This window comes from Thermobia domestica, chromosome 17 (assembly GCF_964235325.1).
Source record: "Thermobia domestica chromosome 17, izTheDome1.hap1.1, whole genome shotgun sequence".
Lineage (NCBI taxonomy): Eukaryota > Metazoa > Arthropoda > Insecta > Zygentoma > Lepismatidae > Thermobia > Thermobia domestica.
The window spans coordinates 173,644,309-173,716,397 of record NC_137470.1 but is presented as its reverse complement, the minus strand read 5'-3'; the positions used below and the strand labels follow the sequence as shown (position 1 = coordinate 173,716,397).

The window sequence follows — 72,089 nt, the reverse complement described above, 5'->3', positions numbered from 1 at the left end:
TTTCTTATTCGCTTCTTTCGTTTTAATTTCTAAAAACTCTTAAAAATTTGAATTTGAATTTAAAAAGTGGAAAAGCTCCCATTTTTTAGTTTAAAACTTTATTTCTTTTAGAAAAGACTTTTAGGAGGAGGACATTTTTTGTCTTTATCTACTTTTTTTTTCCCAGGGTGTGTATTTATTTTATTTTATTTTATTCAATTTATGTAATACTCACCAGATACAGCTAAGAGGGTATTTTATACTGGATACCTAACGACAATAATAGCAATGGAAAGGATTTGGGGAAGTATCGGCCATGACTTGTTTAGTAGGCACTATCTCGGGATTTGCCTGGTAGGGCTGGTAGGAAAATCCCAATCAGGATGGTCGTCTGTGGGAATCGAACCCACCCGAATGCAAGGCAAACGGCTCTAGCAATTGAGCTACTTCGCTCGGTAAGATTGTCGTTTGTGATTTTTTCTTTTTGAATTGCTCCTGAGAGAAACTTGAGCCTCGAATTGAGCCCCGAAAGAAATTATTGGACTAAAGTTTTAAGTGGGTATATTGATACTACCCGACTCTAACTTCGGAGCTGGCATCAGAGCTTAATTCAACCATAAATTGGCGTCGAATTGGAAGTACAACCATTTCTACAAGCTGACCTACTTAACGCAGATAGTTAAATAATGTCCTAAATTAATTTATTATAATGTAAGTACTCTTTTTCTTAATCTCTGGTTGACAAGTGAAATGGTTCGATAACTATTCTCCAAAATGTAGCTCTCCATTCAGATTTTTAATTTTAATACTCCATATACATATCCTGCTTGTTCGAACTTTAATAGCGGAAAGACTAATAAGTGTTAAATCAAACATTGTGGTGAATTTCAGAGGAAACCACCACACCTGTGTTGTTAGGAAATACCAAGTTCAAGTGTATGGAGAAAGTAGATACAGAATTTCACAAATTAAGTCAAAGCCTAATAGATAATTGTGAATTAAATGAAGCAGTAAGTACGCCAGAAATTTTTACTTGGGGGGTGTTCAAAATAAAAGGGGGTGTGCTCTCAGAATAGTGTTATACAATTTTAAACAAACTCAAAGAAAACAGTATATTTTGTTACGCAACTATTGCAATACTACTACTACTACTACTACTACTACTACTACTACTACTACTACTACTACTACTACTACTACTACTACTACTACTACTACTACTACTACTACTACTACTAATAATAATAATAATAATAATAATAATAAATATAAGCTCTTCGCAGTGGTAAGGAGTAGTTGGAGACGAACTTCTACACCCGAAAAGCAAAAATGTTAGCGGTACTTTACGTAATAATGATGTTCTAACATGTTTCCTTAATGGATGTTGTCAAACGGATTGGTAGGTCATTAGGGGTTGATGACATGTATTTGGAAAGTTGTTATATTTCTGTTTTTAGTTGTGCTGACATGTAAAAGGTCGTGTCCTCTTTTTAGAGACTTTATACTGGGTATTTTTAAAAATAATGGAAATTTGAATTAAATCTGTTGATACGTCATTCTGTATTACGTCATTTTGAGAGAATATTTTATTCGTTCACATGTATAACATGTTGAACAATATGTGATAGAATAAAAAAGAAAATGAAATATTTGAGTCCCACCTGTTAGGCTAAAGGAGATGATGATTGTTAAAAATAAGAAGGTGAGAACACTTATAATGTGTGATACGCACTGGAATCGAACCCGGGACCCTTATCATTGGAGTTGAATACTGTATGATGGGAGGGAAATATTTATTCATGCGTGACTTTTCAATTTGTTGGATCGTATTTTTTATTTTTTCGTAATTATTTTAATGGTTCGTATGCCAGAGCATACTCCTAAAAGCAACTATGTTGTGAACGTGGCAAAACTTTGTGTACGGTATGATACACTATGATGGTGCATATACAAAGCGTGGTTTCCGTACGTCTGTTGCTGATGAACTTAAGACATGAACTGAACTTTTCCCGCGCTTTTTGAAACCCGGTTGGGTAGGAGTGATGATGTGTGCTTGCAGAGCTTTGCTAAAACTTGAATTCAAATACAAAGGAAGACCGTTGACACGTTTGGTAAACATTACAGAATACCGCCAGACTGATAGAAATAACTTTGGCGCCGCGGTAGGTGAACAAAAGGAAGATTGCGGACGTGGGAAATATACATCACAAATTGGGGACAGACAGACCAATAGAAATAACTTTGGTATCGTGGTAGATGAACAAAAGACATTGTCGGTGAAAACATAAAAGAAAGATTGCACATGTAAAACATCAGAAATTGTGGACAAACTAATAGAAATAACTTTGGCGATGTCGGTGAAAACATAAAAGAAAGTTTGGGCACGCGGAAGATAAACATCACAGGTTGGAAACAGACTAATAAAAAACAAGTTTTATGATAGTTTGTTAATAATGAATACAAAGAAAGTTTTACATTACGAATGGTAAAACATATGAGGTTATTGAACGCGAATGCAAAAGAACATTCACCTATTGAATGATGATCATGTTGAAACATGAAGGGGTGTTAAATACGATTGCAATAGAAGATTGTTATATTATTGTAATAATAATGAATGAATGAATGCAAATACAAAGATAGTTTGTGGCATCCGTTATTTTACGTGGACAACATGCTGGTGTATGTAGGGACATGAATAATAATAGAAGTTGTAAATAACAGATTTTATTTTAAAAGCATGTAAACTATTTATTTATTTACACGTGATGTATCTAAATCTGCACATAGATGACAGATGATTAAATAGTACGCCTTATGAATACCGTTGTAAAATGTGTGGAATGATTTTACCAAAGTGAAAATACCAAATGTTGATATTTTAAAAGATTATATGAGAACATGTTTGCTATTTCTATATTTATAAAAATTCCATAGAGAATTGGAAAAGTATATGTGAAAATATTTTAATTGGCGTGGTAGGACTGTTTGAAAAATGTTTAAAGTACCACGTGATATGATGTTATCGATAAAGTTTTCCTTATATACTGGGTATGATGAGAAGACTAGCATAGTATCATCATGGATTCGTCTGGCAGTATAGTACAGCGAGAAATTCAACTTTGCAACGAAGTAGATTGGGATTCTACATTTGACTTTGTAGAATCTCCAAGGAAAAAGTTTAAAACTGCGAGAGATTTACCAGATATATTTATTGACGAGGAAACTCAGTATTTTTCTCCAGCTTCACCAGTATCCTCAGAAATTATTATAGAGGAAGAAATTATTGACTTAAGAGAAGACCCAGTATTAATCCCATCATCTCCTGTTGGAGTGAGGACATCTTTACCAACACTTCCAGCATCCTCGTCATTATTAGGAGTAAAAAACATTCAACCAACATCTTTAAAATGGATACTAGATAGTAAAGAAGAAGAAGAAGAAGAAAGAACACCATCACCTGATTTATTTACCGCAGAAGAAGAGGAGGTGGATGGAGAAGAAGAAAGAACACCATCACCTGATTTATTTATTGAAGAAGAGGAAGTGGATGGAGAAGAAGAAGAAAGACTACCTTCACATGACTTATTTAGTGAAGGGGAGGAAGAAGAAATTTTGCGATTATTTGACGAACTGGACGAGTGTAAACCCGACACACCACATGCAAGTGTTACACCTTCACCTTCACCTTCACCAGCACCACCACCACCACCAACACCACAAACGGAGCCCTTAGACTTATCAATGAAGAAGAAGAACGAAGAAGAAGAAGAAGAAAAGTGTAAGTGTACACAAGTGTTTGTGGATGAAAAGTGCATCAAAAACACTATTTTAAATTGGAACCCTAATTGTGTATTATTATGTGAGGGTTGTTTTTTTGACTGTCCGCAACAAATGTCTCACCGCTGCCTTTTTATGGACATTGAAGCTTTAGAAACAGAGACATGGTTAATTTTTATTAAAGAAAATGTGAGAAAAGAACTTTATAACATATTTCGAAACTCACATAGAATGTGTGTAAATACAATCATATTTGAAGAAGAATATTTCAAATTAATAAGAAACCCAAGATATTTGAATGAATTAGTAGATATTCTACTGTCAAAGAATAAGAAATATTAATTTTCGGTGATTCTGTATATATTATCTAACTTTTATGTAATATTATTATTATTTTGCTTGTATATTATTTTGATTGTATATATTATTATTTTCCTTGTATATTATTTTGATTGTATATATTATTATTTTCCTTGTATATTATTTGCTTGTATATTATTATGTTGATTGTATATATTATTATTATTATTATTATTATTATTTTGCTTGTATATATATAATATTACCGAAATAAATATATACGAATTTCATTTCTTGATTCTTATTTAATATTAAAACTTTCCTAAATAAAAGGTATTATTGACATTTTACAAGGTGAAACTCCTTTATGCTTTCTATCGTTTACTTTTTTTTTTTGGAAAAGCGTTTAAAATTGGTATTTGATGAGTGTTTTATATATATATTTTTTTTTTTTACTAATACTTTGAAGTATTTAAAAGTTTGATGAGTATTTTACATTGACAAGTTTGCGATTTTTGAAAACATAGTTTCTTGTAGCTGCTCTAGCGAGTATGCTTTGGCATACGAACCAATAAAACATTTTAAAAACGAGTTTGTGTAACAAACGAGAGAATAAATAATCGCAGCGTAGCTGCTATTAGCTTCTTATTTTAAAAACGAGTGTTATTTTAAATAACACGATCCAATAAATAAAAAAAGAAGCGAAATAATAAAAAAGATACGAACCAATAAAAATAAGAAGCGAAATAATGAAAAAAATAAGATTTTTTTTCTAAGTTCACATGAAGTGTTCGAGTAATTTATTACGAGCTTTTTAATATTTCGCAGCGTAGCTGCTCTTAGGAGTTTCCATAGGAATTTAAATGTTCGCAGCGTAGCTGCTCTGAGCTTGTGTACCAAGCAATCGGTAAAAGATACGAACCAATAAAAAAAAATAAGAAGTGATTGAACAAAATTAAAAGTGAAAATGTAATTTTCAAAAAATTTTTAGAAATGCAAGTTACGAAAATGAAAATGCAAGTTGTCAAAATGAAAATGCAAGTTGTCAAAATGAAAATGCAAGTTGTGAAAATTCAAAACCGTAAACTAAAAAATGTGAAAAGTTTTTTTTTTTTTTTTCACATGCATGCAATATAAAATGCACAAACAAATTTTATGTAGGCGAATCATAACATACGGATTTTTGTTAAAGTTCTAATTTCATGAAAAAATTTTTTAAAGAATTTTTCCCTACGTATAAATTGTAAGTCATATTTGAAACATAGTTTACTTTTACACTGTAAGTGTATTGAAAAAATTTTCGCGTTGAAGTAAAATATATAAGATGTGTAAGGAAATAAATAAAACATGTAATATAAAATGAGAAAAAAATTTTATTTACAAATTTCAATAATATATATATATAGTTTACATACAGATACATTCCTTGATATATTGTTTAATACAATCTATATTTATATTAGTATATGCACAATTACATACTGGCCAATTTATTGCTGAAAGTCTTTTATCATGTGCCTTTGTTAATTTATACACATTGTTTTTATTATTATTATTTTGTAATTGATTAACAGAAGAGTTTTTGTTTTCCATTATTACTATTTCTTATGCATATTATAATGTAAATCTTTTACTAAGAATAACTCTGTAATTAACTGAATGTTATCTTTGTTTAATAAAATGTTATATAATGTCCATGTAAATTCCCAATCATCAATTTCAGTATCACAATGCACTCTTGCAAATTCTTCATATAAATCATCAAAAGTTTGTCCGTTTACCATTGTACGCCATGCATTATAACATAACATATTATAGTCCGAAGTAATACAATCGTGTTCTTCTATTTTGCTCCTGTTTTGAAAACACCCATAACACAAAAGTTCTCGTGGTGGTTTCCAACGGTCAATACACATTAATACACATTGTTCTTTTATAGAAAAAGAAGAACATTGATATTCGCAATTGTCGTATGTCTTTAGGAAACGACATTGGTACTCACAGTCTGGATTGTTGATACACATCTTTATCGTGCTCAAGATATGCTTCTCTTAAGTCAGAAATATGATAATCATTAAACGTGATTTCTTGATATGAATAATTAAATTTGTTTATAAGATGGGGAATAATGTTTACATCTATATATTTCACATGAATCTTTAGATAATGTTTTAATATTTGATCACGTGTTGATTTTTTGATTAGGAAATTCCACACAATAGTATTTAATTCTTCATCACTTTCACTCACACATTTATGATCAGTTTCTTTCTCACTACGATTTGCACAGCCTTCACAAAGTAATGGTTCAGAAAGTTTATATTTTTCTAGTAACTGTTTTACACAAACTTCATTTACTTCATTAGGAGTACAACCACACTTCACACCATTGAATATCAGAATATCATTAGAAATTGTATTTTGATTTACTACAACTTCCTCTTCAAAGGGTATTTCATTTGGATATCTGAAATTTCGTCTATACACAGCATCGTCTATGGTAATTTCCTGTGTTGGATAAATAATCCTATATCTTTCAGCGTCTTCTTCAGGAATGTCAGGATCATTTGGATGTACAAGAATAATTTTCTTTTGTTTTTCAAGTTGAAAACGTTTTTCACGTGGTGAAATGTATTTAGATTTTACACATTCACTTTGCAATAAAGAAAGATTGGTTTCAATTTCACCTTTTCGTTTCTTATTATTATGAGATGAAGAACTAGAATTTGTTTTTTGCTTTTTAACTGCGGAAACAGAATGCTTTTGACTGTACATTGTAACAACGTATTACTTCCTTTATATGATTTACTACAGCTATACGCATGCGCGCTTTTATATTATATTGTGACATGCGCGAAGACCAAGTACAAGTATACATACACATTTGACATGCGCGAAGACCAAGTACAAGTATACACACGCATTTGACATGCGCGAAAATCTAGTACGAGTATGCGCACGCATAGAATTTATATTGTTATGTCTAAATACATCGTGAAAAGAAATAGGTGTGATTATATAAAGTTTTTTTTTTCATGCCATTATTATTATTATTATATCATTAGAACATTTATATGTAATAATAGACATGTACATGATTTGTTAGGGATGAAATTAATAATGATATTAACAATTTCATACTTTGTAACTCATTTACTAACACTTAGTGTTTGCTAAAGCAATCTTGACACAAACGATATATATATTGAAAATAAATAAATAAATAAATAAATAAATAAATTATGATATCGGAGAAAACAAGATTGGATTGTAATTCATGTGCTTACAAACTTAGTAATTCAGATAGTTTGCTTAAAGACTATGTGAATTCTTTCCTTTAAATGAAGCAGGAATCTTCAGGATTTCCTGTTTGGTGCAAAACCAAAGGAGACAAACAAAAATACATTAAAGAGTATCATGCCCATGAGGGCATTCAATTAAATCATAGCAATATCAGGAAGAACCCAAGATTGAGGTATATCTCCAAGATATTCCTCAACTCGCTTTATGGGAAATGTGGACAAAGAACGGACTTGTTGCAATTCATGATTGTTGACACATTGGAAAATTTTTGTATTATCTATGGGCACAACAATACGAAGTACAAAGCGTATTACCCATTGGAGATAAACATCTTATTCTTACGTATCACAATACAGAGAATAAGAATAAGCCCTGGAAATTTTCAAACGTTGTGCTTGCTTCGTTCATCACATCGTGGGCAAGACTTCGTCTTCATGACCTATTGACTGCTGTAGGTCCTGAAGCCATATTATATTGTGACACAGACAGCATTATGTTTATACAACAACGAAATAGAGAATCCAATCTTACAATCGGATCCTACTTGGGTGAACTAACCAACGAAGTAAAAGATGGGTGGGAAATAGACAAATTTATAGGTTTTTTTTTTTATTATTATTATTTCAATAGAAGAATACATTATTTCGATTACAGATGACTTCTACAAGTGAAAACGAACTAACTCAAGTGGTAATCATGGCAAAACGTTTCGGATATGAAGCATCCGAAGTTGTTTACTACAGATGGAAAATGATAGTAGATAAATTTTATAGCAATGGGTGCATGTACGTAGTTTTGAGTAGAAACGATTTTTTGGAAGCGTTTGGTAGATACTTATCATTCTAAGGGTATGCGTGTACCCAATGAAAAATATTATCAAATGTTAACAGAGTTATTAAAACAATTTAAAGGAAGACAGGATGTTATTTTGACAAGCTGTGAAACCGCTGCTGATATTTCTGATTTATATCGAACAGGGTTCTTTCGAGAGGATAATATAAAAAATCAGGCTTGTGAAAAAGTTCAAGCAGCTGACTTATTTGTTAAGGACAATGCTAAACTACTATTAGGCAAGCTTACCACAACCAAGTTTTCCTAGTTCTGGGGAACCTAAGAACTAAATTGTGTTTTTCAAGAAGTACCTAAGATAATGGATGCATCAGAATTTGAAATAGTAAAGAGTATATCAGAAACATATGTTTACTTTGGGTTAAAAGGGACAGAAATAACCATTAAGTGTATGGATCCGGAAAAATATATACGAAATCTGTTTGATTTCGGAATGACTCATGCATTAAAGGATGTTGACAAGAACACCTATATAGGAATAACTATCGAGAGCACTACCTTAAACTTAAAACAATGTACACAACATGACGTCCTAAAAAGAAATTGAACCCTGATGTATTATTCCATACAGTTGAAAATGTTTTAAATAGTAACGAACATTTTCTTTTGGGAAAAAAGGTGGATTTTAAGATCCACATTGTTAATCCATGCAAGGGAAGATGTCGAACCCGTGGATCGACCAAATATGAGGAATATACAACTCTTTTGGAAAAGTGTACTATCCCATTAAACAAGGACATATAATGTCTTTCTAAGGCTATTATCCTCGAAAAAGGTTAAGGCCAATCAAAATTGCTTTCAAGTATACAAGTTAAAAACAATCCTGAGCGATTGTTGAAGCAGGCCAAGGATTTGTGTGATGATGCTAATGTTACTATTGGACATCAAAATGGGTGTACTATTAATGATGTGAAAAATTTCAACAATACCTGACACCCAAATACCAAATCATTGTCTTTGAAAAGAAACTTAATAGTCGTGAATTTTATGGAATGTATCCTGGAATAAAGGGTAGTAAGCAAATATATTTACTGTACAAAGATAATTACTACCAATTAATAACTAGTGTACGTAAACTTTTGCTAGCCGAAGGCTTTTGCGATTATTATTGTTGCAAAAAGTACAATAAAAAAATCTCCGATTTTATTATTATTATTAGTATAAAGTCTTCATTTATTCAGAAATATGAAGCTTGTATAAAGTCTTCATTTATTCAGCAATATGAAACATCTTTCATTAGTTTATATTGGTTTTTTTTTTTACACAAGTTTTTTTTTTTTTTTTAAATTTGTATTGTGTTAATTAGTTTTCAACTCATACACATAAATATTTGAAGAAATGTTTAGTATGATAGCACTGCACTGCACTACACAGTAAGTATTTTTCTTAGATATTTACTTGAGTAAGATTTACTTGTAACGTTCACAGAAAAAAAAAAAGCATGGCAAATTGTGCCTTTTTTTTACAGTTTGTACATGTAATATACCTACAGAAGAGTAACATTTTCATCCATACGTCTTCATATTTTTTCAATCACAAACACTATCACTATCACTATCACGTTGGTTTTTATTCCAAATTAAGAATTTCTTAAAATCTTTCTGCAAAAATATTTCTATCAGTTGATTAACAAATGTATCATTATGAATGGCATCATCATATATATGAAAAAACTGTTCTAATTTATTAAAAGTATTGTCGTGCATTTTTTGAAACGTATACCAAATTTCATTTTGTGTGTTCATATCCATAATAACACTTAGTACTTTTGTTTTCAATATATTTTTATGTAACAGAATGCAGTCATGGTTTATTGCGTCTTTCAATCCACGTGCACACCCACTGCAAAGAAGCATACTTCTTCTTTTAGATTCCCACATTTGAAAAGCATTTATTAAGCACTGAATGGTGATGTGAATATTATCGCAGAAACAAACCAATACGTTTTCAGCATTAGACATTTTTCAGTTCGACAGAGTAAACGAATTATATAATAGTTCTCAGCTTTCTTAGCAAACGAACGAACGAATAAAATAATCACAACGTTGTTGCTTTTACGACTTTTTAATTTTAAATAACACTGTAAGTGTTCGAGTAATTTATTACGAGCTTTTTAATATTTCGCAGCGTAGCTGCTCTGGCATACGAACCAATAAAAAAAATAAGAAGTGATCAAATTAAAATAAAAACACCAGGCACAAATATCTTCATTGACCACCATACGAAGAAGAAAAAATCTTTTCATCGACTACAAACAGTACAAGAATATTCTTATGTCACTTTCTTAACCGCGGTATTTATACTTTTCACCGTGGGATGTAATGACATGTTTGAATTAACCAATGAAAACAGGTTTAAACAAGTTTAAGGTAGACCTGAAACTCATAGTTCCCACCCCCTATTAGTTTTTAGATACTATTCTTTTATTATCCAAATTAGCTTGAATATTTCATCTTTGCATCAGTTTTACAAGCGACAAAGTCACCCAAACCGTTTACTGCGCGTGCTTGAATTTTTATATACTAACATTGAAAACAATAATTAGAAATTACTATACCCGAACCCCAATAGCTCCTTTTGTATTTACTTGTTTTTTTTTTTTTTTTTTTTTTAAATTAGCCTGTTGGATTCCAATGTATTGATAAATAATGCTTTTAAATCCTTTTAAAATATGCTTTTGGTTATTTTACATTTAAGACATGGTGGATTACTTCATTTTGTGACAACTTTTAGCAACGAGTGGTGCTATCTTATCTACAAAATACTCCGCACTTGAAAAATTTATTACTGTTGTTATCATAAGACAATAATTATTGAACTTTCGCTAAATATGTTTACAAATAAAGTATCGCCTACAATAAGGAGAAACAAATGCTATCGAAAATTCGGCAAATGTTAAGGAATCTTGTAGACAATCCATATAGTAAGTTGTGAATATATGTTAAAACTGAAGCCTACATTATGTATTTGATCAGTGCTAGAAATTCCTGTGAATTTTCATTAAGTATGCTATATGTTAAAAAGCATAGGAAAGAAAAAAAAACTAACACCAACTTTGCAATGGCAAAGGAGAATAAACTGTTTCACAAACTTCTTCTTCTTATGTCTGAAGTTTCATGAAAGTAAAATTTATTTATTTGTACAAGTAATCACCGATTTATTCCCTATTTATCGGTATTCTTTTTTCATGTCTATATGACATATATTCAAAGATCATTTACTTATTTAAACGGGTGTTTATATCAATGCGTTAGGTTATATATATCTATTGTATTGAATTAGATTCAATCACCCAACATGACCCTCCTCCTCTTTGCTAAGCGGATAGCGTCCATGTTAGCGGCGGTGACAAACCATAGTCCTGTGGGAAATCATCATTTTATTTACACTTTTCTTCACGAACAATAACTTTGTGAGATTATATATATAAAATACCCCATTACTGTTCAAAGGGGAGGTCAACTAAACTACCACCTTTTCCTATCATTTCATTTAACCACTTGTTTTTTAAAAAGAAGGCAAGTAGAATCAATTTTCAGTTCAAGTTCTTGAAAACAACCATCTTTTAGTATGTATTAATCTTACTTATTTGACACACATTTGTTCATTAATTTTACTTATGTACTGTTCAAAACAGAAAAGATTTGTTCAAAGATTTGATGATAAGTACGTTAGCAATAGTTCACTATTGTTTTCTTATCGAGACCAAACTTTTATTCTTTCATAACAGCTCCGTCTCAATGATTCACATTCAATTTTAACACTTTTGAAAATACAATTTCCTTGAGCATCCAATAAAATTATATGGATTACTATGCTGACAAAGTTTCAATGTTTAGTTTTTTCAGTGCTAGTTGGTTTCTACAGTTAGACTTTTTTTCATTAGGTATTCATTTATCAATATAGGATTATAATGGCTTAATGATAAAGCAGTCATTTTCACTGCTTAGGATTTTTGGTTCGATTACCGTTTGCATTAATTATTTCATTTGTCATAGCAAAGCTATAAGGGCTCAGTGGTAAAGCATCCATTTCCACTGTTTAGGGTCCCTGGTTCAATTACCGATTGCATTAATTATTTCATTTATCATAGCGGAGCCATAAGGGCTCAGTGGTAAAGCGTCCATTTTCACTGTTTAGGGTTTTTGGTTCGATTACCGCGTGCATTAATTATTTCATTTATCATAGCGGAGCCATAAGGGCTCAGTGGTAAAGCGTCCATTTTCACTGTTTAGGGTTTTTGGTTCGATTACCGCATGCATTAATTATTTTATTTCTCATAGCGAAGCCATAAGGGCTCAGTGGTAGACCGTTCATTTCCACTGTTTATGGTTTTTGGTTCGATTACCGCATGCATCAATTATTTTATTTCTTATAGCGGAGCCATAAGGGTTCAGTGGTAAGGCGTTCATTTCCACTGTTTAGGGTTTTTGGTTCGATTACCGCATGCATCAATTGTTTCAACATTTTTATCACAACATTAAGTTTGGATTTATTTCTTATAAATTGTGGTGGACAAACACAGTGTGCGTGGGTTTCCTCCCACTTCCTATATACTTTTAAGAGCTTTCTTTGTAAAGCGAAGCAATATAAAAACCGACATAATCGTGGGACTCACAAATTTCATTTATTATTCAAAATAATTTCATAATTAACCGTACACAGACACAATAGTAAGTAAGTAAGTAATTTTTATTTCTAAGAAACAATTTGCTATTTAATCTTTACATTTATTCAGAGTTCGATTCCGTGCTGCACAAAGAAAATATTCTGATGGCAGCATTAACTATCTAAACTGAACTGAACTGAACTGAACTAAAGTTCTTCTTCTTTGGCAATTGCAATGGCTTAGTGGTCACCTTTAGTGCTTGGGGTTTGATCCTAGGATGTTCCAATTATTTGAACATTTTATAACAAGTATTTGTGTTTCTCATGGCCGCTTTTTTATAAAGTGTCTAAGAGACAACAAATCTTCATGACCTAAGTGTACGGGACTCCATTTCATCCAAATAGATAATGGTATGCCAATTAACATATATGTCATTCTACACTGAAACCCTTTATCTATATTTACCTTAAATAGTTGGACATTATCGTGTTTTTGCACCTGCCGTGGCTCGCAAACCCAAAAGAAATACCTAGTTAATTATTCAAGGAATAAAAAACTGTTCTCAATGTATGTTCCCTGACACCAACTACATTTTAGTGTTCACAGAAAGAAAATGTATTCAAATTCTCTATCTTGTCTGCATAAAATAAGTTGCTCCGACTAATTTATTAGGAGAGTATCTTTTATTCTCTTACATATTCTTCGAACATCTTATACATGTGAGTGAATAAAATAAATTCATTCACTCATCTTAAACGGATTTAATCAAAAAGTAAAAAATTCAGACTTTTCTTTCAGTATACTATCATTTAATAACAACAACTAATTAGTAAACGAGAATGTTGTTAATTTAATTCTTATTTATGGACACCAGCAAATATCTCATTAATCTTGTTTCACCCTACAATTATGTATATTAATTTAAAAAATAAAAAATAAAAAATAAAAGGAAAACTCAAGTACAATTTGATATTGGAGGGAAATCAAAGTAGTTATGACAGCAAAAATTGAAATCTTTTCAATTAAAACTGATAACTGAATAGTGACGCATACTGAAAAGCATAAAGATTTTTTTTCCTGCTTTTAAAAACTCTTCAATGGTAACTGTTAACTGAATAGTGCAGCGTACTGAAAAGCATAAAGATTTTTTTTCCTGCTTTTAAAAACTCTTCAATGGTAACTGTTAACTGAATAGTGCAGCGTACTGAAAAGCATAAAGATTTTTTCCTGCTTTTAAAAATTCTAACAACAATTCTTATTCTGAAAATATCTTTTTCTATGCTTCGAAACGTTACTCTTAATAAAAGGTATCTATAAGTTCAATATGATACGGAAAAAAAAAAGTTAGACATTTTTATGACCTTTCTTAGGTAGGTTTTAAAAATTCAAAGGAAAGGAAACTCAAAATTTTCCCATTCACCCAAAACATGATTTATTTACAGTTTTTTTTTCTTTTACAAGTATTTTTGTTTCAGTTTTTTTATTTTTTCCATTCTTTCATATTTCTCCCATGCTTTTATAAACACGTCATCTTCCCCATCATTTAATAAATCCCAATCATTGTCATTTACCCCCTCCACCACTGGTGGTGATATTGGTACCACTGACATCACTTCTTCCACCAATACCACTTCGTCTTCCTCCACTGACATCATTTCTTTCACCAATGATGATGTTATTGGCTCCACTTTTTCCTCCACCACTATTACTTTTTGGGGTACTTGTTCTTCCGCCACCACCACCGGGTTGTATCTTTTTCTCCTCTGTTCATCTCTTCTTCTTCTTTTTTTCCCCCCTTCGGCCACATCCAATAATTCTTCCATCTTATTAAACCACTGGATGTGGCGGTACGAAGAGGAGGAGGACTCACCGGCGGAAGTGGTTGGCTGCGGTTCCATCTTTCTAAAATAAAATAAAAAAAAAAAGTATTATTAGTACAACTTATTTTCAGCAGAATGAAGTCAATTATAATCAACACTAATAAAATTATATTATTCTAATCACAAACTCAATTACATTGTTTAAGTTGAACAACAACTTATATATAATTTTAAAGGAGTTAACTTCACAAAGATTTGACCTCTATGTAAAAAGTTATATCTGATTTCCGGTGTGGATTTTATGCTTCCAATTAGTGCTAAAAATTTTTTTCCAGGAGCAAAGTTTAAAGTTGTGTTTGTGTTTAATTTTCAGTTTTTTTTGTTCTGAAAAACCTATAAGAAAAATATCACTCTTAAATCAAGTCTAGTGTTCCTGTGTAGCCTAACATAGTGATTAATGCTAATAATCACGCTATTGGTACAAACTGTTCCGGCTTCAATTTCCAGTTGTAATAAAATACTAGTTTCATATAGCCATGCTACTAAACAAAACAATAAACTTAAAATCAATTCATTTTATGTATGTACACGTCTCATATAGTCATGCTACTGAACGGGATAGCAACTTAAAATCAATTCACTTTATGTAGGTATACGTCTCATAAAACCCTGTTACTGAACGAAACAACAACAAACTCAAAATCAATTTACTTTATGTAGGTACACGTCTCGAAGTTTTCAAGTTTATTTTCCAATAATTATTAGTTATTTAATAGGTTCATGTCTCATATGTCAATGCTGCTGAACGCCTTGGTTAACTGAAATTAAGCTACTATTATTAAAATCTTACAGTATGTTCTTATATTTTAATAAACGCTGCTAACAAACACGAATTCAATTTCCGGTTGTATCCTAAAAGTTTCACGTTAAGGCTGACGCATTTTGTTAAAATGAATCACAATTTAATTTGTAATGGTTCGACATGTTCTAACCCCTTAATGCTTTTGCCTTTTGGTGCAAACAAAACCATAGTACCGTATTCACTAAGGCTACCATCTTTACTGCAAACATATTTCCGTTCTCAAGTACAAATTTCGCATGTCATAATTTTTAATGTTATTGCCTTTCGTGCTAAGGCGTACAATTTTAATTTTCGGGCAAGCCTATTCGCATAAACAAAGTCACCTTAACAACGGCGTGCGGATTTAATTTCCGCATAAATTTAACACTGGTACGTGGGTTCAAATTCCGAGCGGACATACGCGTATAAGCAAAGTCACCTTAACAGCGGCATACGGGTTCAAATCCCAGGTGCGCTTACTCGTATAAGCAATTAGCCTTAAATGCCCTACAACAACAACGCTGCAAAGGGTCGGAAATTAATTTTAATAATAAGTATTATATTTAATCTCGGGTTTTATTCAATGTTACTCCAATCCAATTAGCTATAAAATATTCTCCCACATTCAAATGTATTCTGCGATATTTAAATATATATCTTTCACGCCATTTCCCTCAAAATATGACGGACTAAACAAATTAAGTTATTTTTTCACTGTATATAAATCATATTTCCACCCGGACAAACTCAAACAAAGTGATTATTAAAAATAAAATACGTTCGCTTCATATAAGCATTGTCTCTAGTTCAAACCTTGAATCGGTCATAAATGAACAAACGAAATGTATATCAGTTTTCTTATGCATCTCTATATCAATTTTTAAACTTATAAATATTCTTTCAACAAGAAACAAAAAATAAGATTGTGTATGTGTTTTCAATAACCATATTAAAACAGTAAAATTACATTTCTTCTTCTTCTATACTTATTTTTTTTCTTTCTTTCATCGAATAACCCCGTACTAATCATTATATATAATTCTCTTCAATCATTTGTTTTCATTACTTTAATACAAAATTACCTATAATAGAAAATTGTAGTTCTATGCCATCTGTCGGAAAAATTTTAAATTAACTTTAGTTTAGTTTAAGCCGTGTGCCGTGTTGACGTATTTGTTATTAGTCCTGAATATATATATTTATATTTTAAAGGTAAAGTATGATATATATATTTCTTTTTTAGCCATTAAATACTACTAATAGCATTAAATAAGTACCCTTCTCGCAGTTGTGTTCTGTTAATAAAACATAATTTGTGAGGGCATAGTTAATTCTTCTTTTATCAGTAAACCACCAAACGTTCATTATATTACAAATCCCTAAGGGGGACCCTTCAGTTGAACATAATTATCATCATTATGTTATTACCGATTCAAAAAACCCGCAATTGTAGGAATTAACTAATGGGGAACTTTAACACATGTCAATGTATATGGTAAAAACACATAATTCTCTTTTTGCTATAATACTGTTAAAATCTAGGATCGCCTATAACTAATGGGCCCCCGCCCAGTTATAGCTACGTGATTTTCCTTTTGCTATAATATAATACTGTTAAAAAATCTAAGTAAGCCTGGGGGCCGCGGTGGCTCGGTGGTAAAGCGTTCACCTCTGGTTGGTCAAGTGAGTTTGTGGTGGACAAACACAGTGTGCGTGGGTTTCCTCCCACTTCCTATATACTTTTAAGAGCTTATTTTAGCTCCCATATTTAGTTCAAACACCTTATTTTTAACAACGAGTTTGCACAGCAAACGATTTATTTTGCAAGTTCGCAATTTTTAAAATATTTTCGAAACAAGTTTCTCTTTATGAGATTTCATAGAAATCGATCCGTAAAATAAGTTGCTCCGACTAATTTAATAGGAGAATATAAAAATAAGAAACGAGAGAATAAATAATCACACTGTAAGTGTTCTGAGCTTCTTATTTTAAAAACGAGCTTAGTATTTTCGAAACAAATAATTAACACGGAACTTCTAATGAAGTGATTGAACAAAAAAAAAAAAAAAAAAAAAAAAGCAAATGATCCAATAAAATATTTAAAAAACGAGCTTGTGTAACAAACGAGAGAATAAATTAAAAAAAAAAACCGGCATAACCGTGGGGGACTCAAAAAAATTTCTAAGTAACCCTGTGACTGGGACCCTCCAGTTATACTACAAATAGGACTACATCATTTCCTTGTAATACAATACTGTTTAAATCTATGGGGGGACCTATAACTAATGGGGGGAATGTCTCCCGCCAATTATACGGTTATACTACAATAGGCATACATAATTTCCTTGTAATACAATACTGTTTAAATCTATGGGGCACCTATAACTAATGGGGGGAATGTCGCCCGCCAATTATACGGTTATACTACAATAGGCATACATAATTTCCTTGTAATACAATACTGTTTAAATCTAGAAGAACCCCTAACTAAGGGGTAGGGCCTCCAACAGTTATAGCTATGTGTTACAATACTCGTACGTAATTCTCTTTTGCTATAAGATAATACTGGTAAATCTAGGCAATCTATCTTGCAGGCAAAAAGCCCCTCGTTGAGGGACATGGTAGAAATAGGAATACCCATACATAATTTCAATTCGCTTCCTTGTAATACAATACTCCTAAAATCTAGAGGAACCCATAACTAATGGGGGAAGGGCCCCCGTTACTTGTAAAATATACTACAAATAGTCATACATAATTCTCTTTTTGCTATAAGATAATACTGTTAAAATTTAGGCAATCTATTTGGCAGGCAAAGCCCCCTTCATTGAGGATCATGGTACAAATAGGAGTACATCATTTCATTTTGCTTCGCGGATACACAACAGGTTTTCAAGTCAAAAGACAGTGTTCAATAACCAATGTATTTAGGGGTTTCTTGACATTAAAGCTATTCTATGCGTTATGTAACTACCATCCACGCAAATAACTAACATTCAGTAATATTTACTATTAAAACACAATAATGTTATGGGGAAAAGCGCTCCCCCCCAAAACTAAAACATTTCTTTCTTTCTGCAAATACTAGTCTTAGTTCAAACATTTGCGTTCCTAAAAAGATTATCAGCTATATTACCAAAGCGTAATAGTATGCCATCTATTGGTAAATGAGCTTACTTAAACAGTTCAAGTCTCATCTGTACAACGTACATATATATATATATATATATATATATATATATATATATATATATATATTAGGTATAACTGATTTAAAGTGATCGGTATAACAGTTAAAAAATCGTAACAAATGAATCAAACATATTATAATTAAGCATCCTATAATTAAGCAAATAAAACTCTACAAGTGTTCTGAGTTTGCTTCGCAAACGACCCAATAAATAACACCAATTTTAAAACGTTCACAATCTATTTTAACAATTAGTTTGCACCGCAAACGATCCAATACATAAGCAGAGTATGTATAACATACGATCCGTAAAAATATGAAGTGATTGAACAAAAAGCAAATGATCCAATAAAATAAAATAACACGAACGAATAAAAAGAAGCAATCGGTAAAAAATAAGAAAGGAGATTAAAAAAAATAAGATACGATCCGTGAATAATAATAATAATAATAATAATAATAATAATAATAATAACTTTAGTAATCGAAAATCGCAATTACATTTCAAGCGTTTTCAGTATATCGCAAAGCTTATCCTCTTGTCATGATTACAAAAATGGTCGTAGGTTTATTTCCCGGATAATGTTTCTCAGAAGCAAATCGTGTATTATTTACTTAATTATAATGAAGTGAATAATACATGACATTTAAAAAGTTCTCACCTTAAAAAATCAGACTTCGCTCTGTTAAAATCACTGACGAAAAGTTCAACACACACACACTATGGAACTGTGTAAAAACAATAATAACAAACTTTATTTCAATACTATATATATATAAGGATTTCATTATGTCCCTCCCCCAAGCATCATGTTTTTCAGCGGGTTTTCAACCCGATTTCATTAATTATAAATAAATAAATAAGGTCCGCTAACATTGTTTATTCATTGCCACAACGAGAAATCTAAAAATTTCTTATTTTCAAGTTCGTCAACCGCTGGAGAAATCTCATTCAGACAGGGTATCGATCGATCAACATTCAGGACAGTCTATGTACGGTTTTCATCTAATTAAGGAAAAAATGCTTACATGTTCATCAGATATTCTGCCAAAATCAGATATTGCCACAAAAATACATTTACGTGTTTGTCCCAAAACATCTTTTAAAGGGGGAAGAAACATAAAATTTCTATCTGTCTTCTTCATCACTGCCGATAACTATCGCTGTAACAACCATCGTTAATGGAAAAATATTTCAGTATGTTGCCAGACAGTTTTCTCATGGTCAAGGGAGAAAGTGTCTAAGGTTATTCCAGTACAAGCGGAAATAAAAATTAGAAAGTGCATTGACACTCTATACATGCGTGTCACAAGTCATAGTTCTATCGGGAGCAAGGTGAAAGCGTGTGAGGCAACGACCCGGAAGTAATGGCATTCTAAGCTAGTCTTCTGTAAGAGACGGAACAACAATCATTCGCTCCGTATTTCAAACTTGGCTGTAAACATGGAGTTAACTATAAGGAATAAAAACGATAAATAAATCATACATACATACACACTTCGTATTTCCCATTTTTTTTTTTTTTCTCGCCAATTTACATGTGAGAATTGCAATAATTCTCAGTACAATACAATATACATCGTCGGTGCTTGGGGGTCCCGGGTTCAGTCTCCCGTACAATACAGCATTCATCTCTGGTGCTAAGGGTCCCATATTCAATTCCCGTACAATACAGCGTTCACCAATGGTGCTAAAAGTCCCATATTCAATTCCCGTACAATACAGCGTTCACCAATGGTGCTAAAAGTCACATATTCAGTCCCCGTACAATACAGCGTTCACCTCTGGTGCTAAAAGTCCCATATTCAGTCCCCGTACAATACAGCGTTCACCTCTTGTGCTAAGGGGCCCATATTCATTCCCCGTACAATGCAACGTTCATCTCTGTTGCTAAAAGTCCCATATTCATTCCCCGTACAATACAGCGTTCACCTCTGGTGCTAAAAGTCCCATATTCAATCCCCGTACAATACAGCGTTCACCTCTTGTGCTAATGGTCTCATATTCATTCCCCGTACAATACAGCGTTCACCTCTTGTGCTAATGGTCTCATATTCATTCCCCGTACAATGCAGCGTTCATCTCTTGTACTAATGGTCCCATATTCATTCCCCGTACAATGCAACGTTCATCTCTTGTGCTAAGGGTACCAGGTTTATTCACAGTACAATACAGTGTTCACCACTGTTGCTAAGGGTCCCATATTCAATTCCCGTACAATACAGTATTCAACTCCAATGATAAGGGTCCCGGGTTCGATTCCAGTGCGTATCACACATTATAAGTGTTCTCACCTTCTTATTTTTAACAATCATCATCTCCTTTAGCCTAACAGGTGGGACTCAAATATTTCATTTTCTTTTTTATTCTATCACATATTGTTCAACATGTTATACATGTGAACGAATAAAATATTCTCTCAAAATGACGTAATACAGAATGACGTATCAACAGATTTAATTCAAATTTCCATTATTTTTAAAAATACCCAGTATAAAGTCTCTAAAAAGAGGACACGACCTTTTACATGTCAGCACAACTAAAAACAGAAATATAACAACTTTCCAAATCCATGTCATCAACCCCTAATGACCTACCAATCCGTTTGACAACATCCATTAAGGAAACATGTTAGAACATCATTATTACGTAAAGTACCGCTAACATTTTTGCTTTTCGGGTGTAGAAGTTCGTCTCCAACTACTGTAAGGAAGTTCACACATTTGAGCATTTATTATTATTATTAAACTAAGTAATACAGTGAAACCTCTCAAAACGGACATCGGTGGAACACGATTATTTGTTCGTAAATGAGAGGCGTCCCTAAAAGGAATTGTTCTCTCTCGTAACACCACACCACACATATTTGTGGCATAGAAGAATAAGAAAGTTTGTCCTCTTATGAAGGTGCCTACTATTGAGAGCTGCCCGTAAAGAAAGGTTTCAATGTATTAGGAATTAACCACAACTATTTTACCCAGTAATTACATATGAATTGATTACATACGAATTATTTTAATCATTTTCCAAAATTCTGCCATTATTTCAATTTATTCACCAAGTTTTAGTGGGTGATTTTTTTCCAAAATATTAATTGGGAAAAAATTCCCTCGTTCCATGCTGAAATCACGGAACCACGTTCCATGCTGGAATCACGTTGGTTTAGTAATTAATACTGTACATAGTTGCAATTTCATCATTTTAATATTCTAACCCTGTTGTTAACGCTAATTGTTGTAATATTATTTGATCTCTTAATCTCTGCTCCTGCCCCTTCCTGGTCACATCATTGGCTCTGAATATCTTTCATAAGAAAATTATTTATTGATTTAATTGTTTTCCAGAAATCCAGTTTTTCAATTTACAAATATTTTGTATCTTCCTGTTTTGTCTTTTTTTTTAATATAGCCTAATTTTAATAATCCGCTCAATGAATTTACGTGAATAAAAATATATTACAAAATATTAAGCTAACGTCAAACGCGTTCCTTCATAACACTAGATTTAGTCTAAAATATATATAATTCTTACTTCGATCGATCTCTTCATTTCTAAAAATGTTTTGAGTGCATCCTTCTAACTTCCGTCCGGTGATACACCACTTGCAGAGTAGTACTTACCAACTGAATCTGGTATAGGCTTATTACTATATTGTCACCTTTTTCCTTATTGACCGCTCAAGGCGTTGCCGATTTCAGTCATCTGCATCTGTCCATCAATCTCTTTTCTCGGAAACGACCGGGGAGCCCAGGAGGGTAGGTATGAGCGGGTCTGTTTTGTCAATTGTTTTGATCGAAACAACGCCCGAAACAATGAGGTCATGTGGTTCTCGAAGCCGTACATGAGAACGGGGTCGCTTCGTATTTTGAAGTGAAATAAATAAATAAGAATATTGCCTTCTTTCCTAAACGCTAAACCTTTTTTTAACTTGGTGTAAATAAATAACCTATATGATACTGATCAATACAATTGGATTTGGGAAAGTATTCCTTTTCCATCCAGGGATGTGTGTAATGAAATTTGGGGGAGTGTTGGCGGGGCGTTGGGGGGTGTAGATTACTCTCTGAATTGGAGCAAGGTTTAGTGGCATTTTTCGAAAATACAAGCATTGTTTTCCCTGAAATTCACCAGACTACAGTTCCTTCTAACACTATTAGTCTGAGCAATTAATGCTCAAAGTTCAATTTTCTGAGCTTTCCCGCTCTCGTAAGTCGAAAAGGGCGCCGCTTTCGACTTCGGTGTAATAAACTTTTCTTTGCTTGTTTTCGTGTCTAGTTTTAATCCCCAAGCGCTGTATTAGAAATTATGAAAACATGCACATTATCTATCTATCTATCTATCTATCTATCTATCTATCTATCTATCTATATATATATATATATATATATATATATATATATATATATATATATATATATATATATATATATATAGATATAGATATAGATAGATAGATAGATATGTGTGTGTGTGTGTAACAAAGGATGAAGCGTATACCCACCTAAAATATTAGCATTACATCACTGGATACTGGTAAATATAATAAAATGACCAATACCGATGCAAATTTTGTGTTCTGGAGTCATCTATCTTCCGCAAGTTTTTTCACTGTCTCATCACCAAAAAGGGGTAAATGAACATTTTGCTTTGCGTTACGGCCCGCAAATTTTTCGAATACTGATTCAGAATGAAGACATACATTCCTCATTCCGTATTGTTAATTCAGCTTCGCAGCCAGCTATAGAAGTTTGGGAGGTCGTAACGTATTGGGAGGGTCACAATTTAAAACTATAAATTTCACTACACAAATAATTACTCAGCCATTCTATGTGTGATAACTAATTATGTTATAATATAGAGGATGTGCTCATACTGTAAGATCATGATGTTATACGTCACAGCTTTGCGACACTCACTCCACCATATCTGTTGGATTAACTTATAATGAATATCCCAAAAGATAATAAATCCAATATCTTACATGTTATTTCTTGAAGATTAAGTAAACAATTTGAAGTGAGCCCGAACGAGAAATTAATTGAGGCTAGTGAGCCAGAGCCCGAGAAAGCATGAGCTTCTGTGAAAGTAATGTGTCAGAGCTCAGTGGACATTTCCATTGATTTTTTATTGCTTAATAAAATACTTATGCTATGTCCTACGCTTATGTTGGCTAGGTTAAAGGTGACGGTGACGAGAAATGAATTAAATGGTGGAATGAAGAAAGTGGGAAGTTGGAAGATCCCCAGAAAACCCACGCACATTGTGTTTGTCTACAACAAAGCTCACTTGGCGCGAGCTGGGATCGAACCAAGGACTCCATGTACCATGTACCATGTGCCAGTGTTATTCAGTAAGATGCCGCAATTGAATGGAAACTGCAATGATTACATATTTAAATAGGGTGGCTATTCTGTGTGATGGCTATTTAAAGTTGTGTTAGGATATGGTAATCAAATTTTTCCGTGAAAGTGAACAGAATGCACTAAAAAGATGGCACATTATTGCACTGAACATTTAGTTCTATGAACTTCTCTTGTAGTGTTTATCAAAAGTATTTTTATGTGCCTACAACCACTGCTAATCTTCAGGATCTTTCCAACTGCATCTCCATTGCTCTATCGTGGTTGACCATGATTATCTAACATGCATGAGAAAGGAGTTGGATTATTGCACAAAAGCTAGACACATTTAACATGGCAAAATCTGTAACAGAAACTTGATCAGTGTTACAGTGTAATAGAATTTGGAACCCATTGTGTTGTTCTATTTTTAAAAGTGTTCCACAGATTTATGAATAACCTGGCATAATAGATTTGACATAAATTTGCTGATGAACGACAGGAGATGCCTTCAGTCTGATTTGATCCTAAAAAGAGCCTCACTTACTAGTGACGAAGAAAACCGAGTTATATCAGATGGAGAAATCATCATAACTCACCCAACAAATGGCTGTGCTTCAAGGAAATTTAAGAAACCATGCACGATCCACATCTAGTGTACAGGAAATCGAGATGATAGAAAACGAATATTATGTCTTAAGCAGCTCTTGAAGATGAATGTATAGTCGTCTTCCGGAAACAAATTTTCCGGACAATATTTGTAAAGCAATGATAGGCAAATTTACAGCGCGTGGCAATGAAGCTCCTGAATTGCATATTCTTTTGCAACCAGAAGAAGCATTCAATCACAGGAATGACAACATCACCATGGCCGCACATGTCTGGCGAGTAACTGCAGCAAGTTTCAACCCACCTTGATCACCAGTTAAGCAATGGTTCAATAACACTACTTGCTGCGCCGTAACTTGGTGATGTATTCGGCATGGAGCAGACAACTGGAATTAAGTTTTGTGCAAACTTAGTGCAATTGACCAGGAAAATCCATGGCTTGATACAAGAAGCTTGGAGTATGAGCGTCTTGCATAACAAGTACATTTAAGTGGCACAAACTCTTTAGTGAGAATAGGGAGTCTTTTAAGGACGATGAGAGAACAGGACGTGCAAGCACATGAAGATATGACAATACTATGGACTTGAAACTGGCGATAATAATTTGAGCCTCCACTAAATCAGCAGTAAGGAGAGCCGACACCAATAAGGAGAGCGTGAGAAACATTATCTACATTTGAAGAAAATGATGCCGCCCACTCAATTTTGTACCATGCACTCTGAATAATCAACAGATAAGGCAGCGGGGAGCAAGTTGAAAGAACCTTCTCATGACAGAGGATTCCTCTCCACGTTTCCTAAAAATTTATTGTCATCGGGAGTGAAACATGGTGTTTTAAGTACGATCTTCTTATCACACAAGACTCAGTCCAGGCGTGGGTCAGTCCAGGGAAGATAAGACCAAGCAAGGATCACATGCAGAAGTCACGAGACAACTCTTTGTTTATTCTCTTTTTCGATACCAAATTCCTGTACGCCAGACTATCAATGGCAGCAGCTTGCCTTCAGAGATTATGAGTGATTCGTGCCAGACTATAATTTTAAACAGCTCGTATAACTGCAGTCTTATCACGACAATACCCCTCACCCAACTGTAATATTGACAAGCAGTTTCTGATTAAAGAAACAGGACACTCACATATAAGCCACATTACTGGTCAGGTTTGGCTCCTGCTGACTCCTTTCTTCTCCCAAAATTGAAATTCAATTTCAAGGGACACATGTTTGAAGATCTGGGGACCAAGACAGATTGTGACCAGGATACTGAAGAACATCCAGGAAGATGACTTCTAGAACAGCTGTCGGTGTTCTATCAACAAACGAAGGAGGTGACTATGTACTAGCAACCTGGAGGGACATTACATTCCTGCAGATAATTATATAAAGGTAACCAAGAAAGTTCTATCGCTTTTACATACAACACCTTCGGACATCGATATGTCACATAAGAAGTACATGGAAGATCAAAAATAGTTCCTATCAGCACCGACGACCTTTTGCCAAAGTGCTGGAAAACCATTGTTTCCATCGTGGTAGAACTTGGTGGGCCGTGAAGCGAAGAAGGTATCAAGTTCACTTTGCACCTCTACAAGGGATTTGAACTGGCGTCCTCTAAGGTAATTTTTGAAGGAATGGAAAAGATGGTGCAATGTCCAGGGAGTATGGCGGATTTAATAGTGTTTCCCATTAAAGGTGTAAAATGATGTCCCGGGTCATCGTAGCCATGAAGGGTTTAGCGTTATCCTGTAATAGGAGGACCTCTTTGTGGTACACAAGTGCTGGCTCCAAGGTTTTGAATTTTTGAGAACATGGCTCAAGTGCTGAGAGCACACAGCTGCATCGATGCTCTGACCAGCTGGTAGGATTTATGGATGCACGATGCCGCGAGCAGTCCACCAAACACACAGGAGGATTTTCTGGTGCAGTGCTGGTTTCGACTGTTTTGGAACCGGTTAATGGAATGCTAACTAATGATGACGGAGCTTCGTACAGAACCCACTTCTCATCACGTGTCAACACCCTGTCTTCAGACGAGACAGCAAAGAAACACAGGTGACTGCTCACGTTGTTTTCTGTCCCGGAGTCAAATCATGTGAGACCATCGACCCAACTTGTAGTGCTTCCCAAGTTGATGGAGGAACTGCCGAACGGTTTCTCCATTCACACTGACACGTAGTCCCAGTTCCTCACTGTCTGTCTACTGTTCGCCCAACTGCTGCATCAAGATCTTCATTTTGTACATGTGTTGGTCTTCGGGCACGTGTTGCTATTCGAGTGTTTCATCACCGTCCTTAAACTTGTTAAATCACCACTGCACTGTCCGCGTAGTCATGACACCGTCACCAAAGGCCTGGCATATCTTCCGCCCTACTGCATCCCGTTCGGTCGGTCCCAGTTTGAACTCGCACAGCATACCCGCTCTTATGACGTTCTGTGGAGGTTCCATGTTCACTCTGTACTTACGCACGTTCACGGTGTAACAGAAGTGCCACATCCAGGTAGTATGATGGATATGAGCACACAAACCACTGACCTTCGCCTTATCTCCATTCACATTCAACTCACGGTGTGAGGGGCAATTGAACACATACAGCGACAAAACGTTCTTAGTTACCTTGATATTTTCGTTTATGGAATGAGTCCAGAAACTTACTGTCACGCTATGTATGTTCTGAAGAGAAGTAAATGTAGTTGCAAGAACAGAAACAAACATTTTTGATGTATAAGTAATTTATTACTTATTACCAACTATATTGTATTACATTTTCTTAATACAGATATATGTATTTCGATATAAACTTCCATCTTTGGTTTGGTTTGTAAAGCTTTTAATAATACTCTAAATACAGTTCAAATATATTTGCTTGTAATTAACAGCCTTGTTGATTACAGTTAAAATACAGCAGATCTCTGCACAAAATAGTTTCTCTAGAAAATTTTGGAATTCTCAACAATACATATTGCTTCCATCATTTTTACATCTATCATATTTCTTTAAATAACATAACATTTTGTAATGTACTTATATATTTTTAATATTAAAGTTCTTCGGTTGTATTTTGTTTAGTTTCTAAAAACATTGTACAGACATGCTTCATTTTTTGTCGAGTTCATATTACAGTTTTATGTTTTGAGCAAGTTGAATGAATGGATGGACGGATTAGAATTTAGTGTTCCTTTTAGCAGCAAGGCTATATGAAACTTGGACCTACAGCTAATTTGGGATGAGTTCCAGTAGGGAATCGAACCTGGGTCTCCCACGCGAAATATGCGTACTCTAATCCCAAGACCCCAAGGGAGTTTTATTTTGAACAAGTGTTACTCATGAAAGCATTATGTCGTAAAGTTCTGTCTCATTCAAAATTTGACTTTCATTGGAGAACAGAATGATACTCTCGTTTATTCTTGTTTGAAGCCACAACACTTATTTTAGAGTAAGTGGTGGGTGTCCAGCTTCCAAAATTGTACAGCGAGAGACATGAATGAATACCTGAATTGAAGGGACTTTCATCTCTTGTCTTTCGTTGTTTTTGTGAGGAATCATTATATGAAAAATCTTGTATGAGATAATCCTAAATAATAAAGGTTTACTATGTTAGTGGGGAAGTACTATTGAGAAAAGTTGAGAAAGGAGAAGGCAGGTTAATCAAAAAGAATGTTATAATAACCTTCTCAAAAAGAATAACCTTCTCAAACTATAACTTCTTTTATTGTGCAAAAGCAAGGACTAATATCCTAAATAAATCGCCAACATGGAGGATTAGTGCAACCTACAACAGACTCTTAAAAATTACAAATAATATAGATATTTACGCTGATTGCCTCACAAGATTTAAAAGGGAAATTGTAAATATATTATTTCATGAAAGATGAACACTGTAATTGTGTATAATACCTGTTGTGTTCTGTTTCAATAAATAAATAATATACACAGTCCATCTTACCTAACAATCATTGCACATCCGTTTGTATGCTTTTAACTTGAATGCGAGTTAAGAAACTTCCTGATGTGAAGTGCAGCCATGAACTATACTTTCGCCGCTGTTACTTCAAGCCTGGCCCAACCCACTTTTTTACCCCTGCTACTTGGAAGCACGTGGAATGAATGCTGTGTTGCAATTTTACGCACAACTCTAAACCTTCTCAATCAGTTACAGCTGTTCAGCTTTTGTTTATTGGTATGACGTGCAACAGTCGTCTGCTTTCAAGGCCATAAAATCATCAGCAATCAACGGCAAGTGTACCTTTTTCTGCTTTAGACGGGAATGCTAGGTTATTAGAGGATGGTTCATACAACGACATGTCTATAATATGTGCAAAAGATATATCGTGCAAAAACTACATATCTTACTCTGCTTTCGAACATATTCGCCATATACATTCAAACACCTCCCATAGCGTGGTACCATAGCAGCTCTGTATACAGTTACTGTACTCTGTTGCTGCCAATGCATTATGTATGACAACGTGTTTGAGTTAGTCTTCAATGGGACAGTGTTTTACGGAAAGAAGGAACGTTCGACTAGAGCACGCAGCATACTCAACCTACACAACCCCTCAGTTTGAGCCAAGCTGCCAGACCATGCAGACTTGAACGTGAACACTATCGAGTTGTGAACCCTGAATATATCTGACGAAATTCAGAAATCTTCAAACTATGAGATACGAAATATGAAAAGGTTCTAATTTCCATTAGCTCTAGAAGTCTGAACACTTCCTGTCAGGAAAGCATTTTCTCTCTACTGGTGAACTCGAAGATGCTTTGAATACATTGGCGCCAACACAGCATAGTTACGGTATAGAGAACTTTGTATTACGGTATTATAATTTCTTGAATGTACACAGAAATCATGCTAAAAAGCAGAGTACTATCATTTTTATCCTTTGTTTGACACTTAACAATACTTTCTTTCTGAATGACCCTCGTACATGAAGTATTCAAGTCTTTTTTTCTTTTTGTTTAATCCCACGCATCAACTTCGTAAAATATACAGTGAAACCTGTCTATATCGGCTACCATCGGTTCCATTGAAAATTGGCCAACTTAGGCAGGTGGCCAACTTACAGAAAATAAGTATGATTGGTGTAGACCATACTTTTAGAATAGGATTTCGAGTATTACTTGATTGTAAAATTTTAATAAGCAATGGTACACAGCTACTTTTAAGTAATATATATTGAGTAATCATAACAATGTACAGTACTAAAAAAATACTACAATATGTTTAATATATGCATATATTTTTTTATCTTCCTGAAAACTAGTCTTTTCACCGAATTATTCGGATTGAAAACACAATAACACAAACAATCATAAAATAGAAACATATGTACGCAGTTCATTGAAATGAGCTACAAGTGTTTCTCTCGAAGCAAAAGATGTTTTGAGAAAATCTTAAGGGAATTCATATCTCAAAACCTCCTCTACTTTTCGACAATCCGTCAGGTGCCAATAGTTGTCAATTGAGATGGTTAACCTTGAGAATTTTCCGGAATTACTGAAGCTCCACACTGATGAGAGGAGCCGATATAACTAATCGTTTTACCAAACCAGACAGAGTAAAAAATACGTACAACCATTTTCCTGAATTCCTGTAGATGCTTTTCCTTATTCACATCTTCCTTCATCCACCTTTTTATCAGGGTAATGTTCTGGCCATTGAGCTCTAAAAACAAATCTTGTGGAATCTGCTTCTTTGTCTCCAGTCCCTGCCTCTGGACTTCTGCATCAGAGAATACACAACATCTGCCTCTCATATGGGAGTACGAAAAAGTTATTAAAAATAATAAAACAGTATTTTGGGTAGCCAAGATACGCAAGTAAATTTATCATTATCATAATAGGTTAAACATTTCTTCAATGCGGCCAACTTCCAAGATAGACAGGTGGCCAACTTACAGAATAATAAGTAACGAATGTCTTATGGGAAAATACAGGTTCAAGACGAACCAGGCCAGGATGAGCAGGTGGCCAACTTAGAGAGGTGGCCAAGTTGACAGGTTTTACTGTAATTACAAGTTTCTAAAACTACACAGGATAAGTATTGGACATGTACTTTGTCATTTGATAAAAAAGACAAAATTACTGTATGTGGAAACAATTTGTTTCTGCTCAGAAAATAATTTAATACTAAATGGTTGAAAGTAAGTAAAAGATTTGAAGTCGCTTTCTTGTATTGAAAAAGTTAAGATTAGGACCAGTCCGTATAATTTTTGGAAGGAGAGTTCGAAATCAAAGTTCTGCCTCTGAGAAGAACCACAAATACACTGTGAAGAAAGCTATGCTACACACTACGTATGCATCTTGAATGCTAGAGACATCTAACGTGCGTTGTTGCAACCACTTACATTTGATACTTATTACATCCAATAGTAGATGTCAGCACAAAAACATGTCTGATTCTCGTCCAAGAATTACATCTAATTTCAACGAAAAAGAAAAAAAAAAAGACAATTTAAAAGGATTTTTCACAGCTGCCCGTACTGTTCGATCTCTTAATAAAACCATGCAAGCAGCTATTGACGCATTCGTGCGTTGGTGTCATATATGGAGGTTGAACATTAACTTTTTAAAAACACAAGCCATAGTTTTCTTGCTACGTAGACGCCGCTCTCGAATACATCGAAATCTGAATCTACTTCGTCTTCAGATTGATCTTAAGCCTGTTCCCGTGTCAACCACTATTACGTATCTCGGTGTCATTTTTGACACTCATCTTACATGGACTCCACATCTTACCAAACTCATAGGCCAAGCACAAAACCGACTTAAACTTCTGAAACAACTAGTTGGCACAACCTGGGGGCTACGAGCACGTACCGTAATCAACACATATAAAACATTCATGCGCAGTACGTTAACATATGGACATACAGCTTGGATATCTGCACCATTAAAATTCTACCAAAAACTTGCTATCCTGGAGCGCCTAGCATATCGTGTAAGTCTGCCGCATCCAACGAAATTACTTTATGAGATGATCGAGTTTCCGCCATTACTAAATCATCTTGAACAACTTCGTATACGTTATATCAGCAAACGATTTGCTCAGGATCATCCCCTGAGGCTTGAAATCCTCCGCTACAACGGTGATAACGATGCACCGCCCAATTCCGTTGATACTCCCCTTCAGCACTTCATGACACTATATCATTTACAGTTAGATAACGATATCCTGGATCCCGAAATCTTTGCATTGTATCGCTCGCATGAACTTTCATCTCATATCTATCCATCATATGCACCATAAGTACCTATTAACAAGGTCATCCTCTGTCATCATCAGTTCCTGAATCGCCCCAGGAACAGAAGATAACTTCATTCGTCTAAACTAACATAATCTAGTGATGTGACGTCCAGAGCACTTCATTTCATCTATTCCATCAACTACATTTGCACCTTTATTTTTTGAGTCTAATTTACCTTTTATTCCATGCTTTGTGTTCATGTAATACTTGGCAATGTTAACAGGTTCACTTGTAGCACTTAAAAATATTACTGTTCATGTATGTGTGTTTCTTTTTCTGAATAACTTCACTTATCTATGATTAATATTAATATATGAATGAATAAATAAATAATAAATATGAAACCTCATAGACCACCTCTATTTCCTATAACTCAATAAATCAAATTGAAGCACTTACCCGAAGAAGGGCACAACCCTTTAACCGGGATGACGGGCAAAAAAAAAAAAAAAAAAAAAAAAAAAAAAATATATATATATATATATATATATATATATATATATATATAAAGGAAAAATGTCGCTGGTTCTCTCCACGTATAACATTAAGATATGGTATTCTTTAATCTGTAGCTACACAGGCGATATTTAAGTTTTCTCTACTATTTTTGAAGAAAGAGGAATGCAGGGCACGAAATAATAAATGGTTATAATTGAGGACATGCTCTTTTGTTCTATTTTTCAGTACACGTCTGAGGAACGTGTTTATGAAGCTCCTGTATTAACCAATTTATTTAGTGCAAATTACGATTTCATCCATTTTAATGAACATTAGCATATGGTAATATTCATTCAACTCAATACAGTCACACTTTGTACAGTATAATTCGATTCTTGGTAGTCGAGGAATAGACATAGTTTATGTATAGTTTCTTTCTAATAGATGAAAACCCTATCATTAACACAATGCTTACGAATGGTTTAAACTGTATACTAATTTTCATATTTAAACTTGAAGCCACGAACACATGGACAGATTCAACTACCTCAACCAACAAAAGAATTAGAGCTTGCATCCGTTGGAGAAGTAAGCACGTTTTTTCTTTAATGCAATTCACACTAGACAGCAAAACGAGCGAGTTGATGATGCTGCCTCCTGCAATAAACTACCCTGAATTTCCTAGTGTTCTTTCTTCATGAATAGAGATAAACCACATTATATGGAGCAAATTTTTCTAAGATATCTCTGATGGTAAACTCACGGCAAGATTGATTGTCAGTTAAGAAATTTTTCGGAAAACTAGGCTTTTAAATTGGCATCATAAAATGCTATCTAACTCTCAGCCCATACATTGTAAACACAACATATTGACTTGTATTGATATTTTAGCACGTGCTGTGTTCAAAACTACAGAAAAAGTTCTCGTGGCATTGGTTTTTTGGAACGTTTTCCGGTAAAGATACAATATTCACCATTCTTGTTCTTTTCCCGTAATGTCATTCTCACACTTCTCACGTGTGTCCTTACTTTTGTGACATATTTCACTCCCTCAGAAAAGAAAAAAAAGTATAGGAAATATTCATATTTTCATATCACGTTTCACTCCGGAGTTACAATAGTTTAAAATTCAAGTTATGTACATTTTTGTTAGTAACTTATAAAATGTAAGAACATTAGTAATTTATAATGTTTTGCGTGTGTATGAGGGACTTAATTCCCTCTACGTTAGCAAGAACCGTATTCAAAATCAGTTAATTCTTTTCCATCTATTAGCGAAACAAATTTTACATGAAGCTGGAAAACTGTACAGTCACTAGTACTGGTCACTGTACAGTCCGCAGCAAAAAACATGCAACATGAGCATGTAAGTTTATTGTGAAACGACAAAGTCTTTTGCTCCAAAATAAGTGTGCATGAGAGGACGCTGAGGTTTCTCCTGGTGTGATTCGTTGATTCCCTAGGCTGTTAGGCGTAGTTACACATTAAACTTACATGTTCATGTTGCAGGATTTTTGCTGTGGACTGTACAATGGAAAGAAATCAATTTTCAAACGTTATACAAACTTAACAATCGTGCATGATTTTTGTTTATTCTACAACAAATTAGTTACAAGATTTTGACACGGATTCGAAGATAAAGACATATCATATTTGGACTAATAACTTTTACAATCACTATTGAAATACAAATAGGAACTAGATGTAGCTTTTGTTTGTTCGTTTGTTTTAAACTTAAATACCCTTTTGAAAGTACGAGGGGGGACCCAAAAGAGTTCTTCCGCTGGCAAGTTCTAGTAGAGACCTTCTCAAATTAGTTGCCCAAGCGGCGTCTGCGTAGGAGGTTGATGTTTCAGTGTAGAGTTGTTTTTTCTCAACTGTTCTCGTTTGGCGTCTGCGCAATCGTTATGAGAGATTTAAAGGAACAAAAACTATGTTATAAAATTTGGTTCTTGCTTGCAACGGAAGTTTACAATATGCTTTAACAGGCTTTCAAGAAGGATGGTATAAGCGCACATAAGTTTCCTAGTGGTTTAGCGGTTTAAATATGATAAGATCAATGTTGAAGATCATGCTCGTTTTGGGCGCTGTTCAACATCTCAAAACGAAGAAAACATTGAGAAACTCCGCCAAATAATTAACAAGGATGGCTGTTCCACGATCGGCGAAATTTCAGAACAGACAGGAGAGAGTTGGAGCTCGTGCTAGCGGATTTTCAATGACGATTTGCAAAGGAGACGCGCTGCTGCTAAGTTTTTTCCTTGCATGCTCACACAGGATCTGGATATTTGGGCTCTCATGTGTAAACTATCGTTTCCTACCCTCCGCATTTGCCTTGCCTAGCCCCGTAAGACTTTTTTTCTATTCTCGAGAATGAAGAAATCTAAAAGCGAGGCATTTTGATGATGTGGAGGGTTTAAAAAGAGCTTAGCAGATGGCACTGGACGATATCAAAGTTGACAAGTTCCAGAGATGCTTGAAACAGTGAGAAAGAAGACCGGAGAATTGCATCGCATCTAATAGAGATTACTTTGAAGGAAACTGAAAGTAGTTTGTAAAAAAAATAATTAATAAATTTTTTAAAGAACAAAAGTCCGCTTTTTTGGATCCCCTCTCGTAAACGAGTAAGGAACTGATGCTTTAAGGTATGGGCATAACGGCATGGTAATCCGGAGGGAATAGGCGGAGAGAAACATTGTTGACGTGTTCGTCACTGGAAATACCAGAACTACTCTGTAACTCCTGAATGCGCATCTTCAGGTGATTAGCTTTTGCACTCAGAATAAAATAAACAACAAATCCAACAGCTACTGCAGAGATGAGTATTGCAACACATACATCCTTAAGAAGATCATAAACTTCGTCGTGGGAATGGACATATATTTCTTCTGTTTCTACTACTGATTCTGTATAATTGTGAGTTACCATTTCGGTTGATTCCGTGATCCACATGACGCTTCCAAGTATTGAAAAGGATCTTTGGGAACAACTCTTCCTCGGTTGATTAGCTGCAAGAAAAAAGGAAGATAATTATTTCACGTAACGAATCCGACTGCCTACTACTTTCAAGGTTTTTAACAATTTCAGGAGAATAATTAATTACAAAGCTACACACAATAAAAATAAAAGTTCTGTGCACCGAGCTCCAGGGTATGGAATCCATGTATTTTGTTATACAGAATCCAAGTTTCGAAACCCCAAGAAAATCGACTGTGTCAATTTCTTTGAATGGGCGATAAACTTCAGCGATTTTGCATAGGGAGAATACACGTAAGACAGCCATACCAAAAAAAAAAAAAAAAAGTTCTGTGCAGTGGACCCCCTTGGTAAGGATTCGATGTATTTTGGTACACAGAATCCAAATTTCGAAACCCCAAGATTATCGACCATGTCATTTTTTTTCAGGGCGAAAAACTTCAGCGAATTTTGGTACGTAAGACAGCACATACGCACATCCATTTCGTACACGTTTTTTGTCCATAAACCAAATTGAGACAGTCAATCGTCCTGAGGTTTCAAAATTTGAATTGTGTGTACAAAATACATCGAATCCTTACCCTGAGGTACTCTGCATTGACTTTTTTTTGGTATGTCTGTGTTACGTGTAGTTTATCCTCCCTACCTAATATCGCTAAAGTTTTTCGCCCATAAAAAATATTGACATGATCGATCAACCTGGGGTTTCGTAATTTGAATTCTGTGTAACAAAATACATCGAATTCATACCGCGGGGCTCGGTGTACAGAACATTTAATTTGTGCATGTGTGTGTGGCTGTGTTATTTAGAGAGTCTCTAATGTTACACATGTGTAATGCGATTGCAAAGCCTGTCAATTGCTTCAAAAACGGAACTCAGGACATTGCAAAAGTGACATTGTAATCAAAAGATAAAAGTATGCTCTTGTTTTAATTTTTTTCTTTTAAATCAACTCTACTTGCTGTGAAACATGTGATTAAAACTCTATATTCATGTTAAAATTTTGTTTAACATGTGACGGAACTGTAAGCACAAATTTTGAAACCCTACAATGAAGTTAATTCCTTTTGCAGCTCAATGTCATACCACATCAAATTATTTTGGAATGCAAATCGAACTACCTCGTTAGAGTAAGTTTTACAAATAAAGTTGCTGTTTATTTTAAAGTGTAACAATTTCGTCAGCTAAATGAATATATTGACTTCATCGGACATTGTAAAAACAAGAGGGAATTGCTTCTAAATATAACAGGATCCCAGAAAATTGTTCTGAACGCTAAATGGCTGGTCAGAACGAACTCAGCCAATCAAAACAAAAGTTGACAAGAGTAAAACTAGACACCATAAATCCCTTTTTCAGATATGAAAATTTGAAATAAAAATTAATCTATTACAGGGACGTCTTTTGAGGAGGACAGGGGTAATTTGGCCCCTTGAGTTTGGGAAATGCATGCTCGTTAATAAGTTGTATACTAATATAGTAATAAAAACCGTGAGTGAGTACCAATAAAGCCTCTGATTCTTTAAAACAGTAGGTATTCATTCTGCAATACGCGTCACCCCAGGGAGATGACATGACTTCTCAGTGATATGAAAATTTGAAATAAAAATAGATCTATTACAGAGGTGTTATTTGAAGAGAACAGGGAGGCAATGTCCGCGAGTTCGCCTGGATCACTTAGTCTGTCCGGGTGAAACCGGGTCTGGGAAGCGAAACACTGACTCGAGTGACGCGGGCAAAAGTCATGACAATGATCAGTGCAGACAACTCCTTCTTAACGGTGCGGATTGGCACACAGAGGAAGTAATGTGCCGGGATAATGGTCTATATACTTCAGTCATCACCATTATGAGTATTCTGCCATTACTGCACCTTACTTGCCACAAGACGAAAAGCTTTCACGTACAGTGATCCTGAGTTCTTCTTTTTTTCCCCTTTCTAGCGACGATAAGAGAGAAGAAAGTAGGATAGGTGTGAAGAAAAAGAGTCAATTGGGAATGCAAACGGATTTGCATGTTTCATATCTTCTACAGTACATACCGGTAACTTTGGATGCCTACTTGTTCATTCATCCGTCTCTATCTACACTCGCCTAGCTATGGGTCATACCGGTCCACGTGCCCGAACTAAATTTTTTCACTTAGTACTCGGTCGAAAATAGTGCAAAAAAATTTTTTTTTCAGGCCAGCCAACCTGAATGAAGTTTTTTCGGTTTTCCTCATTCACACCAGGCAAATGTCGGGGTGGTACCTAACATATATGTTCCAGGCCGCTTTCTTACTTCCCCAATCCTTTCTTCCTTCCCTTTCCTCAGATAGTGTGCTCAGAGAGGGACGTCATCCCTCATACATGACAGGCTAAAATGTCCATGGATGCCCGAAGCCCAGAAGTCTAATTCCTAAATCGTAAATTTAAAGTTTTAATAAGATTCTCCATAGGATTTCTACGAATTTTCTTCCTATTCCGAAAAATAAGCGTAGTTATGTACCTGCAGAGTGAGAAAAATGACATTCTCGAAAACAATTCTAAGAATTCGACTAATTTTCTACTTAATAATACAGGGATACGAACACAAAAACTACGAGATCATTCAGAAATGTCCATTCGCTTTAGAGGGATACGAGCTTCCGATGGGTTTTACCTCATGATCGCCAGTCTTAAGCGCAACATACACTAAAGTGAATTTACGAACGTAATCATGAAGCGCGTTACATCAGTCTCGTTACCTGCTGTCTAAACGGTGGTGAATGAAAGTTTTCGTAACGTACATTCTTTATTTTCTTTACGCAGAAAATTTAGAGTTTGCTTAACTTTTGGCGTACAGCCTGCGCGTGAATGCGGCTCAGATGAAAGAGTTTTCAAGCAACAGGTAATCTTTCGTGATCTTCTTCCTCTGTCTGGTCTTCTGTTCTCAGAAAAGAGAACTTGTTCTTGAGTTATGTGCTCGTTGAATCATTATATATTTCTGAGGTTTTTACTGGACTCATCAGAAATCATCACTCCAATCTAGTTTCAATGTTTCTATGCAATACAGACCACGGCTAAATTAATGTTTTCTATATATAACGCCCCACACCGCTCAACTACACAAGACTGAGATACACTATATTAGATTGCAAGCTTCATAATCTTTGAGTCGATAAGATTCGTCATTTCCCCTCCGCTTTAAGAGTTTTCACCTTTCAGAATGTTGTCGGACCTCACATTCACCCGGAAAACGAATACGACCAGAGTTGGCGTGGGTCAATGAAAACTTGACCCATGACCCACTGACCCACCACCCACCGTGACCCACTCTGACCCACGACCCATCGTGACCCACTCTGACACACCACCCACCGTGACCCACTCTGACACACCGTGACCCACCACCCACCATGAACCACTCTCATCCACTGTGACCTACTCTGACTAACCAAAATCCATCGTCATCAACTCTGAACACGATCCGCGGCTCCTTCTGTACTGACTAAAGAGTTCACATTTGTAATAAAACAAGACTGTGAAATTGTCACTAATCGGAGTTTGAATTTTTAGTCAATCCCTCAAGCATTACCCTGTTACAATAACGGTGGATCTGACCTTTACGATATAAGATGGTAAAGTGTTTGTCAGTGAGAAAATTGAAATAGTTCGAGGCGGGGGGAAATTAGTGTGTGCCTAAAATATACCTGCACTAAAAGTATATTCTTGCAAGTGTTAATTTTTCAACGCATTCCAAAAGAAACTTCTATTCGCAGGAAAATACCCCTGTACAATATGGAAAAGGTTATGGTTTCTCAGTTCACAGTATTTTTCTCACAAAGACTTGAAAAATCAGTTTTTCATAGTGTATAAAGGTGCTCGGGTACCCTATGTGAGAGCATCTCCATAAAGTATGCTCATAATTGTAATTTGTGTAATCACTAAAACACCATGTTAAATTTAAGTTACAAATATACATAATTGCAATTATTATGAATATTTATTCAAAGTAATTTACCTAAAGCAAAGAAGAGACTTACTAAAAATTAGGTACAAATTTGAATAACACAAATAAGCCATTAGTAATACAAGTATACATTTTCCATAACTCGTAATTTTCCACCTTAAAACAAATCTGAAATCGGGCTTATTTCCTGTTGGTAGGGATGCGCACGAGACGAGTCGAGACAGAATTTTCCTGACAAAATTCGAGTCGAGATCCAGCTCTTCCAATAGAGAAGAATATATTTTTCGAGTCGAGACATCACTTTCACAGCACATTTTCGAGACGAGACAGCCTCAAATCTTGTCTCTTGCGCATCCCTACCTGTTGGTAACTTTTTCGTGGTAAATCATCCGCAGCGGAATGATGTCTATCCTTCAACCAAGAAATAACTAGCTCGTCTACTTTGAGCTTGTCTAGCGGTGGCCATTAACATTGATGAACAACATGTTAGACAATGTTTGAGCAATTATTCTATTTCTAATATCAGTCATCTGTAAATTCATAAGGGGAAATCCCCGTTCGCACTCTGTCGTGGAAATTAATAATACTTCTACCCGATTTCTGCAACTCCTCATCGACAATCTGTTTGTTAGTCTGATAACGATTTTTCTTGGTCAGTTTTGAAATACTCAGCAAGAAGTATCATCTTTCTATCACCATACAACATCTTTTCCATATCGACCATGTCAGTTGGTAATGTCGACTCATGGAGAACAGAAAATTCATCTACCATGCCTTCGATAGGGAATCTTGTGAATAAATTATCAATTAAAACCTGATAAACTGATGATTTCTTATTTGTTTATAAATTTAAGTTTTGTAATGACACATGAAGGTTTGATCCATTACAAACTTCCCTACCCCGTCTAGAAAGCGAAAGAGAACGAGGTTCCTGGAAAGTGTTCAGAGGTGAATGGGAATTTCCCTCCTTCTTCCCCTTCAATTACCACATTGCTGTTTGCCATGTGCCAAATTACGATGAATTTAAATTAAATTGTCAGAGTATAATTATTTTCTTGTTGAATTATCGATACTTTTCAGTGGAAAAAAAGATGAAATTTTGAAACTTCCAAATCAAGGTAAGTAGACCAACGTAAAAGGAAAAAAGTGTAAAATTTTCCATATAATTATGCGCACAATCCAAACTTAAAATTTCCGTGTAATTAAGCTTACAGCACCAATTTTATGCCTATTTTTTTTTTCACAACTTTATGGGTTGATGCCCTGTGCTGTAAGCGCTCCATATAATAAACAGAAGCTTCAGCAATTATTATAGTAGAAAGCAATGGATATATGAAGCTGAGCACTGTATTTTTTGTTTCTGATTTTTTCTTATATAACATCGATCGTTTTCGATCCTTTTTACAAACCAACTCACTACCAATTTTCCATATACAGAAAGTACCCCCCTCCCATAAAGAAGAATTTAAAAAAATGCTAGGATGTTTATTTCCAATATAGAGTTAATACACTGAATTTCAGCTACGTAAGTTTAACGGCTTGCGAGATACTCATTTTTTTCGCAAAAATTCGGATTCTTAGTACCTCCTTAGGATATTATGCATTATAATGAAAGCAATATAACATCCCAGTTTGGATTAAGGCCTAACTATATGCCAAAAGCAATTTCATTTGACTTTGCAATTTAATCGTGATGATCAGGCACACATAGTTACATTCAGTTTTTTTAAAAATAATTTATATATTACAGTGATTCAAAAATGTATTTTTTCCAGTAGTTAGCTTCTCTAAAAACTCACAGGTCTCGAAAGCCAGGTAGTAGTATAAGCCCTATTGCTATTATTACAATTAAAAATATCAATAACCAAAAGTGCCTGAAGTTCTTTTTTCACTTAGATTTACTCACCTCAGGTAAGTAGACAGAAACAAATGGAAAAGGAAGGGAAATGAAGGTCTTGAAAGTAAAACGAAGACAAATTTACCAGTCTTCAAGAGATACTGTCTACAATGCAGTGAGCAGAGTGGGTCGGTAGATCATACTGAGTCGGAGGGTCGCAGTGGGTCATGGTGGATGGTGGGTCGCAGTGGGTCACGGTGGGTGCTGGGTCGCAGTGGGTCACAGTGGGTCATGGTGGGTCGCAGTGGGTGGTGGGTCACAGTGAGTGGTAGGTCACAGTGGGTCACATACTGTTGACCCACGACCCACTGACCCACTCAGAAAACTTGAACCACTGACCCACTCCATCTCTGAATACGACACGTATCTCGTGAAGGGTACGATTGACACCGCTGAACACATACAAATAAAAGATAGAGAAAGTGAAACAGGTATTGAATCAACCTGCTGGGGATGTTGCAACATAAGGATCGTCTGTAGTTGACAAGATAGACCTTGCAAAAGTATTTCCAGCTTTCACATTGAAAGAATGTTATGTTACAGTAGTAAGACATATTAATTAACTGCTATAACTTCTAGTACACAGAGGGTCATATTTTCACATTCCAATATGATAGTATTTCTGCTATACATGTAACACTTGTGATTTTAGATCTTATTCAGAAACAGACTTTGAAGAGTCCCTTGGTGGTTATATGGTTAACATACACTGATAAAAAAAAGTATGTGGCGCACGTAAAAACGTAGGTTGCATGTGTAAATCATGTGGTTTTTCGACTTAACGTACAGCAAACGTATAACTGAAAAAGTATATTTTATACGTAGTTTCCGTATAAGTGCTGCGAATAAGTGCTTTCCGTATAAGTGTTCCGGATAAACGTAGTTTCCGTACGAACGAAAGAACTGTGTATAGGCTGTGAGCATCTCATACAGACGTATGTAACATATACCTGATGTATGTAACATATGTAGATGTATACAATATACGGAAGACTGTTAGATGTCATACATCCTACAACGCCATGATATAACATCTAAGCGCCAAAGGTATGTAGCGTATGGATAACGATGCTCCGTACTGATTTCCGTCGTAAACATAAGGATTCTGTAAATTTGTACAATATACCGTTGTCTGGATAACGTATTTTTCTCAATGTACGATTCCTTGGAATCGGACCTTTAGGTCCTGTTTCGGGGGTTCCGACATGATTCTGAATTCCGTGTTATAAGTTAATCTGATGTAGCTTCAGTCACTTAAGAGAAGTTAATTTTTTTTTCAAAAAAAAAAAAAAAAAAAAAAAAAAAGAGTTTTAAGACCTTCGGTTATGACGGCTAGGCTAAAGGAAATGGTAATGATGAGAAATGAATGAAATGGTGAAATGAAGAAAGTGGGAGGAAACGGAAGAACCTCGGGAAAACCCACGCACACGGTGTTTTTGCACCACAAAGTTCATTTGGCCCTTGCTGAGATCGAACCAAGGACCCCATGCACCATAGATGAACGCTCTACCACTGCTGTCCTAGAAGTTAAACTGAAACAAATAAACAAAAGGCAGAATTTAATTAGTCCTACTTCTCCAAATATCACGATTGCCAATATCAATTAACAGAAAAAATGTAAATTTCATTATTTTGAAGATGTTAGTTCGTTAGATTGAGAAGCATACCAAACACCAAACATGAATGAGGCGTGAACCTACAACTTAAAATGTGATGTCAACCACATGAATTGCCACCAGGAGTCGAAAAACGATCTGCTGAACTGATTGAGCGCACTCTAAGCATGTAGCCATGAATGAAGTCGATTAAAAGCTCATGAGATATTATTATTACGAAAGATTACAAATTCATTGAATATTACGAGAAATTGAAAAAAAAAAATGAAATAATAATAATAATAATAATAATAATAATAATAATAATAATAATAATAATAATAATAATAATAATAATAATAATAATGGCTATTTTTTATTGCTGGCTTCTATGGAAGAGGAAATTATATGCCACTTATAAGCCATACTTTGAAGGAAAAACAAAAATTAGGTCAAAGTGTGCTTAAATAAAATTTTAAAATTTAATTACCACACACAGAGAAAAATCCGTTCTCCGGACAGCGGTATATTGTACAAATATACGGTATCCTCTTGCTTACTATAGAAATCAGTACGGAGCATACGTTATCCGTATGCTACATAGGCACTGCCCTTAGATGTTACATCATGCCGTTGCAGGATGTCTGACATCTAACAGTTTTCCGTATATCACATGCGTATCCTTATGTTACCTTCGTCAGCTATATGTTATACAGTGAAACCTCTGAACAACGGACACCAATGGGACATGAATTTTTGTCCTTATTGGGAGGTGTCCGTTACAGAGAGGTTACAGAAATGTAATTTCTCACAACGGTAATTGTGTGCTGTAAATATACAGTAAATACATTGTGTATGAGCGTAAATACGTAAAATTTAATATGAAAATACTCTATTTAGTACGTATTTGAATTACTGGGAGGGATGAAGGAGAAATTCATTTTTGTTCAATAATATTATTGCTGCGGGATGTGTTAATATATTCGTATACCGGTAGTGCAAAATATAATGCGTGTATGTTAATTTCCTTAAGTACGTGTCATCACCCTGTAAGCGTTTCTCATATATTTGAAATTTTCAGAACCTTCTCAAAAAATGCGTTAGGAACCAACTGCTCGGATGAACTCTTTTGTTTAGCAGAAAAGGTATACATTTCCTCTACAAGGGTAATAAAACTCATTAGCAAGTGTCCTCTGCGAATCCTCAGTACTGTTGCGGAAGAAAGATGTGTGTGTGTGTTTGTGTACTGTCGCGGTATCTTCGTTGGCGGAATTGATGAAAAGGCAAGTTTTGGGAGTGCATATGTTTATTGACCCAGCGCCAATCACAAAGAATATTTTCTTAGAAAAAGTGGAAAAGGAAGCCGGGAAAACTCCAACCCAGACTTGTTCCAGTATCGTAAGTAAAAGAAAAATGTTGCTTTTCCGAAAAACAAAGTAAGAAAGTACACATTGCTCGTTGAAAATGTTATTGTAAAACCAACAATGCTTGTTTTGTTATCTATGAAACTTTCGGGAAAGATGCAAGGCCCAGAGGCAAAAGACTAAATTTGTTAGGGAAGAGAAGATAGTTCGCATAGAATTCTTGGCCATGAGTGAGTGTTATCGCGTATTGAAGGTTTTCTAGGATTTCCACTAGAAAGCAGTTTATTCTGGTCAGAAGGAAAGAATTTGAATTTCAGCTTGAAGCTGTTCTGTTCCATGGCTCACCAGGTCTAGACTCATGATAGATACGCTTGTGAGAAATAATATATCGCAGGACCGAGAATAATTCCTGTCCGTTATGAAGAGGTTATTGAAACGTCAAGGGAAAAAAGGACTGTCCGCGTCCGTACCTGAGAGTGTCCGTAAAAGGAAGGGTTTTGTTCCATAAGCAAACACATATTTTTGCCGGAACAAAAAAATGTATCTGTATTATAGAGGTGTCCATTATTGAGAGGTGTCCGTTAAGGGCGGTTTCACTGTATACACATCCATTTGTATGTGAGATCCTGACCGCCTACATTGTTTCATACGGAAAGTACGTATAGACGGAACACTTATACAAAAAGTATTATAAAACATGCGTTTTCAGTTATACGTCTGCTGTACGTTAAGTCCAAAAAATACAGGAATTACTCATAACCTATCTTTTTAAGTACGCCACCTACTTTTTTTCTCAGTGCAAACACAGTAATAAGTGCACAATGAAACCTGCTCAGTTGTTACTGCAATAAGTCCGGGGTCACTGTGGCTCAATGGCATAGAGCTTACCTGCGGTGCTTAGGGTATTGAGTTCGATCTCAGGGAAAGTAAGTTTGTGGTGGACAACTCGTGTTCGTGATTTTCCTCCCAGATTGTCATTCCACCAATTCTTCCATCATCATGGTGTCTTCCCACTTGCGACACTCCTATTAGCGACAGGAACTGTTAACTGTCCTATGAGCGACCGATTCGATCTGTTAACTGCCCTATGAGTCACCGATTCGTTCATACTAAGATAATGAAAGAAGATAAGGTCCTCTCTTCTTTAACTTGTTTTGTACTAATGTGATTTAGAACCTAACAAAATGTACTATGAAAAATTTCGCTTTACCTGAATTTACTACATGAGAATGCTCTCATTACATTAAAAATATTTTATACGTTTTTCCTAATATTATATTTTTGAATTAATTTCTATGAATACATTGACTATCAAGGGGAAAACTAACTAAATATTTGGAGTAATCTCTATGATTCTAATATACGTAATTAAAATTTTCATGTTAAAATGATACGGAGCATAAGTTTAGATTGAATATGTTTATGGCATAAGAAAGAAGTCAGAAAGAGGTAGTGGCGCCTCAAGAAAATTTTCTAGGGAGGTGCATCTCCATGGTTGCTGTATCACGTCTGGTATGTCTGGTATTTAATATACGTGGTTTGCTATATTACGTATACATTTTTGTGAGCCAGGAGGGCGATCCCTGCCTTCCATCGGGCGCCCATGGAAAAAAGGTATTCACCATTTGATTATATCAAAGAAATCTAAAAACACGGTGTATTCGAAGAAATTATTACACAACTTGCAAATCTCTCGCAGGACTTAACAGTTCGTCTGGTTATAAGGGAATATTTCAGATTGCTACACGACAAGCTTTTATATATAAATCAAAAAAGGGAGGAAGGCAAATTAAACAATTAGTTTACGTTTCAGTAGCTTACAATAGGGGGGAAGGTAGTTTAATGAGTTTGTTTACCTTTTGGATTGTTTAGAGTGAACTGCATTGTAATTGGTGGGATTGGTTGAGAATAGCCAATTAGATGTAAGGGATCTCAAAAGTTGTCTCCTATCATTGACATTTTTATTTTATTTTATTCATAGAGTCTTAGGAAGTCTAAAAAGTAGGTAGTTGGAGAAACTGTTACACGTTTAAGTTTTTCAAAATAAAATGTCTTAGTGCGTAATTGGATTTGAATCAAATTAAGTACAGAAAACAGAGCTTTTGAAGAAAGGGGATATTACAACTGGATTTTCAATAATTACATAGGAATATGCTTTTCATGGAAAATCCGTGTTGTCTCGTTAAGTTATTTGATATGTTTTATGTCAAATCTAACTCAAAATTAAAAAAAAGTTTTATTTGCACTTACAGTAAAGGAAAAATATATTTGACGAACAGTATCACTGGCACGTACATATTTCATACCAAGGTTGTTCCGGCGCTAATAACGCCAGAGGCAAACATATTTTAGGAGAAGGAATCATATCATCTTCCATCATCTCAATGTAAATGAATCGGTCGCACATAGGACAAATAACAATTCCTGTCGCTAAGAGGACTGTCGCTTCTGGGACTAATTCATCATCATTCACTTGCCTTAGTCATTCCTTTCCCTTAGCCTAAAGGCATAATTGTGGGACGTTAAACAAAGATTTCATTTCATTTTCATATCATTTTTTACGTCACTGGACAGTCTTACCTCCCCCTGGCGAAATGTGAAATGATGCTTCTGACTAATTATGTTATGATTCTCCCATTTAAAATAAAACTTGATTATTTATCAAAATAAGTGATAAATTCTATATTTATTTTTGACATAGTTACCAATAATTTTAATTAAGGAAAGCTTAGGTCTGGGGATACATGCTTGACTGTATAATCGTTAGTGGTACGCGAGAACAAAGAGATTTAGTACTACACTGAGAAAAAAAATTGTAGGTGGCGTACTTAAAAGGGTAGGTTACACGTAATTCATGTAGTTTTAATTCACAGCAGACGTATAACTGAAAACGCACGTTTTATAATACTTTCTGTATAAGTGTTCCATTTATACGTACTTTCCGTATGAAACAATGTAGGCGGTCATATCTCACATACAAATGGACGTATATAACATATAGCTGACGAAGGTAACATAAGTATATGCATGTGATATACGGAAAACTGTTATATGTCAGACTTCCTGCAACGGCATGATGTAACATTTAAGGGCAGTGCCTATGTAGCATACGGATAACGTATGCTCCGTATTGATTTCTATAGTAAGCAAGAGGATACCGTATATTTGTACAATATACCGCTGTCCGGAGAACGGATTTTTCTGTGTGTACTGCATTCAAAGATTCAATTCATCAGCAAATGTAATACGATAAATCCAGCAGCCCAAATATGTTGTCAGTTCTACTTTAATTCTAATTAGGGACGAGCAAAACCAGTTTTTATATTTAAAAAAACCGGAAAACCGGCATTTCAATTTCTTACAAAGCATGTTTTTCAGAGAAAATCGAATCGGTATTAAAACCGAAACCAGTTTTTGATTTTTTTTAAAAAAAAAAAAAACTGAACTATTTTCCCTACAATCCAGTTTTTGTGCTCACCAACCTTAGCGTAGCCAGGATGTGTGTTTGGGGGGGGGGGAAGTGCTGTTATAGGTAAATATAGAAAAATTACAAACAAAAACTATATAAACATAAAAATATATACAAAATTACAAACATCAAAGTACCAAAGTACATTGTCGGACCTCTTTGGGGGGCGGCCCCTCTGCCCCCCTCCCCTACGCCGCTGCTCACCAGTAATTTTAATACAAGTTATAATACTAAATTTTTCTTGAATTGTGTTTTAAATAGTGTGTATAATACGTGCAACAGAAATATCCATTGTTGTTATAGTCCAGAAGCCAATTATAGTATTGCATACTTTACTAACGCCTCCTTTAAAAGCAGACAACTTCTGTAACTCTTTGGGATGTATTGCAGGCAAATTGTCATTTCGGAAACTTTATCTAAGGCATAGTACTAACTCCTCCTATGCATTAAAAATCTAAAATCATTAATGTTAATCCTTTCATGGCACACCAAATTCGGGCAAACTCTCCTCTCAAAATTAATACGATGTTATGATTTATACAACATTTTCTTTATCATGGAACAACCTTCTAATTGATATCACCCATGCCGGGGTATGATGTCACAAGGGAGAATATTCTTATAGAAAACCCTGTTGGAAAATAACTTCCGCGGTTCCTGAGCCTTCCCATGCCACTACTACTGGACCAATACGCAACCTACAAAATATCGTGTATAGTGAGTGATAAGTGACCAGAGTTTAGATTCTCATTTTCTCGATTTTTTTTAAATTAAGTAAAACTATATGCTCATGTATCATATGGGTGAACTGCGTTCCGCCCGAAAAGGTTAACGAATATAAAACATGTTTGTAGTTAATATTTAGTTATTGCATATTTGAATGGTAAACAGGCCCTTGTTATTCTTTCAGTAAACTAACTCTGTGGCCTATGGAACCCAGAGGTTCAATACCGCGTTCAGAAAAGCTCTCTATTGACTTTTCTCCTTAGTCAACGGGATTCAGTTTCTACATATTCCTATTTCTGAGAGATCTATCTTAATATTGTCCTCTCATCTATTTCTAAGTATTTCTAATACCCGTTTTCCAATTCATTTTCAGTTAAAATTCTGAAAACGTTCCTACACTGAGAAAAAAAGGACTTGGATTTCCGTGTGGATACATCGTATTTACGCGGGTGGGCTCCTTAAGTCGGCGTCGAACTAGACTCTCTGTGATTGGATGATTTTATTCACATGATTGATTTCGTGTTAAAAACTATTACTCTCGTAAGGTAGGGAGTCACAGATTTAGAAAGAACCAAGAGGGGACACTCGTAGGAAGGTAGTAACAACATTATATACCTAAGTTTCCACCATCGGAATGGGTATGGTGTTAATTCTAGATTTGAAATGGTGGTCCGACAATACAAAATTTTCGCTGCACGGTGGTGTAGATCGTACTACTGATGAAACAACATTACTTAATGTGGTGACGCGCGTAACCTGGTAAAAACAGCATTTACATGCCGACTGGATTATGCATTTTTCTCCGTGTACTTTCTTTCATTTTGGGTACATAGTCTACCCACCTGAGCCTCCTAAATTTGATGACCCAAAGTATGTTAGGTAGTTCCTTCTTTATGAAGTTTCAGCGATTCCTCATTCCCGTTCCTCTTGGGTCCGAATACTCGTCTCAGGCTCTTGTTCTCAAATATTTTCAGTCTACGTTCTTGCCTCATAGTAAGCGTCCATGATTATATTTTAAGCTTCACATTCCTCGGAAATTCATTCGGTAAAGCAGTACATAATCCGTATTGATAAATGTTGTGCCATAGATGCATGTACTTCCCACGTCTTGTACTCATATTTACATTAATTACTGTAAAAACTGCTATGTGAATTACTAAGTGAAATTCTAGTTTCTCTTTTCAGTTCAAGATGGGAGAAGTGGTTATGATAGGAAAAGAGGAACAGCATCATTTGACACCGACACAGAAAGAACAAACAAGATAAACGTTTGAGAAGGGCATCGGAAGATGTAGTGAAGTGTTTGAAACTGAAGGCAAGTGAGCGAATGAAATAGAAAGATGTAGAATCTGTGGACATTTTTGATATAATTGAAGAACATTCTCTTGACACAGCTGATGAAGCAAATTGCATAGAACATGTTATGTAACTTTCACAAATACTACTAGTATCAACGGTCTCCGGAAATGTTTTGAAAATACCTACAAAAAAAAAAAAAAAAAAAAAGAAAAAGAAAAAAGAAAGAAAAAGAAAAGAAAGAAAAACTCTAAAGAAAAGAACGTGCTAGAACCTCGAATTTATCATTCTTCCTCAGGAAGAAGTGCTTTGATTCCAATAATTGGCAGAAATGCATCTTTTGTCAGAAAGATAAGGCTAAAGAAAAGCTTGTATTAGCAAGGGCGGATCTAGAAGGTATAAAGTGTGTGTAGGGGGAAGGGGGGTCAGTCAGAACAAAGAATATGATAGGTATACCATGAGTTTATTATAAACTTCCAAAAATATACAATGTGTTTCAAAACAACACCGAGAACGTTTGGGAAGTGATTCCTGATACCAAGATAAGACAAAAAGTATAGACCAACCTGGGTGCACAAATGCTTCCTTTCGGAGTTATAGGCTGCCGGAAACATGGAAAAGTGAACTTTTAAAGCCCATAGCTCCAAAACTACGAGACCTACCGTAGTCAAGACTTTACTTAGGAACTAATATGTGCCCTATCTAAAAATCCATGTTTCACAATCCCGAGGTACTTCCACAACAATTTTTACAGAGGGAGTTTGGCTACGTGCATTTAATTGGAAGTACTCACCAACCACTTCTATACAAAAAAAAAAAAAAAAAAAAAACTGCAGCTCCTCCGTGGCTAAGCGGTTAGCGTACGCGTCTTTTGCGTGTGGAGACCCGGGTTCGATTCCCGGCGGGAGCTCATGTAGTTCGGATTCCACGTTAATCAGTAGGTCCACGTCTCAAATAGCCTCGCTGCTGAAAGGGACGCTAAACTGAAATTCAACTCAACTCAAAAAAAAAAAAAAAAAAAAAAACTGCTGCGGAAGTACCACAATATTCCGAAACTTGGGTATTTGGATAGGGCACATATTAGTTCCTAAGTGAATTCTTGAACCAACCACGGTAAGTCCCATAGTTTTGAAACTATGGACCTTTAAATCTCATTTTTTCGGCAGCCTATAACTACGAAAGGAAGCATTTGTGCACCCAGGTTGGTCTATACTTTTTGTCTTATCTTGGTGTCAAGAATAACGTCCCAAACGTTGCCGGTGTTGTTTTGAAACACCCTGTATAAGTAATAGCTTAAATTACTTTTGTCACTCAAAACACTAGGGGGTCTTAGGTCCCCCGGCTCCGAGCTTGATCCGCCTCTGTGTAGCAGCAAACTCTTGCCTACTTTCGAGAAGACCCTTCTGCTCACTGGGGGGGGGGGCGGTGGCTCAGTGGTAGAGCGTTCACCTCCGATGCTTGGAGTCCCTGGTTCGATCCCAGCTCGCGCCGTGTGGACTTTGTGGTGGACAAACATCGTGCTCGTGGGTTTTCTCGGGGTTCTCCCGTTTCCTCCCACTTTCTTCATTCCACATTTTCACTCATTTCTCATTATCACCGTCTCCTTTAGCCTAACCGGCATAACCGTGGGACGTTAAACTTAAAGATTTCATTTCCTTCTGCTCACTGAACTGGATACTCACTTGCGGTGCAGACTTACCGACATAAGTGATTGAATAGCTGCAGAAGGCAAATCTTTGTTGCTTCATAGAATTCAATAGGAAATATGAAACCATGCACTGATATATGATAACGTTAATCAACATAATATTTGCCATAGGAATGTGGCTGATAAATTCAAAATGGGGCTAGATGGAGGGAAAACTTACTTTTTAAAAACATGTAGGACAGGTATTGTTAAGTGCTTGAGTGTAAGTGTTTACACAAGCAATTACTTTAAAACAAAAGTTCACAAACACACAGAGAAAAATCCGTTCTCCGGACAGCGGTATATTGTATATACAAATATACGGTATCCTCTTGCTTACTATAGAAAACAGTACGAAGCATACGTTATCCGTATGCTATATAGGCACTTCCCTTAGATGTTACATCATGCCGTTGCAGGATGTCTGACATCTAACAGTTTTCCGTATATCATATGCATATACTTATGTTACCTTCGTCAGCTATATGTTATATACGTCCATTTGTATGTGAGATCCTGACCGCCTACATTTTTTCATACAGAAAGAACGTATAGATGGAACACTTATACGGAAAGTATTATAAAACTTGCGTTTTCAGTTATACGTCTGCTGTACGTCAAGTCCAAAAGCTACAGGAATTACGCATGTAACCTATCTTTTTAAGTACTCCACCTACATTTTTTTTCTCAGTGCAGCTGTGTAGAAAAGCTACAATTGTAGATCCACTGAATCTAACAGACCTATTGTTAATATTCCCTGTTAGTGCACCCACATACTCTGCAGAATCATAGGTAAAAGATACGGAGCACTCCACTAAACTTTCTCCCCCCCAATTCCTCAAACTAAATCATGCTGTGCGGCAGTTATTAATGAAACATTTTCTTGTGAAATACGAACAAAATTATAAGGCGTTTTCTGAAAATTTCACCCAAAGGAAACCTATCCCCAGAAGTGAAATTCCAATAAGAAAATGACTTAATCCATGTTAGAGTTACTAAGAAGATATTTGCATATATACCTACGTAGTGACAAAATCACAAAAGTAATATTTCACGAAACTGTCAAAACACTTATCCAAAGAGTAAACTACTCTTTGTGAATTTATTTGTTTATTTTTTGTTTCTCAATTAATAATTTTTCCTGAATTTGTTTCTGAATTAAAATCGATCGTTTTGGATTATTTTTACAAATGAACCCACTACCAATTTTCCATGTATGGAAATTGTCCCCCCATAAAAGAGAATTTTTAAAAAATGCTAGGACAATGTCTGTTTATTTTTAATAAAGAGTTAATATACTGAATTTCAGCTCCATAAGTTGAACGGTTTCTGAGATACTCAATTTTTTCGCTAAAATTAGGATCTCCACTACTCCCTTAGGACACGGATTATAATGAAAGGGATATGATAACATCCCAATTTAGATTAAGGCCTAACTATATGCGAAAAGTTTGGTAGAGCGTTCACCTCTGGTGCTTGGGGTCCCGTGTTCGATCCCACCCCCGCCAAGCAAACTTTGTGGTGGACAAACACCGTGTGCGTGGGTTTTCTCGAAGTTCTCCAGTTTCCTCCCACTTTCTTCATTCCACCATTTCATTCATTTCTCATTATCACCATCTCCTTTAGCCTAAAACTCAAAGATTTCATTTCATTTCATTTATATACGAAAAGTTATGTCACTTGACTTTGCAATTTGGCCGTGATGGTCAGGCACACATAATTACATTCAATTTTTTATATAATAATTCATATCTTAGAGGTGATTCAAAAATATATTTTTTCCAGTACATAGCTCCTCTAAACACTCACAGGCTGTATCTTCAAAGCCAAGTAGTAAGTTCTATTGTTAAAGTTACAATTACAAATATCAATATCCAAAAGCGTCTGAAGTTCTTTTTTTTTTCAGTTAGATATACTCATCTCAGGTAAGTAAATAGAAATAAATGATAAAGGAAGAGAAATGGAGGCCTTGAAAGTAAAAGGTAGGCAAATTCACTAGTGCTCAGAAGCTGCTGTCTACAATGCATTGAGCAGACTGGGTTGGTGGGTCAGCGTGGATCTGTGGGTCAAGGTGTGTGGTGGGTCACAGTGTGTCACATTCTGTTGACCCATGACCCACTGACACACTCTATCTCTGCCCACGGACTCGATATTGTCCACCACAAACTTACTTGGCCGGGATTCGAACAAGGGGCCTCACGCACCAGATATAAGCGCTCTGTCACTGAGCTTCCATGCCCCAACTGCAGGAGTTTTAGGATGGAAACCCTAAAAGTAATAAACTGACTTTTCTGTACCTAGTATTGTTTTCGGTAATCCCTTATCGTTGAAAAAAAACTCTTGATTTAAAAATACGATGGTGGCAATGATGGGGGTCCTGGTTCGATCCCAGCTCGTGCCAAGTGGGCTTTGTGGTGGACAAACACTGTCTTCACGTGGTTTCTTGGAGTTCTCCCGTTTCCTCCCACTTTCTTTATTACACCATTTCATTGATTTCTCATCATCACCGTCTCCTTTAGTCGAACCGGTATAAGCGTGGGACGTAAAACTGAAAGATTTCATTTTCAGGATGGTGAAAAATAGCCTATACTGTGAAATTTATCTTCTGTGATGGCCCATGTACTCACCAACAGCATCGACTTCTGGCCCGGGTCTGGTTCTGAGACTACCTTAATTGTAGACCCTGTCCCTCATGAACTTGTTGTTACATAAGGAGTAAACATAAAATACAATAAACCTTAACTGTAACCTTTAAAAATGTTTTCTTGGAGCACTAAAAAAGAGCTACGACGTTAATGAAATGAAATCTTTGTTTAAAGTACCACGATAATGGCTGTTAGGTTAAGAGAGACGATGATTAAAGCAATTGAACGATGATGAAAAAATTGGTGGAATGAGAATATAGGAGGAAACGGGAGTACCCCGAGAAAACCTACAAGCACGATGTTGTCCACCACAAACTTAGTTGGCGGGAATCGAACTAGAGACTTGACGCACCAGAGGAAAGTTCTCTAGCTGAGAAACCGTGCCTCCCGCTAGGACATTAATTTCCAATAAGATATGATTTTGTTCATTTTTTTTTGGGGGGGGGCGGTGGCTCAGTGGTAAAGCGTTCACCTCTGGTGCTTGGGGTCCCGGGTTCGATCCCAGCGATCGCCAAGTGAACTTTGTGGTGGACAAACACCGTGCTCGTGGGTTTTCTCGGGGTTCTCCCGTTTCCTCCCACTTTCTTCATTTCACTCATCTCTCATCATCACCGTCTCCTTTAGCCTAACCGGCATAACCGTTGGACGTAAAACTCACAGATTTCATTTCATTTTTTCATTTTTTTTTTTTTGCTCATTATTAAAGCTAATTAGTATTCAAATACGTTCTTACCGGTAGTCTCTTTCTTACCTCCTTTTCGTTCCGAATGCACAGATGTTTCCAAAATGTGGTCCAACTTCCTCTCAACACAAAAAGTCAGCCGAATTGGAGCGCAAGATAATTCGTGTATCGCGCTACAAAAGGTAAATCGTTGAGCGGTTAACTTCAAGATCTCTGGCCAATGTTATTGTTTATGCGCATGCGCCAGCAATGAAATTACTTACGCAATCTTTTTTTTATCTGCAAGGTGCCTGGCAGTGTGAGTTGCTAGTGATATGAATGATTAACATATTTCTCTTCGCTTATGCTCAATAACTTTTCTTTTAAATGCACTTAATCGTTAGTAATTCAAAACAATCTATGTGTATACCTTATGTTTCAACTTCCTTCTCATACGTTTTTGCTTTCGAGTGTCGATAGGAAAGAGCAAAATGTAGTGATTGTGTGTATGTGTGTGTGTGTGTGTGTGTGAAAGAGAGAGAGAGAGAGAGAGAGAGAGAGAGAGAGCGAGAGAGAGAGAGAGAGAGCTAATTTGTTGATTTCTACAGATTTTCAATTTTCATGATCTTATATTCGAAATAAGTGATTTGATCTATTAAAAAAATAAAATAAAATGAAATCTTCAAGTTTTACGTCCCACGTTTATGCCGGTTAGGCTAAAGGAAACGGTGATGATGAGAAATGAAGGAAATGGTGGAATGAAGAAAGTGGGAGGAAACGGGAAAACCCCGAGAAAACCCACGCACACGTTGTTTTCCCACCACAAAGCTTACTTGGCGCGGACTGGAAGCGAACCAAGGACCCCATGTACCAGAGGTGAAAGATCCAACACCAGGCCAACGCGGCCCCGATTTGATCTGTTCGTTCGTCCCTTTGTTCTGATGTATGCATACTCATCTAGAGGAGTGGTTCTCAACCTCTTCGACCCTAGGGTTCCCTTAGGTGTCTGCGATAGTCCATAATGCCTTTTTCAACTTAACCCAATCCATCCATGCACTACCAACTTTCTTGAATATCCCTTATATTACTAGGTCACTTTTCAGATGAGGAATGGAAATAGTAATAATAATAACAATAATAATAATAATAATAATAATAATAATAATAATAATAATAATAATAATAATAATAATAATAATAATAATGGAGTACATTCGCACAGTGGTAGAATCCTTGGCTACGTAAGTTTGTGGTGGACATCATCATCGTGTCCGTGAATTTTCTCCCACATTCTCATTCGACCAAATCTTCCATAATTACTCACTATCTTTAAAATGAAATGAAATCTTTAAGGTTTGCGTCCCACGGTTAATGGAAACGGTGATGATGGGAAATGAGTGAAACTGTGGAATGAAGAAAAGTGGGAGGAAATGGAAGAACCTCAAGAAAGCCGACGCACATGTTGTTTGTCCACCACAAAGTTCACTTGGCGTGACCTGGAACCGAACCAAAGGCCTCATGCGCCAGAGGTGAACGCTCTGCCACACTAGCTTTAATCATTGTCTCCCTTAGTCTAAAAGGCATAATCGTGGGACGTTGAACCGAACGATTTGTTTTCATTATTATTATTATTATTATTATTATTATTATTATTATTATTATTATTATTATTATTATTATTATTATTATTATTATTATTATTATTATTATTATTATTTAATAAAAAGTCAACACTTTTGATAATTTGTAAAATGCATTGTAGGTTTCGTCAAATAATATAAAAGTCTAATAGGTCACGGAATTTCAAACCCTCTCTAAATAATCTATCTCCTCCATCACCTGTTTTTGTTCCAGCGCCCCCTTTGGAAACGAGAACGTCCCCTGGAGGGCGTTAACACTCTTGTTGAGTACCATTGGTCTAGAGGAAATTCGGTTCAGTGTATACAGGTACACTGCAAAAAAAAAAATGTAGATAGAGTTCTTAAAAAGATAGGTTACATGCGTAATTCCTGTAGTTTTTGGACTTAACGTACAGCAGACGTACAACTCGAAACGCATGTTTTATAATACTTTCTGTATAAGTGTTCCATCTATACGTACTTTCCGTATGAAACAATGTAGGCGGTCAGGATTTCACATACAAATGGACGTGTATAACATATAGCTGACGAAGGTAACATAAGTATATGCATGTGATATACGGAAAACTGTTAGATGTCAGACTTCCTGCAACTGCATGATGTAACATCTAAGGGAAGTGCCTATGTAGCATACGGATAACGTATGCTACGTACTGATTTCTATAGTAAGCAAGAGGATACCATATATTTGTACAATATACCGCTGTCCGGAGAACGGATTTTTCTCTGTGTAGTCTATCAATTATAATATTGTAAATAAAGTAGTAGGGACGCTTTCTTTGCGTCACCAAAATAAAACTGTGGTCTAGAAAGTCAAACAGGTCTGCTTCTATAAAATCTTGACTTTAGAAATCTCAACAGGAAACTAGGGTAGGAGAAGCCGAAAGATTGCGCTTCTAAGACACAGAAAATTTAGTCATTCACACTTCGAAGAAGACTCGCTTATTAATTGCACCAAGTGTTCAGATACTTAGGATAGTTAAATGTTAAACAGTGCAGCTGTTCCATTGAGTTTATTACATTTATCGCGAAGTTGGTCGTTCGTCTGCTTTTCGACAAAAAGCATAATAATAGCTATGAAAATTTAAAAATCTTCAATTTTTAGGTCTGCTCCAAAAGGGTATAATAGAGTAGGGTAGGGTAGAGTAGAATGAGGTAGGGAAGTTTTAACCCATTCTGTTAAAATCAATACAGTGTAATTTGTCGTGTCTGCGTAAGGATATCATATGGAGCGTCAAGTTTGCTACAGACAAACATACATCTGTAGTATTTTAGTGTACAGATTGTTGGGGGAGTTTGTGGCAAACTTGGATGAGTGATAGATGATACCAAACGCAAATATTTTTTCTTATAATTTCATATCCGAGTACGCCTCATTATGGGTCTACAAGCCTTCGAAGTTGCCAGCTTGCAAAGGTTCTGTTATTCAGATTGAAGCGAAGCGCCTGAAATGTCCATCTACCCGCTTTACGTAGCTCCTCTACTGGTCGCCTAGTGGCTTTCCGTTTTCAGCTGTTTAGAAACGCGAAAATAAATGCCGATTTTCAAAATGGCTCGAAATCGAAAGCAGATAATTGAGTCGTGATAACGGTATCTCATGTAAAATAATATTGTCTAGGGCGCTCTTGTTCCACATTTCGATTATCTTTTATCTATTTGAAGATATCACATAATTACTGTAAAATTAGCGGTATTTTAATTTCGCCGGGATGAAGACTCTTAACGTTCTAGTGGCAATATTAAATATTCCGATCTGCTAATAGTGTCAAAATGACGCATAAAATGTGGAATAGAACAAATAAAGACGTGTTTTTTTTTATTCAAAATTTGAATAAAAACTGGCAAATCTACACAAAATTTGGAAGTGAAAATGGCAACTTTCTTGCACTTGCGGTTTCTGAGATCTCATTCTCGAAAGGATTGGAGACAAACATATAAACTTAGCATTTCTATATAGAGAGTATATAGACAAATATATAAACTGAATGGCTAGATATTTTAAAATGAAAGTCACTATGTTTGTGATTTCGTAAGGTTTGAAGCCCCCACCAATCTCGATCAAATTTTCAACATACATGAAATACGGACCTGGGCTGGTTTTTATCATTTCACTTTGACAGTACAACTAAAAGGAGGGAGAAGAGCTCCTCGGTTAGCGTACGCGCCTTTGGCATGAGAGACCCGGGTTCGATTCCTGACGCGAGCTCAAGTGGTTTGGATTCCACGTTAATCAGTAGGTCCACGTCTCTTAGCCTCGCTGCTGAACGGGACGTTAAACTCAAAATCAACTTAACTAAAGGGAGGGGGAGGCGGAAGATATTTAAAAATGATCAAAACTGACCGATATTAGTGTCGAATCCATAGTTTTCTGGGTCGCTGAGATTAACAGTGACACTTCTGATGCCGTTTAAATCCGAATGCAGTCCTGCAACTTAGGGAAGGTGAGGGGAAATATATAAAAATGAACAAAAATGACTGATATTTTTCATAGTGTTGAATCCATAGTTTTCGTGGTTGCTCAGATGAACAGTGACACTATCGATGCCATTTAATTTCAAATTTGGCCCCACAATTGGGGGAGGGGAGAGGGGGAAGATATATTAAGATGACCAAAACTGACCGATATCAAGAGCGTTTCATTAATAGTAAAAAAGTGAATGAATAACGAAAGATATCACTGTTTTTTTTAAAATTTTAATCCAGCGAAACGGGTAACTGACGCTTGTATTAAATGAAGAAATCACTCTAAGGAGACCAAACCCCTTCACGTGGTGTACACGTGACACTGGTACTTGTTACACATTACTTGCATATTATTCAAACATTAAGCTCGAATAGTCAATATCAATTTACCCCACAGCACAATATACAGGTATAATTAGTGCGTTCCTTCGACTCGCGGAAGCGTAAGCGAAAGAATACTAAGAAGAATGTCAGATGAATCAGACACTATTACTATATGATTCACACTTTGCTTTCCTGTTGATTTTCATTGCTAGTAAGGAATGCGTTCGAAATATTCATTAAGATACGTAATGCACTGAAAGACCTGTTACTTTTGCAAACAATACAAAATATATATATATACTTTCTTCGTTGCGTTATTCTAATCCTAACTATATATAAAATTACATGAACTGACATTAAATAAAGGGGTACTTCCGGTTGACGTGGAAAGTTGAAATTTGCCATGATTATATCTTTCCGGGACTAACCCACAAAAAATTGCGAAAAGTGAATATTTCTAATTTTTAGGGTGTCAAAAGGGGAGATGAAGAAATTCTCATGTTATTTAAATGGCGTTTTTTTGGACATACTGTATAATCTTATCTTTTACGTACACTGATTTGGAATGAAACTTGGCATTAGGCATGCTTATACGTTTTTGTTAGCGTTACCTAAGTAAATCAATAAAAATAAAAATTTCCAACTTTAGAGTGGCTTTATAGGGAACTGAAAAATCTTTCCCGTGTTATTTATATGCGACATCTTCTACAGCCCATAATGTTTAGGCACTTCTGGCAGGATTAGAATGATGAAATTTGACATGATTGTAGCCTTTCGCGACTAAACCACAGGAAAATTGCCAAGTGAATATTTTTAGGTTTTAAGGGATATAAAGGGGGAGATGAAGAAATTCCCGTGTTACTTAAATAGGCGTTTCCTTTGGATACAAAATCTTATCTCTTACTTGAAATAGGAAAAGAAAGGTGAAATTTAGTAGAATTGTGGGTTTAAGAGGTGTGAGGCCGTAGGCCGAGTAAGGTCAGGGGACGAAGCCCCAAGCTGGGCCAAATTCAGGAAAATGTAATTAAACATCAAATGTACGAAATTCACTCTTGATGCAAAGGCTGATAGATAAGAGATACGATGTTATTGGCCGAGCATACACAGGGGTATGGGGGCGGAGCCCCCAGCTAGGCAAATCTTTAATAGTACTACATTCTGAAATGGTATTGTTTTATTTGATCCGTTTCATTTCAAGTAAAATTAGTCCCAAGAACCCTTCTTATTTTGTGGGTGACAAAGAATGGAATGTAACGTTTTTCGAAGTGAACAGCTTCATTGGTTGTGTTTGTATTAAGACTAGGAATTAGGTTTCTGCGCCATGCGCTTCTATGGTTATGTTAGCCTGTCACGTATGAGGGGTGACGTCACTTGGAGATCACACTATCCGAGGAAAGGGAAGAAAGGAAGTGGCCTGGGACCTATAGTTAGGTACCATCCTGGGATTTGTTTGGTGTAAATGAGGAAAATTTAAGAAAACCTCACACAGAATGGTTAGGCTGAAAAATCTTTTACACTTCTTCAACGAGTGTCCCCGTCGGGAATCGAACGCGGCACCGCTCGCACCAAAGACTGTGTTAGTATTAAAAAAAATATTTCATTACCAACCTTACATTGTGGCATAATTTATTTCCCTTTCTTGCGATAAAAGGCACAAAAGGAGACTACTGGTGGTTATAAGTTTAGCTTAGAATATTTATTTTTCAGAAAGTAATACATAATGAGTTTGTTCATATCTCATAAATAAACTCTGGGAAAGGCAATAAATAGGACGACGCGAAGTAATGTTTAAGGAAACGGAAGTATTTCGATTACACCCACTGACACAATGTTGTGCAAGACAAAACTTACTTGGCCGGGAATCGAACGAGGATTCCACACACTAGAGATAAGAACTCCACCACTGATCCACCGTGACCCTGCTCTAGAAACAGATATATTCTCATATATATATAGGGCCGGATCCAGGATTATCTGAGGGGGTGCACCAATAGCTACCAAAATAACCAATCATACTGAAACTCTTCAAAGTGACATGTGACAATATTATTTACCCCTATGAACTAAAGCATATAACGGAGGGAAGTGTTTTTAAAAGGGTCTCAAGAGGAATGCAGGACAAAAATGTCCTTCTCTTCTCCTGCCTTCAGTTTTCTTCCCTACTTGACAAATGTGATATTATTTTGCTTGGTGAATCGTTTTCCTTCAACCTTCAGAAAATCAACATAAATTATTGCTTTTGCAAAGCTCTGACTTCTTTTAAGCTCCAAACGGAAAGTGATGGCTGAAAGTTTCGGAATGTGTTGCTATTTTCACTGCTAGCTTCTCATTTATATATTCAGGGTGGCCTATTTTAATCTTTCCACGAACATATCTCGAAAACGGCTGAACATAAATGAACCGAACGAAAACTCAAATAGGGAATGGTATTGTCGCGGTGCCTTCAAGGGTCGCATTGAGAGGGGCTCAGGACCCAACTTTAAAATTTTAAATGGAAACATGGGGATAGTGATACCTCGTTCGATAGACCTTCAAACACTAAACAGAGTTGTGGCAAAAGATTTTTCATACCGGTCACCATATTCAAAGTGACCTCCAAGACATGGTGCCTGTATCAGACAAAACGTCCAGTACCACTAATATGAAAACGGTTGAAATCATTAACCGAATAAAATCTCAAATAGGAAATGACATGAGGCACATCGAATCGTATTGTCGCGATGCCCCCAGGGCCACCCATCATGGGCGCCCAGAACCCAACTTCAAAATTTTAAATGGAAACGTGGGACGAGTAGTGAAGGGCAAAATACAGGGAAAATATTTTTGGTTTTTCCCTGGGTTTAAACCCGGTTTTTTTTTCCCATTTTGGGAAAATATGAGTTTTTTTTTCGTATAATGAGAAAGAAATATCTTTTACCTACACTTATTTTTTATTTATAAATTTATACCTAGACTTATTTTTTTATTCAAAAGTGTATCTCTTGTGACAAGGAAAAAAATACAGTTTCTTTACGAATATAATAATAGTTTTCATAAATTTTATTATTTTATGATAATTAAGAAATATTTTTCAGAACTTATCACTTATGACACTTCTGGAAACAATCCCAAATACAATACACGAAACAAAAATAGTAGTCTATGGACGTTCCAATTGATTTCTGTGTAAAATAAGAGAATACAAATTATTCTAATAATGGTGTATTGCTTATAAAGTTTGTAATTGCGTATGGAATGACGAAATCTATTGTAACAAAGTGACTAATAAATAATGATCGTGAAGGCTAGCTACGGACCTTCAACCACAAATGTCAATAATTTCGGGTTTGATTGGGAAGTTAGTTCTTATCACTGATTACGGTCCGTTCTTATCACTGATTACGGGTTTGATTGGGAAGTTAGTTCTTATCACTGATTACGGTCCGTTCTTATCACTGATTACGGGTTTGATTGGGAAGTTAGTTCTTATCACTGATTACGGGTTTGATTGGGAAGTTAGTTCTTATCACTGATTTCGGGTTTGATTGGGAAGTTAGTTCTTATCACTGATTACGGTCCGTGATTATAGAAACACGAGTCCAATGAGCACTAAATATCAATGATTACGGAGATTGGCTGACCCGCACTGCCCGTAATTTCTCTATAGGTTAATTATAATTACGTTGATTTTAGTGCTCATTGGACTCGTGTTCAATTTCGTTCAGACCTCCCGTCGTTACCTTCAATGGAGCTCGGGCTCATTACTTTCATTGGCGCTTGGGCTTACTCGAGATGGTGTTCGTTAATTTCATTTGTTCTTGCGCTCAATCAGGCTCGGGCTCTGTAACATCAAATTGGTTCGCGCTTTGGGTCACTTCTCTCAACGGGACTCATGCTTACTATCCTCGGTTCGACTTGCTTTCACTTGGGCTTGCGAATAATAATTGCGTTCGGACTTACAATCATTACCTTTAATCGAGCTCAGACTCATTACTCTCTGCGAGACTCACGCTCACTCGGGCTTGGGCTTACTAACCTCAATTGGTTTCGTGATCGGGCTCACTTCCGATTGTTTGCTTAATTTTCAAGAAATATCACACAAATATTGTAGTTTCTAACTTTAACTTACGGAGTATTGATTATAAGTTGAGCCAACAAAGAGCGCGTGGCGAAGCTATGATGTATGGCTTAATGAATTTCCAGTATGGGCACATCCTGTATTTTACAAAAAAAAAAAAAAAAAAAAAAAAAAAATCTGAACATTAAAAGCAATAAACATCAACAAAAATAACGTATTTTTGGTTTATTAACTAAACCCATTTTTTGGGTGGGAAAATACGATTTGGGTAAAAACCGGGTTTAAACCCAAAATATATTTTCCCTCCCACTATTTCCCCCCCTCGCCCATCGCTAGGGGCGAGTGATACCCACATTCGATAGATCTTCAAACACTGTTTTCATTCTGTGAGCACTGGACTCTATCTGATACAGGTACCATGTCTTGGTGGTCATTTTGAGAACAGTGCTCCATACGAACAACCTCTTGACAGAACGCTCTTTAGTTTTTAAAGATCTACCGAACGAGGTGCCACTCGCCCCAGGTTTCCATTTAAATTTTGAAGTTGGGCACTGGGCACCCATGAAGTGCGGCTCTGGAGGCACCACGACAATACCATTCGGTGTCCCATAGCATTTCCTATTTGAGTTTTCATTCGGTTATTTATTTCAACCGTTGGTACTGCAGGTCTGATTCAGGCACCATGTCTTGGCGCTCATTTTGAGTATGGTGACTGGAGCCCCATGAAAGGCAGCCCTGGGGGACACCGCGACATCATTCGATGTGCTCAATGCCATTTTCCTGTTTCACTTTTTGTTCTGTTGATTTGTCTTCAACCTTTTCCACTTTGTGGTACTGGACGTTTTATCTGATATAGGCATCATGTCTTGGGGGCCATTTTTAATGCGGCGACAGATATAGAAAATCTTTTGCCACAACTCTGTTTAGTGCTTGAAGATCTATTGAATGAGATACCACTCGATCCATGTTTCCATTTAAAATTTTAAATTTGGGACCTGGGCCCCCATGAATAGCGGCCCTGGGGGGCACCCCGACAACAACATTCGGTGTGCTCCATGGCATTTCCTATTTGAGTTTTTGTTTGGTTCATTTATGTTTAACCGTTTTCGAGATATTTGCATGGAAAGATTAAAATGGGCCACCTTGTATATGCACAGGGTGTTAATGAACAATACCGATAAACTTTAAGAGGAGATTCTACTCACATCAAAATAAGAAAAAAGGTTCATATGGATCTATGGCGAAAAGTGCATAGTTTCAGCGCTAGGGCTGTCCAAAATCGCAAAAAAGAAAAATTTTCAGAGGCCCTATTTCGAATTCGAGAGACTGTGGATGGCCGTTCTTATCAGCGTAAAGGAAGTGACGCATACGCAATACAAAAATGCATATTTCATTAATGTTCAATGAGTGTACAGATTATTCCATACAGTGTGAATTTCCCAGACATGCCATCAACCGAATTTTGAGATATGTTCTGACTTTATGATTGGTCTAAATTTTCTTTTCATAATTTGTACTTCTACAATATACATTTACTTCCCTTTTCCCAAAATCTTATTACCCTTCGGCATAAAAAAAAAAAAAAGATTGGTTGCTGTTAAAAATTCTATTAGGGTCATTTGTTAGTTCGAAGAGATAGTTTCATGTGAGATGTCCCTTAACCTCTTGAAACCATGATTTAATATGTTCTTCTGTCACATTACATTTAGCTCTAGTAAGATTCTGAGGTGTTCACTGAGAAATCCATGGGTGTCTTCTTACGAAGCCTTAAATACATTTATTACCGTTCCTTCCTTGAGTAAAATTATTTTCTCTTTACTGTCCTAATTTTCCAAATTTCTTTAAAACCTGAGCTACGCTGCCTTGCAGTTCGTCTTTCGTAACACGATTCACCCCCATTTGCACCGCAAAAATCCATTTCTCTAAGATATTTTCTTCATTAGACAAAAAAAAAAAAAAAAAAAAAAAAGGTTTTGGCTCCATGAAGCATAAAACTGAACTGTTTCCAACTTTCAAGTTATACAATGTGATCCGTGGTACACAGTGCCTCTTCGTTGCCGTGACAACTGGAACACCATTTCTAACATCTAATAGGGCATCAGCCATTTGCTGCGGTGCAGAGCCTTTTTGGTGCCATAACTGGATAAACACAAGTACAGATAGTAAGCACAAACTGGAATAATAAAGGGCGTGGGTGGATAAGTATTGAGAAATGGCCCCAGATGAATTTTGAGACCACAAGTGGGTGCTATGTAGGTACCTCCAAGATAAATTAATCCCTCATGTTTCAAACCTCAACTCTCATTGGTTGATGAGAAATGGGGAAAAATCGGAGAACTGAGATTAATTTATTTCTCAAAAGTGGCTCGATCGATTTTGTTCAAACTGGGATGTATGTATTCGTATATACAAGGGCTTTGTCTGAAAAAAAAAACATCTCCCCCCGACCATTTTCCCCCTGAAAAAATTCGATTCAATATTTTGAGCCCCTTTTGACCTATGATGGTCTTTGAGCACAATTATGAAAAAATAAATTTTAGCTGTCAATTTAACCCTACAATCATATATATTTTTCCAAAACTGTATCACGGGTACGCCATGGTCAAAACGGGCCAAAACCAACCATACCATACCTATAAGGAAGCAATTGCGAAAATAACAGTTATTGATGTAGCTTTTTCATATTTACCACGTGAATGAATGAGCAATCACACTTGAAAAGCGCCAAATTCTCTGAGGCTTTATTTGATGGCCTGTGACGTCCCCATCCCCATTTTGAGCCAAACTGAAGCTGTTGATGTTGGTGTTTAGTTCATATGAATCAATCGGCCTGAACATGAATATGAGGTTAAAATTGCCAAAATGCAGCCTTTCTTGTAGTGTCTCCCATAGGTTCTGAGAGGGTGGATGGGGATAAGAAGTAGAGTAGTGGAAAACTGCAACATTTAAATAAATGGTACATTTCATCCAAGAAATAGAAGAAAATATTATGAAAACTTAAAGTCAGTTACATGTAGGAGAATTTCAATGTGTGAAACAAATAAGGATGAAAGGAACATTGTAGTCCTTGTCACTCTTTTCACTTATGACCGCACAAATGTTGTCGTGAGCGAATATTTTGCCCAATTTTGTGCTGGTTTTGGGATCCTCGATAAAAAGGTGTCATTAGGTAATAAATAATGGTTGCAACATGGAAGCAATCCATTTGCACAGTCGTAACAATACTTAATGACACTTTTTTTTTAACTTTCCGTATTTAGTTTTAAATGAAGCATTTGTATCTTGCTTTGCGTATGTCTTAAATGCGCTGTCATTTTCAATATCTTGTCGTTATCTTTAATGCATATCTGCATATTAATATTACCTCTTTCATCCAACATTTCAGCCAAATAATATATTGCCTGTTTATATTGGAAGGATCCACGAAACAATGCTTTCAAATCTTTCTCGGTCATTCGAGGAAAATTCTTAAGATCCTGTGAATAAATAGATGTAAACGGAAGTTCTTTTGTTCGCAATTTCTTCTGTTCAACAAAGGCTGCAAAGAAGTTTTCGTTTCCTGAAGTTTTCGCAGATTTCATGATTGCGGTGATTGCGGAGTGGTTTTCATCTCGTGTCACACGTACGGAGAATTTATTGTGTAGAGAACTAGCAATTCTATAATACGGGCTGATACTAGCTATCACTTCATTGTCAAATATTTCATCCAGCAGACGATACTTTTCCTTCAGCATTCCATACCCAACGAATTCTTGTAACAAACCTAGTATCATTTGCTTCTACACTGGACATTTGTGATTTTTTCCTTTAAATGCAGGCATAGGAACTTCATAACCTTTGTCCTTAATGTAAGTTTTACAGGGTCTATATTTTAATCCATTGACTATTAATTTATTAATATAAAACGTACAATTCCTATGTAAATGGGTATCATGGCGTACCCATTCCGAAACAATTGGATACAATTTCCGAAAAAAAAAATATATGTGATTGTAAGATTAAAGCGACATCTAAAATTTATTTTTCATAATTGTGATCGAAGACTATCATAATTCAAAAGGGGCTCAAAATATTGAATCGATTTTTTCAGGGGGGGGAATGGTCGGGGGGAGCTGTAATTTTTTTCAGACAAAGCCCTTGTATGCACCTATACACACATCCAAGTTTGAACAAAATCGATCGAGCCATTTTTGAGAAATAAATTAATCCCACATTTCCGATTTTGCGCCCTTTCTCATGAACCATTGAGAGTTGAGGTTTGAAACGTGAGGGATTAATGTATCTTAGGGGTACCTTACGTACCACCCACTTGTCGTCCTAAGATTCATCTAGGGCCATTTCGCTATACTTATCCACCCATGCGCTTTGTGCTCATGACAGGTTGCCTATACTGGTCTCTATCAACGTAGATAAGTAGTTTAACGAGTGAGGATAAATTCTGAATATGACACTAAATCTTTCTTCATCTTGGTATCTAATAAAATTATGGTATCTATAAAACGTGGACTGTGAGGGAGGTGTTCACAACTGGAACAAACAAAGTTACTAAGCAATGCCAGTGATAAACACCCACTGTCCATTACTGATAAAAGCCAGAAGATATAAGTTTATTTAAGCCAATATGTTTATGTGGTTTTAAGGATAATTTTGCAGTGGAAATTCGAGTAACTTAGAAACTTTCAAATTCTACCAGCAATGGACAGAGGGTGTCTAAGACTGGAAAACAGTAAACTCCATCGTACCAGTAAACAACACCTCCAACATAACCGGTTAATACTTACTAATGAATACTCCTACGATATGAACACTTCTACACCAATATTATTACGTACAAGAACACAAAAATTTAAATTAGTTAGTAGGGTTACGATAAGAAGACTACGAAGAAATGTCTTACCTTAATCAAATTCTTAACGAATTACAAATTAAAATTACATTCAACCAGCATCACAACTTAAGTGAAATTGTAGCGTCAATAAATTTCGCAGGAATAAGGAATTTTATTTTTGATTCACTTTTGTCAATATGTCCATTACTGGAGATAAAAATTAAGCGTGTCCATAACTGGTGGTTTTACCTTATCTTTTTCTTCTTTTTCTCAAACGACACTTTGACAGGTTATTACATTTTCCAAATCTACATGCAAAAAGAAAACTTATAACACAAGATTTGTTATTGAATGTTGCAACTTGAGGACGCTATAGTAAATTTTTTGTGACCTCTATAACAATAACAATGCAAGTGAAATAGAAGAGGCAATATAGATCGAAATTATCTTTTTTTTATCTAATACTAACCTAATAATAGGTCGGATTTCGAATGCATGGGAAAATAATACAAAGGATTAAAAATTTTGGCTTATTTTTGGAAATCTCTTATTTCCAAAAACCTGCTTAGATTAGTACCTTATCCAATGGATGGTTTTCAATAGATGCGAAGATCGTAACACCATTCACAATAACTTGGTGTCTGAAACAGTTCTGGAGGTAAATACTGGTAAACTTGGCACACTACTTATAATTATGCAATTACGAGAACTTATTGTAATTACACCTACCAAATGTACTATTGTAGTGTCATAGAAGCAAAATAAATGAAAGTGTCTAAAAATGTTCCCATAAATACGCAATTTTAAGCAATATATCAAATTTAATCATTTTTTTCATATCTCCAAAACGGTATGAGATATCGAATTGTTGTAAACGGCATTATGGTCTTTATGTCTAGCCCTATTGAAAATCGTTCTGCTTGATTGGATGTGATATATGTCTAAACACGTTCTCGAAATAAAATCTTTTGAAAAAGTGAAATTTTGAATTCCTTCTAACTGTGCTTCTACTTGATCGAAATTCATCATATGATTACCGTAGTATTCGACGCTAAGTGCTTTGGATGTGCATTACTCAGCGCATGTGACTTCTTAATTGCTGTTGATTTGGTTGATTTGCGAAGCTTGTGATACTCTAGAGCAGTGACGGCCATCATGATGTTTAAACTAAGGGGCCGCATCATAGAAATTTCTATGTGGCGAGGGCCGCAACTTCACATGGTATTTTACGTTTATAATATACACTCATTAAAACATCAACAATCAAAACACAGAGAACAATACTCCAACATTATTTTATACTGAGAAAAAAATTGTAGGTGGCGTACTTAAAAAAGGTAGGTTACAAGCGTAATTCCTGTAGTTTTTGGACTTAACGTACAGCAAACGTACAACTGAAAACGCATGTTTTATAATACTTTCTGTATAAGTGTTCCAGCTATACGTACTTTCCGTTTGAAACATTATAGGTGGTCAGGATCTCACATACTAATGGGCGTATATAACATATAGCTGAGGAATGTAACTTAAGTATATACATGTGAAATACAAAAAAAACTGTTAGATGTCAGATATCCTGCAACTGTATGATGTAACATCTAAGGGTAGTGGGTATGTAGCATACGGATAACGTATGCTCCCTACTAATTTTTGTAGTAAGCAAGAGGATTCTATATATTTGTGCAATATACCGCTGTCCGGACAGCGGATTTTTCTCAGTGTACTCATACTGAAGTGGCACTGACTCAAAAGACAACTAAAAATAATGTAATTCTTGAGGAAATACGCTGAAATTTTGAAATATGTTGATATAATGCACCACTCTCCGACACAGACTGATTTACCAGGTTCTCAACGACGAAATCCCTCCAACGAGTCTTAAAAATCCTGTTTTGCTCGAAATGTATCCTTCCACTCTTAAGGCGGAATAAAAATATCTTGAATAATTTCTCAAATATGTAAACATATGCAAAAAGCGTAAAACGATTTTAAATCGCAAATAAAAACATATACCTTCCCTCAATGGTACTGACTTTTAAAAATATTCCCAACCACTCATTTTTTACGCTGCAGCGTGAAAAGAAATGATACACTTAAACTTTAGATACCTAACTAAATAAATGAAATCAAACACTAACCCAACTAATCAAACTTAAATTTATTTTGGTTTCCGCGACTAAAGCATACATCCACTTTGTGAATTAGTCCAAGTTGGTACATTTTAACTATTTTTAGAATTTTTATGTACTCAATAAAATATATAAAAATGCTAACATTTATCTTATCGAGGGAAGCACTATAAGTTATACAAAGATGATATTGGCGTTGATAAATACCTAAGAGGATGTTAAACATTGTGGTACTAAATAGTACCCGGTGATCACTGTTCAACTGGCCACTGGTTTTGCAAGTGGCCACCAGTTAATATCGGTACCAAAATGTTTACCATCCTTTTAGGTATTGATTAACACCAATATCGTTTCCCCGTGACTTACCGTTCCCGAGATATTGGCCAAAAAATTCCGAATTTTTGGAGATTTAAGGAACCATATCTCGAGATACGTAAGACATAGAGAAATGATATTCTGCGAATTCTTGCGAGAAACAAAAGAAGATGCGGATAAAAAGATTTACTTTTACATGTAGGAACAATCACAGTTATCCTTCCCGCTCCATCTCTGTATTGTTTTTAAGTTCGTTCTGACAAAGCTCTTGGAACATTCTCAACTCGTTCTTACCAGGCCTGTAGCCAGCCCAAAAATGTAAGGGGGGCCCGGCTGAAGTTAGGGGAGCCCGATGCAACCATATTATAGTCCATCACCATATTATAGTTTATATGCCAGTCTACCGTGAAAATTTTAGGGGGCCAGCCAAAATTTAGAGGGAGCCGCCTAGACCCCCCTAGACCCCCCTAGATACGGGCCTGGTTCTTATTAACTCCTTCAGGCTTTACACCATTTGTACTATGTACTTTATTATTATAACCATTAAATAATTTTTGTAAAAAATTTATCAATTTAATTTCCTTGAGTACTATTTTTTCCACGTGTTTGGTTTAAGAGATCTATTAAAACGTTCTACGATATGTTATTTTACGAAGACAACAAACGTCACAAATGGATTTAGCACATATGCAAAATATTGCAAAGTATAATAATAATTACAAACATATATTATGTTGTATTGATACTTGTTTCCGTTGAAATTGAAATGTCAAACGTTTTAAAGTCATAAAAATAGTAAAACTGGGAGAAGGCAGTTTCAGTCTGTACTCGGGGTTACTTTGCACCGGTCCAAAATACCGCTTAGATAGGAAATTATTACTACTGGAACCTCCTGCATTCTAAATTTAGGTAAATTTCTTATTTAGGAAGATGCTGGAATGAATTTCTTGTTGGAAAATAAATTGTGAACAATGGTGGATCCAGAAAAGTAGTTTGAGAGAGACTTCACTCACAAAGACTTCTTCTTCTTCTTCTTTTTTTTAGAAATGACTAGACTTTGGGGGGGGGGGATTTCAGCTTATACGCATAGGAATGACTAACATTAGATTTTTTAAATAAGAAATCGTGCAATTTGGTTGGGTTTCAGTCTGAAAGTCCCAAATCCCGTAAATCTCCCACTAATTAAGTCGGGATGATATTCTTGGACATAAGGAATAACCAAGGCAAATCAGTTCACGGGGATTTTTTCTGTTCCTGAGTTGACATTTTTGTGAGACATATGCTAAACAAACAATTAGAATGTGGTTCCTATGCCGGTAGCAGAAAATACATAATTTCTTTAAAACTATCGATGATTCAAACTAAGTACTGATACCAGTACCATCATTCTAATATAAATATTTGTAGACTTCATGCAGGTTTGTGTAGAAAGTAAAATGTATAAATACTGAAGGGAAAACATTGCACAGAAACGTTATGTTCGTATGTCGAAATTACTTTTTTGTATATTGTGCAAAGTAACCCCAGCTATGGGGTTACTTTGCACCGAAGTTTATACTATTTCAATAACTATGGTTATACTGAATGTTTACTAATAAACTTGCATAAATGTTTTCCTTATAGGTATTATATGTTTAAAATACAGTGTTCTAAATCATTACGTTTGTAAGTTACATGCGATTTTCTTTAAAATGGCTTAAATCTTGTGCAAAGTAACCCCGTTTTACGGTACTTGCTGGGTTTGACCCATAATTCCGTAATGTAATGATAGGCCTAAGC

General features: G+C 35.6%; 2 protein-coding genes across 2 annotated transcripts in view; both read right to left on the bottom strand.

Moving 5' to 3' along the window:
* Positions 1 to 14,718, bottom strand: part of LOC145674240 (uncharacterized) — an 89,163-nt gene extending 74,445 nt beyond the window's left edge. The window contains exon 1 of the mRNA XM_081744077.1: positions 14,392 to 14,718. Coding sequence (XP_081600203.1) covers positions 14,392 to 14,718 — 327 coding nt within the window. The remainder of the gene's footprint in view (positions 1 to 14,391) is intronic.
* Positions 14,719 to 33,876: 19,158 nt separating this feature from the next.
* On the bottom strand, positions 33,877 to 54,751 carry LOC145674506 (uncharacterized). Its single transcript, XM_081744657.1, has 2 exons — positions 54,645 to 54,751; positions 33,877 to 35,314 (listed from the first exon to the last, which is right to left on the bottom strand). The coding sequence occupies exon 2, from the start codon at positions 35,256 to 35,258 to the stop codon at positions 34,947 to 34,949; it is 312 nt and encodes a 103-aa protein (XP_081600783.1). The 5' UTR covers positions 35,259 to 35,314; positions 54,645 to 54,751; the 3' UTR covers positions 33,877 to 34,946.
* Positions 54,752 to 72,089: the final 17,338 nt, after the last annotated feature.

What these genes read in the sequence shown, in the direction of transcription:
- LOC145674506 (XM_081744657.1), bottom strand. Translation starts at nt 35,258, where the DNA reads ATGTGGATCACGGAATCAACCGAAATGGTAACTCACAATTATACAGAA.